At 43.5% G+C, this 72,089-nt stretch overlaps 2 protein-coding genes across 5 annotated transcripts; both read left to right on the top strand.

Annotated features, from left to right (window-relative positions):
- Window positions 1–3,830: 3,830 nt before the first annotated feature.
- LOC109907692 (protein S100-A1-like) lies at window positions 3,831–14,159 on the top strand. Of its 3 annotated transcripts, none has more exons than XM_020505808.2 (3): window positions 3,831–4,850; window positions 6,853–7,019; window positions 13,494–14,159. In XM_020505808.2, exons 1-3 carry the CDS (start codon window positions 4,832–4,834, stop codon window positions 13,662–13,664), a joined length of 357 nt encoding a protein of 118 aa, XP_020361397.1. In that variant the 5' UTR covers window positions 3,831–4,831; the 3' UTR covers window positions 13,665–14,159. The 3 variants fall into 3 exon arrangements, with proteins under 3 accessions (XP_020361397.1, XP_020361398.1, XP_020361399.1); XM_020505809.2 differs by having other exon boundaries at window positions 4,156–4,846; XM_020505810.2 differs by lacking the exon at window positions 3,831–4,850 and adding an exon at window positions 5,002–5,105.
- A 5,281-nt stretch (window positions 14,160–19,440) lies between these two features.
- LOC109908640 (tripartite motif-containing protein 46) lies at window positions 19,441–53,280 on the top strand. Of its 2 annotated transcripts, none has more exons than XM_031793844.1 (12): window positions 19,441–19,874; window positions 26,901–27,165; window positions 27,397–27,550; window positions 29,709–29,907; window positions 29,985–30,131; window positions 30,491–30,586; window positions 32,643–32,896; window positions 33,951–34,072; window positions 35,050–35,388; window positions 38,741–38,970; window positions 51,025–51,092; window positions 51,418–53,280. In XM_031793844.1, the coding sequence occupies exons 1-12, from the start codon at window positions 19,860–19,862 to the stop codon at window positions 51,875–51,877; spliced, it is 2,349 nt and encodes a 782-aa protein (XP_031649704.1). In that variant the 5' UTR covers window positions 19,441–19,859; the 3' UTR covers window positions 51,878–53,280. The 2 variants fall into 2 exon arrangements, with proteins under 2 accessions (XP_031649704.1, XP_020362890.1); XM_020507301.2 differs by lacking the exon at window positions 19,441–19,874 and adding an exon at window positions 20,829–20,932.
- Window positions 53,281–72,089: the final 18,809 nt, after the last annotated feature.

Raw genomic sequence — 72,089 nt, forward strand, 5'->3', positions numbered from 1 at the left:
TTCTAATGTTAGTATACCTTGACCTCCTGTTTAATTTCAATGATGTTATCTGAACAATCAAACCAAAATCAATACCCGGGAAGTACTTGTGTAAATGAATTAAAATAACTAAATAATTTGGTTAGAACACCACTCCCGTCTTACATCGACCACACCCTTCGCCCCGTACCTAGTGTACAGCTTATCTATTACTCAGTGGCTCAATTAATGTTTAACGTAAGTATGTTCAGATGTTGATTATGTAATTCTACAACATTAGTATAGTTCAAACCTCATAATATAAATCCGCAAAAAGAATTTTGCGTTAATAGAGTTTAACACTCTTTCCAACAGTCATGCACCCCCCTCAATATTCTATGATATAACTCTCATCAGCAAGCCTGCGACTTTTTCAACATTCTCACCGGTTCCAGCTCCAACTGAAACACCTAATGTACCACACTCGCTTTGTCCCCGACCTCATTCATATCGATATTAGTCCCCGACTGAATATCAAGCGTGTTTCATGCACAGGATTTGATTTTCACAAATCTTCATTTACGCCAGTAAGCAGACCAGTGGGAGACGCAATGGCCCCGCCTTCTATTCATTCTCTGTTTGGTCCCTTGGTTCTTAAATACATGGTTTTTATTTCTTTCAACTTCCTTGTCTCTGGCCTCCTGCTACGTCCCTCTCAACTCACATTCCATTGTTTTCAGCTGGGCCCCTGTTGGCGGCCACCCCCCTAGATAACCTGCTTGTGTCCATCTTAACTTCAATCCCTCCCAAACTTTCTTTATAGGCGTCCATCGTTCCTTTCCCCCTGATCTATATTCAATTTTTTGTTCTAGGAACTCATTAAACCTCAGCTTTGGAGTATTGGGAGTCGCCATTGTGAATTTGCTTTAAACGTAATTTAATTTAATTCAATCGGAATTTAATCGTAGTTTAATCGAAATTCTCTCCTTCTATCTGAATGTAGTTAGCATATACTTCGCCCGACGTTGATTAATACCCACGATGTATTCGAAGAGACACTATTGCTCGTACTCTGCCTTATCTCAGAGCTTCTCCTTCGTATATTCAGGTTGAGAAAAAACGCATGGGCTGGTATAGCATTTGTGGAGCGCACAACCAAGGGATCTATTCGACTATTTAGTCTCAATATTTAAATATTATATTCAGTTATTATTTCAATTATACATCAGTCATTTCGTTCCTGATTATACATTTATACATGTACCTATTAACATAGGTACATACAATATAGAAGTTTCGGATTTATCTAATATCCCTTATTATAATTCTATCTCTCCCTCTATCTAACCACCAACAATCTTAATGGAAACAATTACAACCACATTGCATTTTAACATAACATAAACAGTTACAAATAGACAAAACAAGACAAAACAACACGTTATATCTCTGACCCCTGAAAGCCGATCCTTATCAGTGAATTTATATCAGACTGAGCCGTACCGGGTCACGGGATAAAATTACAATTTATCCCCTCGGCGCCAGATTTGAAGAATAGTAATTAGCTATCCCCTACTGATCTCTATTCCTGATCCCTATCGAGCTGACCCCTATCAGAATTATTACACATGTCCGACCCCTATCGGTGAATCTCTATCAGACTGAGCCGTACCGGGTCACGGGATAAAATTACAATTTATCCCCTCGGCGCCAGATTTGAAGAATAGTAATTAGCTATCCCCTTACTGATATCTCATCAATGATTTAAATCACACCGGCCGTTGCCGGTTCGTTACTACATATGTTCACATACACTGTTATTTCGACTCGTCAGCAAATTATAAATTTACACAAGAATTCATACTTACTCGGAAAAACGGATAAAAATTTGGACAGACTTTACGACAATATGCAAAGTTTGATTTAACAGGCTTTTGCTTACCTTATTTTTTTATGGTGCACCTTGAAATCAGTTTTCCGAGTTGAGCAGAATTGTTGCCCTCCCCCGAAAGTCTTCACCCGTCTTTTATTTTTATTTTTTATGAATCGTCCTTTCACCAACTCGCCTCCCCCACACCCAAATCAACTCACTTCGACTGGATCGTTAGTAAACCATCCTCTGCTACCATTTCTGTTAGAAATTTGATATGTAGACGGGCGAGTCGGTCAAGGATCGATTCAGACAAGGTGGTAAATTGTATGACAAGCTACAGTTTATTCAGAGTGAAGATATCTAGAACAGCGTAATTACGGCTCTCCCGCTGGTTCGTACGGAAACGCAGACGAAGAAGAGGCCGATACAATCAGTACACCACTTATATATAGAACAGAAAGTAGGTTGATTCTGGAAGATCGGATCTTTGGATTGGTTCAGCTGGGGTGTAGTCTGTAGTCTTCCGCCATTGGCTCAGTTGTCTGTCCGTCATCGTAGAATCCTCTTCGGGCATTCAACGTTCAGCTACAACGGAGATCATGTGTGTGTGCGCTGGTTTTGGCCATTAGTGTAATGCGGGAGCTATCCTGTAGGGGACCCCACAGGCTCTACTCTGAGTTGTAGCCCCCCATTAACAATAGTTTGGTCACCTACATAAGAAATAGCATTTCTCTACATAAGTTTGGCGGCGTGAGTGAAGGAGGCTTTGTTGCGGAATAGAAAGCCGACTCTAGATTTGATTTTCGATTGGAGATGTTTGATATGAGTCTGGAAGGAGAGTTTACAGTCTAGCCAGACACCTAGGTACTTATAGATGTCCACATATTCAAGGTCGGAACCATCCAGGGTGGTGATGCTAGTCAGGCGTGCAGGTGCAGGCAGCGAGCGGTTGAAAAGCATGCATTTGGTTTTACTAGCGTTTAAGAGCAGTTGGAGGCCACGGAAGGAGTGTTGTATGGCATTGAAGCTCGTTTGGAGGTTAGATAGCACAGTGTCCAAGGACGGGCCGGAAGTATATAGAATGGTGTCGTCTGCGTAGAGGTGGATCAGGGAATCGCCCGCAGCAAGAGCAACATCATTGATATATACAGAGAAAAGAGTCGGCCCGAGAATTGAACCCTGTGGCACCCCCATAGAGACTGCCAGGAGACCGGACAGCATGCCCTCCGATTTGACACACTGAACTCTGTCTGCAAAGTAGATGGTGAACCAGGCGGAAGGCATGGCCAACCGTTGAGAAATGCTTGTTGAAGTTTTCAATAATCATGGATTTATCGGTGGTGACCGTGTTACCTAGCCTCAGTGCAGTGGGCAGCTGGGAGGAGGTGCTCTTGTTCTCCATGGACTTCACAACCTTTGTGAATAAGGTTTTTGTTTTGTAGAATGAGGAATTTATAAGGAATAAACGTTTGTGTCAATAACATATGTACCAGTAGGCTAATTAATATGTAATAATAATATTATGCGGTGACACCATTTCCTTGTACTATAAGGATAGTTGAGATCAAATTGTATTAACATGGTTGCATTGGTTATGCTAGTAAATTAATGAGTGTGTCTGTCTGAAATTCTGTCAAAATCAGCAAAAGTGTGGTAGGCTATCTGTCCTGTCCCAGTATGGCGTCTGTGAGCGCACAGGCAGCGCCATTGAAAAACACCGTAGCGAACTCTCTAGGCCTACATCTCTATGGGGACAACGGGAAATAATGGGGAAGTGGGTAGACTCTCGTTTCATGATTATCAGTGAAATTAACGAATGTATAAAATATGAATGACTATGTATAGCTTTGTAAGACTATAAATGTCTAATCACCCATGTTTGGAGTAGTTAGAATGTCTGTTCCCCTGCTTTTGGGAGGAGCTAGCGACTTCCAGGAATTGTGCTAAAATAACGGGTTGGCTGGATATGCTAACTTCAATAATCTCCAAACTGCATGCAGAGACATTCAAATGGTAGGTCTATACCTGCGTTCGTCTGACTCTGGGTAAGTAGAAAAACGACCATGAAGTTTGAAGTTTGGCATAAACTGCTTCTCCAATAGAAATCCCACTTCTGATACCAGTGTACCGAACGGCGGGGAAGGGACGAGAAAGGCAAACACACCCTGGTGCATGCCTGGGTTGAGAGGCAAACACCCTCGCACTAATAGGGTTAAGTCACTCGGTCGGAATTGTAACATGGCTCATATACTGGAGGATCGCTACAAAATGTGTTATCTTTGCCGTTAATAAATTGACAAAAGACCCAACGACGTTTGTAAAGCGTTTTTTTTGGCACGCGTTGATGAATATTTGCAATCCCACTTGACAGTGGCGAACCCACAGTTTTTTCCCCGGTGAACAGCAGTCATTTATTTTGTAGCCTAAAATATCAACGTAATTGAGGCCACTTTAACTTTATTAGGCTACACATGCTCAGGCTATGTAGTCAGTTTACCCCCACCCCATTATATTACAGTGTAACCAGCCAGCAACAGCAGAGACAGAAACCCCTGAATCGTGGTAGATTTGCCAAAATTGATGCGATTCGGTAAAGGAAGGGTGGGAGACGTCTGAGCGGGGAGGATCCCCCCAAGCGCATCATCTGGCAGCACTTGGAATTGTACATTTTTGTGATCGGATGATCGTTGTGTCTACATTTGATTTCGTTACAAATGTATTTTCTCTCTTCCATTTGGCTTCATTTTTCTATTGGGTTGCAGGCCTATAATGTAGTCTATAGCCTTACTTGCTTGCGTCCAGTTCCAACCTTACTGCGCAAAACAGATTCCTTATTAGGGCAAGGCCTACTTCAGCTAAATTAACTGATCTTCCAGGATTTATGAATATCTATTTTGCAATATTTGCCTTTATGGCACCTGTTGTTATTGTTATGATAACTGTAGGGGTATCATGTGTAATTCATCGAAGGAGGCACAGTCGGATTGAACGCTCGCTTCAATGATGGACGCTCTGGTTCGTGAGTAGCCTGTGTCTGTGGTCGTGTCAGTGTGTGTTTTGTCTGTGTTTACATGTTTTGTTGTTTTCCCGTTATAGCCTCTGACATTTTATAGGCTAACGATGATGCATGCAGACAAATCTCCCCCTCACCCCTCCTTGTGGCGGGGCAGAAATCCCCCCCCCCCCCCCCTTCAGTTTCTATCCTCTCCGGGAGCATCGCTCCGATAACCATGGAAGAAACCTTCCTATCATGGCGGCTAGATTCCAGGTGAAGGTAAGAAATGCGCTGTTCTGGAAAACAAGCTGGTGAGAGACAGGCGTCGCATTGCACAGCAATTTGCGCTGAAGTAGGCTATTTGGACAAATTGCTGGTCTACATCAGTGTATTTTATCGTAGCATGCACTGTAAAAAAAGGGGGGGGAAATAAGTATTGTTGTTTTTAAGGTAATATACTGTCTGCCATTTACCTGTACTGTTAAAGCAAAGTTTAGACCTAACTTACAGGTAACTGGCTGACAGTAAGTTAGGGGAGACCGGGGATGGATGTAACATGGGTTGATTGTAACACTCTCAATATCTTCAATCAGGAACAAATTAGAATCACGACTAACTGTGCACATGCTGTTTAATCCTCAACCCTCATGTGAAGGAGTAAGACCCGGTGATAGATTTTATTATCACAAATCTGATTCTGAGGTAAGAAAGTACTTTTTTGCAGATGGTATCACCTGCTTTGTAGTTTGATTCACCAAACGTATATCAGGTTTATAGCCAGTGTGTGTAGATATTTTTTTATGTAAGTCAGCAATGCTAGAGTTTTAATATGTAGCTAAAATTAAGCTAGCTGAAGACTGCAAAGGGTCATGGTTAGTTGTAACAAGCCTAAGGAGGTCTGGGTGCAGTCGTAGGAATATAAATGATGGGCCCACCAAGCCTGTATCCCAAGACTACCATACCACTGTCCCAACTGTGACTCTGATTGAATGAACATGTACAACACACACACACACACGCTCTGTCTTTCTCAAACTCACTCATTCACTCACCCTCACACACACATGCACACACGCATGTTTTTGTCAAAAAAGTTAATGTAGCATAAAAATAATACACATTTTATGATTTGTATTATTATTTTATTATTTCTGCCACACAAAATGTTAAACATGGCAATGTTGTTCTCATGTTCTCAAAAAATACCTTAAATATTTTGTTGCATGTCATGATTTATGCAATTTTTCAAACTGTTACATTTTACCCTAAGCCCTGTTACCACTGTCCTGGGAGGTGGGGTAAATTGTAACATTTCACTCCTTGCATTTGAGACAAAGTCACACCGTGTCTGTTTGATTTAGAGAGATAATACCTACACAAATATGTAGCAGACAGATGTAAGTTGTTCGTATCTCATTTTGAATATAGTAGCTCAAACAATCTCAGAAAAATGAACAAAAATGCAAAAAGTGTTATAACCATCCCTTGTCTACCCTACCTAAAAATAACATGATTTTTTTTACAGTGTGGATATTCCTTGTTTAATCGGCCGCTTAGACTGAAGCGTAAAATATAACATTGATCAATAGGGTAGAATGCAGGAATTGATTTAAATTTAAAAATACTTTTGAAAACAACACATTATTCTTCATGCATGTGTCATTTTGAACACTCGTCTACATAGGGTACAGCTGTGTGACTGTTAATGATTCTTTCCTAAAGATGTACTGTTCATAATTATTTGGTTCTTTACTAGACCCACACTACTTTTTCAGAAAAATATTTGAAATAGCGCCAACATGAATTTACATGCATTATTCGAAACACGAGTTGAAATGTCAGTTACCTGTGTGGTATCATAGGTCTGAGTAAACTGTTATCAATTTATCATGGATATTCTGCATGTAGTAAGCGCTTACTTACATGATGTACTTTACTTACTTACTTTATTCCTGTGCAGAACATAAGGCATTCCAAATGCAAGCTGCTTGCCTAGTAGTCTACTTATAATAGTTTCCACCCCCAGGATCACCGTCAGTCTCAGACACCATGGCACAGCCCACACCCCTGGAAACCTCCCTGGGACCCCTCATCATGACATTCCACAAGCACGCTTGCAGTGGAGATGCTAAGACCCTCAGCAAGAAAGAGCTAACCAACCTCATCAAGGAGGAGTTGCCCAACATAACTGGGGTGAGTCAATGCAACAACTCGGGCCAGTTTCCCAGACCCCCATTAAAGCTTATCATCCTGGACTAAAAAGCACTTTCAATTAAGATTGTCCATTGAGCATGCTTTAAAAAAAAATGTAATCTGCAGTGAGGAAACAGCAATGTGGTATAAAAAAAGGAAATACAGTGCATATTCTGTTGTTCTATCGAGCCGACCTGGTCTCAGAGCATTTCGTATTATTACTGTACGTGTCACGTTTCTTCAAAATCGAACCCAGAAGCAGACCAGGACAAGGAGAGTAGGAAGAAGGTGAGTATTTATTTACAAGTGAATGTGAGTGGGTAGATACATCCAGGTGGCGTAGCGGGAAACGGAGGTAAGTTGAAGGCAAGCAAGACGTACAAAACAACAAAACAAATTCTATCCAACTTGAGGCTGATACTATGGCACAACATACTGTTCATGGCTAACGATCCGGCAGGGAATGGATGTCAGGTCAGAGCTTTTGAAGGGGAGAGGTAATGATCAGGACAGGTGTGCAGATTACTGATGGGATACAGGTGCGGGTGAACATCGATCTCCCAACAAGCTAATCTGCCCGGCAACCAGACAGGGTGCGTTCCAGGACACCGGAAACACACTCCAGGACAGAAACACAGGCAAACACAGACTCAGGAAGCGGGGTTCGTGACAGTACCCCCCCTCCGACGAACGCCACCGGGCGGACTACCTAGAGCACCAGGGTGGAGGCGGTAGAAGTCACGAAGCAGGTCGTCATCAAGGATCTGACGCCGAGGAATCCAACTCCTCTCCTCTGGACCATATCCTTCCCAATCCACGAGATATTGGAAACCTCAACCCCGCCGTCTGAAATCCATTATGCGGCGCACCGTGTAGGCAGGACCACCTCCGATCATCCGAGGAGGAGGAGGACGAGGAGGAGGGGGCAACAGAGGACTGATGAGAACCGGCTTGAGGCAGGAGACATGAAAAGTGGGGTGTACTCGAAGCGTTGCCGGCAATTTGAGTCGGACCACAACAGGGTTAATGATTCTCTCCACCACAAACGGACCAATGAACTTCGGTGACAGTTTCCTCGACTCAGTCCGTAGAGGAAGATCCCGTGTAGTCCACCAAACCTTATCTCCGATGGTGTAAGCGGGAGCAGGAATACGGCGACGATTCGCCTGGATCTGTTACCGGTCAGAAACTCTAAGGAGAACCTTCCTGGCCCGATGCCAGGTCCGGTGGCAACGACGAATGTGGGCCTGGACAGAAGGAACCGAAAGATCCCTCTCCTGAGAAGGAAACAAGGGAGGTTGGTATCCGTACAGGCATTGGAAGGGGGACATCCCAGTGGCAGATGAAGGAAGGGTATTATGGGCATACTCGACCCAGGGTAATTGAGATGACCAAGAGGTGGGATCAGAGGAGACAAGACAACGCAGCGTGGACTCCATCTTCTGGTTGGCTCTCTCCGCCTGACCATTAGATTGTGGGTGAAATCCAGAAGTGAGACTGACTGTAGCTCCAATGGCCAAACAGAAGGATTTCCAGACAGCAGAGGTAAATTGAGGACCACGGTCAGAAACAATGTCACTGGGCAATCCGTGGACCCTGAAAACCTCCCTAACAAGGATCTCGGACGTCTCCGTGGCAGATGGAAGCTTGGAGAGAGGGACAAAATGAGCAAACTTGCTGAATCTGTCCACAATGGTCAGAATGACCGTGTTCCCAACAGAAGGGGGCAATCCCGTGACAAAATCCAGGGCCAGATGCGACCAAGGTCGCCGAGGAATAGGTAGGGGGTGAAGAAGCCCAGAGCTGGGCCGATTGGTACTTCTGTTCTGAGCACAAACAGGACATGCGGCAACAAACCTCCGGGTATCTTCTCCCATGGCAGGCCACCAAAATCGTCTGCGCAGTAGCGCCATAGTCCGAGCAACGCCAGGGTGACAAGCTATCTTGCTGGCGTGGGACCACTGAAGAACAGCAGAACGGACCGACTCAGGCACGAACAACCGACCGGGTTGACCGTTACCGGGGCCGGGCTGCGTCCGAAGGGCCGCCATCACATCCTCCTCAATCTTCCATGTAACGGCTCCCACGACAAGGTTCTGGGGAAGAATCGTCTCAGTCTTGGCCCCACTCTCATCCGTCTTGGAGAACATCCGGGACAAGGCGTCCGCTTTGCCGTTCTTCGACCCAGGTCGGAACGTCAGGGAAAAATTGAAGCGTCCAAAAAACAAAGCCCACCTGGCCTGACGGGAGTTGAGACGTTTAGCCGATTGCACGTAAGCCAGATTCTTGTGGTCAGTCCAGACCACAAACGGTTGCTCCGCTCCCTCCAACCAGTGACGCCACTCCTCCAAGGCAAGCTTCACAGCTAGAAGCTCCCGGTTACCCACATCGTAGTTTCTCTCCGCTGGTGAAAGACGACAAGAGTAGAAGGCGCAGGGATGGAGTTTACCGTCAGTGGAGCTACGCTGGGACAGGATGGCGCCCACCCCCACATCAGACGCGTCCACCTCAACAACAAACTGACGGGAAGTGTCAGGTTGAGATAGAATCGGCGCGTTGGTGAATCGACTCTTCAAGTTCAGAAATGCTCGGTCTGCCTCAGGAGTCCAACAGAATATTCTGGTGCAAGACGTCAGAGCAGTTAAAGGGGCGGCCACCCGGCTGTAATCATGGATAAACCTCCGATAGAAGTTCGCAAATCCCAGGAATCTCTGGAGCTGCAATCTCGTACCGGGCCGGGCCCAATCCCGAACCGCCCGAACCTTCTCTTGGTCCATCTTGATCTCACCCCTGGAGATGATGTACCCGAGGAAGGATGTAGTGTGGGCGTGAAAATCACACTTCTCTGCCTTCACAAACAGACGGTTCTCCAATAACCGCTGCAGAACCTGTTTAACATGCTGGATGTGGCTGGAAAGCTCCTTGGAGAAAATCAGGATGTCATCCAGGTAAACGAACACAAACAGACCGATCATATCCCTCAGCACGTCATTCACCAAACTTTGGAACACTGCTGGAGCGTTGGAAAGTCCAAACGGCATCACCTGGTACTCGAAATGTCCCATAGGTGTATTGAATCCAGTCAACCACTCGTCCCCCTCTTTGATCCGAACCAGATGATACGCATTGCGTAGATCAAGCTTCGTAAACACAGTAGCACCCTGTAAAGAATCGAAAGCGGAGCTCATCAAGGGCAAGGGGTACTTGTTTTTTACCGTAATATCATTCAACCCCCGATAATCAATACACGGTCGAAGAGAGCCATCCTTCTTACTCACAAAAAAAAATCCAGAACCCAGGGGAGATGATGAGGGACGAATGAGACCTGCAGCAAGAGACTCCTTTATGTAGGTCTCCAGGGCTTCCCGCTCAGGTCGAGAAATAATGTATAACCGTCCCTTGGGAAAGGCAGCTCCAGGGAACAGCTTAATTGTACAATCATAAGGTCGGTGGGGAGGAAGTGACTGAGCTTTCTGCTTACTGAACACCTCACCCAACTCATGATATGTTTCAGGAAGCAGGGACAAATCAGGAGGAGCAGACTCACTGACCCGACTGGGGACAGCATGAGAACAGGCAGTCCTGAGGCAGTTAGCATGGCACTCAATGCTCCAACTAGTCACCTTACCAGTCACCCAATCGAACGAAGGATTGTGTTCTCTTAGCCAGGGGTATCCAAGAACCAGAGGAACATGGGGGGAAGGCAAAATGAAAAAAGAAATAACCTCTGAATGATTCCCCGACAACAACATCTTAACCGGTTCGGTCCTCATAGTGATCCGTGCCAGACTACTGCCGTTCAGAGTGGTTGCTTCAATGGCTTCCGGTAGTTGCTCCTTGGAAAGCCCCAGCTGTTCCACTAAGTCGGCATCAATGAAGCTGTCATCGGCACCTGAATCGATGAAAGCGTTAATCGCTAAACTCTGATTCTTATTTATGAGGGTAGCAGGAAAACGAGGTCTGACAGGGCTCTTGAGAGGTTGAAACTGGCTCGCTAACAAACCTCCCAAACTTAACGAGCCGAGCAGTTTAACGGGCGCTGAGGACAAACGGAGATGTAATGTCCCGAGCTACCACAGTAGAGGCAGCTGTTGGTCTCACGTCTACGTTGGCGCTCGTCCTTAGTTAACCCGTACCGCCCCACTTGCATAGGTTCAGGATCTGGCGGCAGGACTCCTGCACTAATCCCGTGTGAGGGAAAATGATCAACCCGTTCTGGTCCACTTCCTGACCCGAATCGTAACCGAGTCTCAGATTGATTAGATGGACCCCACTGCTTCTCCCTCCTTCTCTCTCGGACTCTATTATCTACCCGAATAGCTAAGGTAACCAAACTATCTAGGTCACTAGGCTCTGGATAGGAGATCAGCTCGTCCTTGAGTTGCTCCGACAACCCCTGGTAAAAAACCGCTTGTAGTGATTCCTCATTCCAACCACTCTCCACAGCCAATGTCCTGAATTCTATCACAAAGTCTGCCACACTGCAAGCTCCTTGGCGAAGAGTGAACAAACGTTTAGCTGCGTCCTTACCTCGGAATGGATGGTCAAAAAGCCTTCTCATCTCTCCCGTGAATTCCTGGTATGAAGCCATGCAGGTCTCCTGTCGTTCCCAAACGGCTGAAGCCCATTCCAGAGCTCTTCCACGCAGCAGTTCAATAACAAAGGCTATCCTAGCCTTGTCAGTGGCGTAAGAATGGGGCTGCAGATCAAACACTAACCCACACTGCATAAGAAACGAACGGCATCTTCCCAAATCCCCTTCATATTTATCAGGCGTCGGTACCTTGGGTTCACGGAAGGAAACCGCATCAGACACGGCAGGTGAGATGGGTGAAACAGGTGGTGAATGAAACGCCGGCAAACTGAGCTGATCCTGGATCTGTGTCAAGCTAGCAGATAAATTCTGGATTGCACCCGCTATCTCCTGTAGTGTCGTCTTGTGTTGTCCCAGTGTCTTCCCCTGCTGGGTAATGGCATGGCAAACGGAATCCAGGTCCGCTGGGTTCATCCTTGGCCGGATCGTTCTGTCACGTTTCTTCAAAATCGAACCCAGAAGCAGACCAGGACAAGGAGAGTAGGAAGAAGGTGAGTATTTATTTACAAGTGAATGTGAGTGGGTAGATACATCCAGGTGGCGTAGCGGGCAGCGGTGGTGAGTTGATGGGAGTAAATAGGTAGATCCAATGGGGAAGCGGAATCCTCCGATGACCAGGCGGGAATGGGGTAAATGATCCGGGTGGGTAACTGAAGACAGAACAAACGGAGGTAAGTTGAAGGCAAGCAAGACGTACAAAACAACAAAACAAATTCTATCCAACTTGAGGCTGATACTATGGCACAACATACTGTTCATGGCTAACGATCCGGCAGGGAATGGATGTCAGGTCAGAGCTTTTGAAGGGGAGAGGTGATGATCAGGACAGGTGTGCAGATTACTGATGGGATACAGGTGCGGGTGAACATCGATCTCCCAACAAGCTAATCTGCCTGGCAACCAGACAGGGTGCGTTCCAGGACACCGGAAACACACTCCAGGACAGAAACACAGGCAAACACAGACTCAGGAAGCGGGGTTCGTGACAGTACGTAAGACTGATAAGCTCCATTTAGAATGATATGTTACATTTGGTATGGTTACATAAGACAGATGGTTACTTAAGGCAAAAATCAAAGGAGGGTGCTTTGGTGGGCGTATAACGCGATTGTCTACGCAAAGGTTGCGAGTTTAAGTCTCATCCCGGACAACTTTACCATTTTAGCTAATTAGAAACACCTCAACTACTTACTATTTTTTAGCTACTTTTCAACTACTTAGTATGTTAGCTAACCCTTCCCCTAACACTGACCTTAACCCTATAACTTAACTCCTAAACTTAACCCCAACCTTAACCCTAACCCTTAACCCCTAGCCTAGCTAACGTTAGTGATCTAGCTGAAGTTAGCCACATAGCTAAAATTCGTAACATATCATACTTTTGCAAATTTGTAACATATTGTATGTTTTGCAACTTGTAACATATAATACCAATTGTAATTCGTAACATATACAAAATGAGTGATGACATCCACAAATTAATACATACCAAATGAAACAAAAATGAAGTATTCCAGCTTTAAAGTCCAGGACTAGGCTTAATCTATGTTTGGGAAACTGGTCCCTCATGAGACAGCGAATGCTATTCTAATACTACTTTTTATTGTCAAGTGTTGTGATTTTAATAAAAAAATGCACTTGAAATAAAGTTTGATTGTGATTGACTGATTCTATATTGCATGGAGTCTCATTCATTTAGGACTAATGACAGCAAAGTAAAGAAATCTTCATGTATTGTGTCTTCCTTGTGTTCTAATCCCCTGCTTATGTTCTCTTGACATGAGTGAAGTGTCAGCAATTCAGTGTGAATGACAACAAAATACAGAAATCCTAATGTATTGTGTCTTCCTTGTGATCCTATATTACATTTACATGAGCAGAAGGGTGGTCCTGACGTGGGTGAGCTGATGACAATGCTAGACCACGACGGTGATGGCGCTGTGGACTTCAAGGAGTACATCACCCTGATTGAATCCCTTGTCTGCATGTGCAACTGCTTCCTGGAAGGGAAAATGTATCTTCTATCTGCTTTCTGCAGTGTATTGCATTAGGCCTGCATGTCACATTAATAATGTCTCATATCTCATTGAGTAAATTGCATACATGCCTTCCTCGGTGTCCACGCGCATGCCCGTATGCACACATAGACGCAAAGAGTTGCATAACTCTGCAACAATTATAAGACTGATCCTCAAATACATGCACCCAGGTGGATTCTCTTGTCAGAAATTGGCTCAATTGGTAGTGCATGGCGCTTGCTATGCCAGGGTAGTGGGATTGATTCCGGGTACCATCCGTACGTAAAATATATGCATGACTAAGTCGCTTTGGATAAAAGCGTTTGCTAAATTACATATATTATTATATATTAGGCTATTAAGATCTAAGGAATGCTGCTACACAGAGCATGTGAGATAGTAAACAGGATGTGTAGGCTATTTATTTACTGTGTTGTGCATGTACAGTAATTCAATTAGTCTGTTTGGAATTATTGATATGTTTTGTCTTTACTGCTAATAAATGGGGAAAAGACCCAGCCAAAGATTCACGTTGGTGAAGCGATTTGTTTTGCATGCGTTTAGGAACATTTGCAATCAAATCAAATTTATTTATATAGCCCTTCTTACATCAGCTGATATCTCAAAGTGCTGTACAGAAACCCAGCCTAAAATCCCAAACAGCAAGCAATGCAGGTGTAGAAGCACGGTGGCTAGGAAAAACTCCCCAGAAAGGCCAAAACCCAGGAAGAAACCTAGAGAGGAACCAGGCTATGAGGGGTGGCCAGTCCTCTTCTGGCTGTGCCGGGTGAAGATTATAACAGAACATGGCCAAGATGTTCAAATGTTCATAAATGACCAGCATGGTCAAATAATAATAATCACAGTAGTTGTCGAGGGTGCAGAAAGTCAGCACCTCAGGAGTAAATGTCAGTTGGTTTTTCATAGCCGATCATTAAGAGTATCTGAGACAGGTATCTGAGTATCTGGGAAAGGTAGCACGTCCGGTGAACAGGTCAGGGTTCCATAGCCGCAGGCAGAACAGTTGAAACTGGAGCAGCAGCACGGACAGGTGGACTGGGGACAGCAAGGAGTCATCATGCCAGGTAGTCCTGAGGCATGGTCCTAGAGTTCAGGTCCTCCGAGAGAGAGAGAGAGAGAGAGAGAGAGAGAGAGAGAGAGAGAAAGAGAGAATTAGAGAGAGCATACTTAAATTCACACAGGACACCGGATAAGACAGGAGAAGTACTCCAGATATAACAGACTGACCCTAGCCCCCCGACACATAAACTACTGCAGCATAAATACTGGAGGCTGAGACAGGAGGGGTCAGGAGACACTGTGGCCCCGTCCGATGATACCCCCGGACAGGGCCAAACAGGCAGGCTATAACCCCACCCACTTTGCCAAAGCACAGCCCCCACACCACTAGAGGGATATCTTCAACCACCAACTTGCCATCCTGAGACAAGGTCGAGTATAGCCCACAAAGATCTCTGCCACGGCCCATCCAAGGGGAGCGCCAACCCAGACAGGAAGATCACGTCAGTGACTCAACCCACTCAAGTGACGCACCCCTCCTAGGGATGGCATGGAAGAGCACCAGTAAGCCAGTGACTCAGCCCCTGTAATAGGGTTATAGGCAGAGAATCCCAGTGGAGAGTGGGGAACCGGCCAGGCAGAGACAGCAAGGGTGGTTTGTTGCTCCAGAGCCTTTCCGTTCACCTTCACACTCCTGGGCCAGACTACACTCAATCATATGACCCACTGAAGAGATTGTTAAGCCCTTGCCTTAACAGGAAGCCAGTGTAGGGAGGCTAGCACTGGAGTAATATGATCAACTTTTTTGGTTCTAGTCAGGATTCTAGCAGCCGTATTTAGCACTAACTGAAGTTTATTTAGTGCTTTATCCGGGTAGCCGGAAAGTAGAGCATTGCAGTCATCTAACCTAGAAGTAACAAAAGCATGGATGAATTTTTCTTCATCATTTTTGGACAGAAAGTTTCTGATTTTTTGCAATGTTACGTGGATGGAAAAACGCTGTCCTTGAAACAGTCTTGATATGTTCGTCAAAAGAGAGATCAGGGTCCAGAGTAATGCCGAGGTCCTTCACAGTTTCGTTTGAGACGACTGTACAACCATCAAGATTAATTGTCAGATTCAACAGAAGATCTATTTGTTTCTTGGGATCTAGAACAAGCATTTCTGTTTTGTTTAAAAGTAGAAAGTTTGAAGCTATCCACTTCCTTATGTCTGAAACACAGGCTTCTAGCGAGGGCAATTTTGGGGCTTCACCATGTTACATTGACATGTACAGCTGTGTGTCATCCGCATAGCAGTGAAAGTTAACATTATGTTTTTGAATGACATCCCCAAGAGGTCAAATATATTGAAAACAATAGTGGTCCTAAAACGGAACCTTGAGGAACACCGAAATTTACAGTTGATTTGTCAGAGGACAAACCATCCACAGAGACAAACTTATATCTTTCTGACAGATAAGATCTAAACCAGGCCAGAACTTGTCCATGTAGACCAATTTGGGTTTACAATCTCTCCAAAAGAATGTGGTGATCGATGGTATCAAAAGCAGCTCTAAGGTCTTGGAGCACGAGGACAGATGCAGAGCCTCGGTCTGACGCCATCATTTGCCACCTTCACAAGTGCAGTCTCAGTGCTATGATGGGGTCTAAAACCAGACTGAAGCATTTCGTATACATTGATTGTCTTCAGGAGGCAGTGAGTTGCTGCACAACAGCTTTTTCTAAAATCTTTGAGAGGAATGGGAGATTCGATATAGGCCGATAGTTTTTTATATTTACTGGGTCAAGGTTTGTTTTTTTCAAGAGAGGATTTATTACTGACACTTTTAGTGAGTTTGGTACACATCCGGTGGATAGAGAGACCTTTATTATGTTCAACATAGGAGGTCCAAGCACAGGAAGCAGTTCTTTCAGTAGTTTAGTTGGAATAGGGTCCAGTATGCAGCTTGAAGGTTTAGAGGCCATGATTATTTTTCATCATTGTGTCAAGAGATATAGTACTAAAACACTTGAGCATCTCTCTTGATCCTAGGTCCTGGCAGAGTTGTGCAGACTCAGGACAACTGAGCTTTGGAGGAATACGCAGATTTAAAGAGGAGTCCGTAATTTGCTTTCTAATGATCATGATATTTTCTTCAAAGAAGCTCATGAATTTATTACTGCTGAAGTGAAAGCCATCCTCTCTTGGGGAGTGCTGCTCTTTAGTTCACTTTGCGACAGTATCAAAAAGACATTTCGGATTGTTCTTATTTTCCTCAATTAAGTTGGAAAAATAGGATGATCAAGCAGCAGTGAGGGCTCGTCGATACTGCACGGTACTGTCTTTCCAAGCTAGTCGGAAGACTTCCAGTTTGGTGTGGCGCCATTTACGTTCCAATTTTCTGGAAGCTTACTTCAGAGCTCGGGTATTTTCTGTGTACCAGGGAGCTAGTTTCTTATGAGAAATGTTTAAAGTTTTTAGGGGTGCAACTGCATTGCGCAAGGTTAAATTGAGTTCCTCAGTTAGGTGGTTAACTGATTTTTTTCCTCTGACGTCCTTGGGTAGGCAGAGGGAGTCTGGAAGGGCATCAAGGAATCTTTGGGTTGTCTGAGAATTCATAGCACGATTTTTGATGCTCCTTGGTTGGGGGTCTGAGCAGATTATTTGTTGCGATTGCAAACGCAATAAAATGGTGGTCCGATAGTCCAGGATTATGAGGAAAAACATTAAGATCCACAACATTTATTCCATGGGACAAAACTAGGTCTAGAGTATGACTGTGACAGTGAGTAGGTCCAGAAACATGTTGGACAAAACCCACTGAGTTGATGATGGCTCCGAAAGCCTTTTGGAGTGAGTCTGTGGACGTTTCCATGTGAATATTAAAATCACCAAAAATGTGAATATTATCTGCTATGACTACAAGGTCCGATAGGAATTCAGGGAACTCAGTGAGGAAGGCTGTATATGGCCCAGGAGGCCTGTAAACAGTAGCTATAAAAAGTGATTGAGTAGGCTGTATAGATTTCATGACTAGAAGCTCAAAAGACGAAAACATATATTTCTTTGTAAATTGACATTTGCTATCGTAAATGTTAGCAACACCTCCGCCTTTGCGGGATGCACGGGGGATATGGTCACTAGTGTAACCAGGAGGTGAGGCCTCATTTAACACACTAATTTCATCAGGCCATGTTTCAGTCAGGCCAATCACATCAAGATTATGATCCGTGATTAGTTCATTGACTATAACCGCCTTTGAAGTGAGGGATCTAACATTAAGTAGCCCTATTTTGAGATGTGAGATATCACAATCTCTTTCAATAATGTCAAGAATAGAGGAGCTCTTTATTCCAGTGAGGTTGCTAAGGCGAACACCGCCATGTTTTGTTTTGCCCAACCTAGGTCAAGACACAGACACCATCTCAATGGGGATAGCTGAGCTGACTACACTGACTGTGCTAGTGGCAGACTCCACTAACAGTCTAACAGCCTGGCTAACAGCCTGCTGCCTGGCCTGCACCCTATTTCATTGTGGAGCTAGAGGAGTTAGAGCCCTGTCTATGTTGGTAGATAAGATGAGAGCACCCCTCCAGCTAGGATGGAGTCCGTCACTCCTCAACAGGTCAGGCTTGGTCCTGTTTGTGGGTGAGTCCCAGAAAGAGGGCCAATTATCTAAAAAAAAATCCTATATTTTGGGAGGGACAGAAAACAGTTTTCAGCCAGCGATTGAGTTGTAGGACTCTGCTGTAGAGCTCATCACTCACCCCAACTGGGAGGGGGCCAGAGGCAATTACTCAATGCCGACACATCTTTCTAGCTGATTTACAAGCCGAAGCTATGTTGTGCTTGGTGACCTCTGACTGTTTCGTCCTAACATCATTGGTGCCAACATGGATAACAATATCCCTATAGTCTGTACACTCGCCAGTTTTAGCTTTAGCCTGCACCATCTTCAGATTAGCCTTAACTTCGGTAGTGCTGCCCCCTGGTAAACAGTGTATGATCGCTGGATGATTCATTTTAAGTCTAATACTGCGGGTAATGGAGTCGCCAATGACTAGGGTTTTCAATTTGTCAGAGCTAATAGTGGGAGGCTTCGGCGTCTCAGATGGGAGGAGTAGAGACCAGAGAAGGCTCGGCCTCTGACTCCGACTCGTTGCTTAATGGGGAAAACCGGTTGAAAGTTTCTGTCGGCTGAATAAGGGACACCGGTTGAGCATTCCTACAGCATTTCCCTCCAGAAGCCATGACACAGTTGTCCGTCTGTGGGGACTGTGCGAGGGGATTTATACTGCTATCTGTACTTACTGGTGGCACAGACGCTGTTTCATCCTTTCTGGTGGCACAGACGCTGTTTCATCCTTTCCTACACTTAAATTACCCTTGCCTAACGATTGCGTCTGAAGCAGGGCTTGCAGCCCTTCTATCCTCGCCATAGGGCGATCGTTCTCCTGTATATTATGAGTACAGCGACTGCAATTAGAAGACACCATGTTAATGTTACTATAGCTTCGGCTGTTGGAGGTCCTGACGAACCATGTCCAGATAAAGCGTCCGGAGTGAAAAGGTTGAATGGAAAAAAAAGCTAATCCAGCTGTGCTAACTCATGTTCTCAAAAATGGCCTTCAATATTGCTTTAGACACTAGTGTTCTTTTGTATTATGTTTATAAAGCAGTATAATTTTTTATGTAAAGTAGGCCTATTCATTAATCTTCACATTTTTTGGGGTGGTCACTTCTTGGTAACAGGGTTTATTACGCATGCTCCGACTACTGTAGTCCTTTTCACCCGCCCCGTTATTACAGTGCATAGCAGAGACAGAAACCCCAGAATCGTGGCAGAATATCCTAGGTTGATGCGATTCGATAAAGGAAGGCTGAGAAATGTCTGGGCTGGGAGTAGTTTACCAAGCGAATAATCTGGCAGCATTTGGGATGGTGTGTGCATTTTCATGACCGTTTACATTTATTTCGTTTAAATAAAATGCCTTTCTACCATTTGGCTTCATTTTTCTATTGTTAACGTTTTTTATGGGTTGTAGCCTCACGCGCCTGCGCCCAGTTCCAATAATCTTATTGTGGAAATGGTGAATCAGGATTTATGAATATCTATTTCGCAATTTTCGCCTTCATGGCACCTGTTGTTATTGTTATGATAACGGTAGGGGTATCATGTGTAATTCACCGAAGGAGGCACAGTCGGATTGAACGCTCACTTCTTCAATGATGGACGCTCTGGTTCGTATTAGTATGACTAGCCTGTGTGTGGTTGTGTCAGTGTATTGTTTGTGTTTACATGTTTTGTTGTTTCCCCGTTGTAGTCTCCTAATAGCCTAGGACATTTTATAGGTTAATGATGCAGACAGTAAGCTAACTATTTATTTTCAGGTGTCTGATTCGCCCCAATTTGCACCTGTCCGACCACTCTTATTTCATAATAATACATTTAACAGGGCTCATTGTCACACATTCATATTTAGAAAAAAAAGTGATGTAGGCCTATCTATAGCATACGAAAATATATAAATTCCTATTCCACCCCATTCATCTACCTGGTCATTAATTCGTTATGTTGGCTAATAGTCTTCAACCTAGACCAAAAGGAAACAGAAAGGCCTATTTATGTTTTAAATAACACTGTAGCCTTTACCATAATTTCCCATTAAATTCACCTGTAAGTAAATATGTGGATGCCTACCAAATGTATTGAATCACTCATAGGCCTATTATAGGCGTTACCCATTTTGGTGCACATTCTTTTTAGAACTATAAGGTGCGCTATAATGACCTGGTGATTTTTTTGTGGACAACAAACATCCGTTAAAGATGTAGACCCTATGCTTATTCGAATGCAACACTTGACACGCTGGAAACAAACAAAGAAGCCGTCCTAATAAAATGCCACACGTTTTGAGCGAGCTTGTAGGATGTGCAGGTACCAGGGATGCTTGTTACCATGGAGACGGGATGCAGGCACGCGGTGCGGTCTTGTGCTGCATAGGGGGAGATCAAATAAAAACGAGGGTACCGAAGATCGCACAGCGCATAGGCTATTGTAGTTTTCAACAAAGAGAACAATGAAAGACTGACAATCACTATTTTTAAGCACTATATCAACAGGAATTAAAAGGTCGTCTTTAAAATAATTAACATCTCACAAATCTCCCATGTCACACCTCCTTGAGGTTGGGCAGAAATCCCCCCGCTTTCAGTTTCTAGTGTCACCTCTCCGAGAGCACCGCTCCGATTACCGTGGAAGAAACATTCCTATCATGGCGCCTAGATTCCAGCTGAAGGTAAGAATTGCGCTGTATCACAACGCGTGTTCTGGAAACCAAGCAGGTGACAGATATTGCATTGCGAAGCAATTTGGGCTTTTAACATGGAATGCAGGTCCTAGGTGGACAAATCATTTGTGGACGTCAGTGGATTGTAGCCAGTGTAGCATAACCTGGCTAGCATATTGCTCGAGTAGAACAAGAAAGAACAGGAAGGAGTTGACATTGGTGAATGACATAGAGACAGTGTGACTCAAACCATATCGTGCTGGTAAATTATAAATGATCTTTCTTTGACCTTCAGATCTGCGTGTTTTATTATGTGATGTGATGTGTGTGTGTGAAGGGCTTGGCTTCATATACATTATATTAAAAAGATAACTTTGGTGCATTTTCACAAAAGCACAAAAATCTAAACAGATCATGTTTCAAAACTCGAATCAAAATGTTTTATTGACCAAGTACAACAAACGAATTCACAGTCACTTGTTCACTGCAACAAATCACTCTAATCACTCAATTTGGATGCATTTTCAATTTAATTATCTGCTTTTCAAAATGCAACATTCACTCTAAGCCTACATTTGATATGATATTCTTATCATTTGTTAACACTACAATTCATTATCACTTAATCAAACTGCTCATAACTTAATTACTGAACTAAACTGATGTAGTGCCTAGTTAACATATAAAGGGAAGGGAAAACTAAATCATACTGTATATGGATGTGATCATTGTGAAGCCAGTGTGCTTCAATAGGACAATGTGGAAAGAGTTACTTTTATGTGCTACCATTTGGAAGTGCAGAGTACATAGTGCAGAGTACAATGCACTGCTGAAATACCTGTATATACAGTGCCGTGCGAAAGTATTCGGCTCCCTTGAACTTTGCGACCTTTTGCCACATTTCAGGCTTCAAACATAAAGATATAAAACTGTATTTTTTTGTGAAGAATCAACAACAAGTGGGACACAATCATGAAGTGGAACGACATTTATTGGATATTTCAAACTTTTTTAACAAATCAAAAACTGAAAAATTGGGCGTGCAAAATTATTCAGCCCCTTTACTTTCAGTGCAGCAAACTCTCTCCAGAAGTTCAGTGAGGATCTCTGAATGATCCAATGTTGACCTAAATGACTAATGATGATAAATACAATCCACCTGTGTGTAATCAAGTCTCCGTATAAATGCACCTGCACTGTGATAGTCTCAGAGGTCCGTTAAAAGCGCAGAGAGCATCATGAAGAACAAGGAACACACCAGGCAGGTCCGAGATACTGTTGTGAAGAAGTTTAATGCCGGATTTGGATACAAAAAGATTTCCCAAGCTTTAAACATCCCAAGGAGCACTGTGCAAGCGATAATATTGAAATGGAAGGAGTATCAGACCACTGCAAATCTACCAAGACCTGGCCGTCCCTCTAAACTTTCAGCTCATACAAGGAGAAAACTGATCAGAGATGCAGTCCATGATCACTCTGGATGAACTGCAGAGATCTACAGCTGAGGTGGGAGACTCTGTCCATAGGACAACAATCAGTCGTATATTGCACAAATCTGGCCTTTATGGAAGAGTGGCAAGAAGAAAGCCATTTCTTAAAGATATCCATAAAAAGTGTCGTTTAAAGTTTGCCACAAGCCACCTGGGAGACACACCAAACATGTGGAAGAAGGTGCTCTGGTCAGATGAAACCAAAATTGAACTTTTTGGCAACAATGCAAAACGTTATGTTTGGCGTAAAAATCAACACAGCTCATCACCCTGAACACACCATCCCCACTGTCAAACATGGTGGTGGCAGCATCATGGTTTGGGCCTGCTTTTCTTCAGCAGGGACAGGGAAGATGGTTAAAATTGATGGGAAGATGGATGGAGCCAAATACAGGACCATTCTGGAAGAAAACCTGATGGAGTCTGCAAAAGACCTGAGACTGGGACGGAGATTTGTCTTCCAACAAGAAAATGATCCAAAACATAAAGCAAAATCTACAATGGAATGGTTCAAAAATAAACATATCCAGGTGTTAGAATGGCCAAGTCAAAGTCCAGACCTGAATCCAATTGAGAATCTGTGGAATGAACTGAAAACTGCTGTTCACAAATGCTCTCCATCCAACCTCACTGAGCTGGAGCTGTTTTGCAAGGAGGAATGGGAAAAACCTTCAGTCTCTTGATGTGCAAAACTGATAGAGACATACCCCAAGCGACTTACAGCTGTAATCACAGCAAAAGGTGGCGCTACAAAGTGGGGCTGAATAATTTTGCACGCCCAATTTTTCAGTTTTTGATTTGTTAAAAAAGTTTGAAATATCCAATAAATGTCGTTCCACTTCATGATTGTGTCCCACTTGTTGTTGATTCTTCACAAAAAAATACAGTTTTATATCTTTATGTTTGAAGCCTGAAATGTGGCAAAAGGTCGCAAAGTTCAAGGGGGCCGAATACTTTCGCAAGGCACTGTAACAATATATTCCGCTCATTATCTGAATTTCATTGATACACTCACTGTAAGCTGATTCATTTTGTTGAGCAGAGAGATAGGAGATACTGTATAGAAACACATAGAAAAGGTGATCATGTAAAATGTTGCAAGGGGCAGAAATGACATACAACACCATAGTACATGTGACAATAAAACATTTTATTATTTTTTTTATTTTTTATTATACACCATATTTCTGATGATTTGTCCTACGTTTGTACTGTATAAGGATAATGAAAAAGTAAGACTGACCTATTTCCCAACATGCTCACAATGTGTATATTGTATTGTTTTGCTGTTGGATTAAAAAGTAGTTTAAATAACTAAGTGGCGAACCTGTCATTATCTGATGCATTGGTGATTTTGCATGAATGACTCGGCTGTGAAGGATATGTGCAACCCCAATGAATGCACAATCAAAAGTTCTTTAAAAAGATAGGGGCCATTACAAGTGTTATCAGTTTAGAGTTTTGTACTTAGAGTTTTGAAAATAGACCACTTTACAGTGCATTTGGAAAGTATTCAGACCCCTTGACTTTTTCCACATTTTGTTTTTCTAAAATAGATTAAATAAACATGTCTTCCCTAATCAATCTACACACAATACCCTATAATGACTTTTTTTTTGCAAATGTATTAAAAACAAACAGCAATACCTTATTTACATAAGTATTCAGACCCTTTGGTATGAGACTCGAAATTGAGTTCAGGTGCATCCTGTTTCCATTGATCATCCTTGATGTTTCTGCAACTTGATTGGAGTCCACCTGTGGTAAATTCAATTGATTGGACATGATTTGGAAAGGCACACTCCTGTCTATATAAGGTCCCACAGTTGACAGTGCAAGTCAGAGCAAAAACCAAGCCATATGAGGTTGAAGGAATTGTCCGTAGAGCTCAGAGACAGGCACAGATCTGGGGAATAGTACCAAAAAAATGTCTGCAGCATTGAAGGTCCACAAGAACATAGTGGCCTCCATCATTCTTAAATGGAAGAAGTTTGGAAACATCAAGACTCTTCCTATAGCTGGCCACCTGGCCAAACTGAGAAATTAGGGGAGAAGGGCCTTGGTCAGGGAGGTGACCAAGAACCCGATGCTCACTTTGGCAGAGCTCCAGAGTTCCCCTGTGGAAATGGGAGAACCTCCTAGAAGGACAAAAATATCTGCAGCACACCACTAATCAGGCCTTTATGGTAGAGTGGCCAGACAGAAGCCACTCCTCAGTAAAAGCCACATGACAGCCCACTTGGAGTTTGCCAGAGGCACCTAAAGGACTCTCAGACCATGAGAAACAAGATTTTTTGGTCTGATGAAACCAAGAATGGACTATTTGGCCTGAATGCCAAGCGTCACGTCGGGAGGAAACTGGGACCATCCCTACAGTGAAGCATGGTGATGGCAGCATCATGCTGTGGGGATGTTTTTCAATGACAGGGACTGGAAGACTAGTCAGGTTCAAGGGAAAGATGAACAGAACAAAGTATAGAGAGATCCTTGATGAAACCTGCTCCAGAGCACTCATGACCTCAGACTGGGGCGAAGGTTCACCTTCCAACAGGACAACAACCCTAAGCACACATCCAAGACAACTTGTGAGTGGATTCGGGACAAGTCTCTAAATGTCCTTGAGTGGCCCAGTCAGAGCCCGGAGAGACCTGAAAATAGCTGAAAATACCTGAAAATAGCTGTGCAGCGACGCTCCCCATCCAGCCTGACAGAGCTTGAGAGGATCTGCAGAGAAGAATGGGTGAAACTGCCCAAATGCAGGTGTGCCAAGCTTGTAGCGTCATACCCCAGAAGACTTGAGTCTGTAATCGCTGCGAAAGGTGCATTAAACAAAGTACCGATAAAGAATCTGAATACTTATGTAAATGTAATATTTGTAATAAGTTTTTATTTTTAATAAATATGACAAAATGTCTAAAAACCTGTTTTGCTTTGTCATTATGGGGTATTGTGTGTAGATTGATGAGGGGGAGAAAATTATTTTTCAATTTTAGAATAAGGCTGTAAACGTAAAAAAATGTCAAGGGGTCTGAATACTTTCTGAATGAAACTGTATGTCAGAACAACAGATTTGTACCTTGTCAGGTCAGGGATTTGAACTTGCAACCTTCCAGTTACTAGTCCAATGCTCTAACCACTAGGCTACCCCGAGGCATCCTGCAACAGTTAGGTTACTGATTCTGCTACAGTTGACATGGTGATTTAATTAATTAATTAATTAATTAATTAATTAATTTCCTTCACTTAGAGTAGGAATGCTGATCTAGGATCAGGTCCCCCCTGGCCATGTAATCTTACTCATTATGATCTGTTTTAGCAAGTGGGGGACAACTTCTGGTGAAACTGGAGGGCGCTCAATTCAAATAAATAATCATAAAAATTATGGATATTCTTGTTAATCTAACTGCAGTAGCTATTACAGCGAAAACATGCCATGCTATTGTTTGAGGACGGCACTCCATATCAAAATATTTTTCCACCGGCACAGGTTTTATAAATTCACAAATAGCGATCAAATATTCACTTACTTTTTGAAAATCTTCCTCTGATTTGTCATCCAAAGGGTCCCAGCGAAATGACACATGTAGTGTCATTTCGTGAGATGAAATCCTTCTTTATATCCCAAAAAGTCAGTTTAGTCGGCGCCATTGATTTGAATAATCCACTCGTTCAACATGCAGATAAAGGAATCTGAAAACGCCTCAAGATACCCTAAAATGTAATCAAACTATAATGTTTCTTACGGAAGGAAGTATGTTCAATAAGAAACCGATTCTAGCAGTTGCGTCCTATCTTCATTGCGCTCGCAAACACGAATTTCCAAGACTGTGTTCCTGTACTAAAACTGACATTTCTTATTCGTTTATGAAGTTACACGCCTGAAACCTTGAACATAGACTGCTGACACCCTGTGGAAGCCATAGGAATTGGCTTGGCTCATTTTGGCTTATTTCCAAAATGACCTTATTTACTTGCCATTCTAAGAGGATGGTCTCTCTCTCAAAAACAGTTCCGGTTGTTTTTTGTTTGGATTTTCTCCTACCTTATCTATTGTGTTATATTCTCCTACATTATTTGAACATTTCTACAAACTTCAAAGTGTTTTCTTTCCAATGGTACCAATTATATGCATATCCTGGCTTCAGGGCCTGAGCAACAGGCAGTTTACTTTGGGCACATCATTCAGACAGGAAGTGGAGAAAAAAAGGGGCCTAGCCCTAAGAAGTTTTTAACCCTAAACCTAAACCTAACCCTAGCTCCTAACCCTAACATTCCCTTGAATATCAAAGTAAAAGTGACCCATGAATATCAAAGTGACTGGTGACTTACAGTAGCGAGTGCACATATTCTCATAGTTTTTTGTACTGGTCCCCCATGGGAATCAAACCCACAACCCTTGCATTGCAAGCACCATGTGCTACCAACCGAGCCACACAGGACCCCTACCTTTGTGATTCATTGCCTCTCCACCTCTCCCTCCTCCCCAGTCTAACGTGAAGAGCATGGAGTGCGAGCTGCATTGCCCAGTGTGTAAGGAGATCGTCAAGCAGCCCGTGGTCCTGCCATGTCAGCACAGCGTCTGCCTGATGTGTGCCTCAGAGGTCCTGGTTCAAAATGGCTACCCTCCTCCGGAGCTGCCACCCGAGCCCAACTCTCCTGCCTCCACCCCCAACACCCGCTCTCCCCGCCAGGCACGCAGGCCCATGCCCAGCAAGGCCGACCATCGACCCATCGACCGCGTGCTACGTTCAGGTAATGTGTGTGTGTTTGTGTAAATGTGTGTTTGCACGTGAGAGAGAGTGTGTGTATGTGTGCGTCTATGTGTCTTTTAGATTCAATGTCAAGTGACGATCAATAGGACTAGTCTGGGGATGCGTTGGGAATACACAAGTCATTCTCTCTTTCTCTCTATTTCCTCCACTACCCATCCCTCTCTCCTCATCCCATTGACTGACTTCTCCCCCTCTGTCACCCTTTGTCCAGGATTTGGGACGTATCCGTCGCCGGGGCGACGGCGTAAGGAACCGCCCCCCGCGATGTTGTTTCCGTGCCCGCCCTGTGGGAGAGAGGTAGAGCTGGGAGAGAAGGGCCTGACTGACTGCCTGCGTAACCTCACCTTGGAGCGCATTGTAGAGAGGTAACACACACACACACACACTTACATTTATACACGCAAGTACGCACACATGCACTATGCACAGGTCTTGGTCTTGTGAGATGTTACTGAAAAGACACATACATTTTATGTGATCCCATGTGATCTTATGTGAAGTTAATGTAATAACCTGTAAAACAACATGAAACTACACATGTGAAAACACGTGATCACATGTAAAGTGTTCCATGAACCCATTTTCACATGATTTTCATGTGAAATTTCACATGAAATAATGTGATTTGCCACGTGTGAAATCGTGTTTTTTCTGTAAGGAAGGATGTAGCCCTGCCTTAGGGCTGGGTGGTATATCGTATTTTGATGCACAGACTGGTTTGGGTTTTTACTTTACCTTCTATAACAGATATTGAATGTTTGGTTTGTTAAATGTGATACACCATGTGTAACGTCCATTTTTATAGTCATCTCTCTCCATGCTGCTTTCCACACAGACCTAGCTCCTCACCCTGTCACTCAAGGAGCTCATTTGTTGTTCCTCGACCACGAGACACTTGCGTTCAGTGGTCAATGCAGCACATGCAACAATGATGACAACGATGCTGTTTTCACTTTGCTTCTTAATATAAATCCACTAGCTTTCTATAATTACACTATTAGTTTATGTTTCTTACATCTGCAAATGGCTAGTTTGTCTTTTCTTAGCAGGTTGGGCCTAAATTGCCACTAATGCTAATTGCTAGTTAGCTGGCTAGCTAATACATGTACTGAGTCAGAGCAAACGTAACTAGCTATACAGCCTGATAATACCAGGGATGGTGCGACCTAAATCAGAAAGTCGTTTGTGCAACAGCATCTTCTAAATCCAAGAGGAATATGCGAAGCATGAACATGTTAGCTACATGAAGTATCTAAGAGAAAACATTCAATGTAACCAAAGGTTATAGGGTCCCCTATGAAACACTGACCATCACTTTGGTTCCTACCCTGTCACAATAACTCCTCCCTGGCATTTTTATTCGTTGTCATGTCGAACAACACTGTATTCAAAGTGCCCACTATTATAGTCTAACTATAGAATTAGAATAGTCATTCTATTTCCATTATTCCAACAGTTCAGCCAAATGGTTTGCTCTAAATCGCAACTGCAACATTTTATTTAAAATTGTTTGCCCATATCGTGCAGCTCTACGTGGCAGTGTGGAAATGATCACAAATGAGTGCAGGAAATGCAGAAATTTATGAAAATGCAGAAAATTATTTTTGTTTTAAGTTGAATTGAACAGTATAAAACAATCAGAAGGGAGAAAGACCCATTGAAATTGCTTAGAATGTATGTGTTGCCATCTTATGGTAACACACTTCTCGTAAAGCAAATTTAGAACTTCTATTATTCAAAAACATAAAATACCGTGATACTGTATGATATTTTGGCCATATTGTCAAGCCTTACCCTGCCTGCAAAATCAGTGTCACCGTCGGGAAGGAATTTCCTCTTGGTCTGTTGAAGACGTTAGTTTTCCAGTCGGTTCAGATCTCACCCGTGACACACACACACGCACACACACACACACACACACACACACACACACACACACACACACACACACACACACACACACACACACACACACACACACACACACACACACACACACACACACACACACACACACACACACACACACACACACACACACACACACACAGTGAGAGAATGTGTCCAAGTACTGCTTTCCAAATAGCACCCTGGTCAAAGTAGTGCACTATATAAGGAATAGGGTGCCACTCTTGTTAATCAGCATGGAGATTACCTAGAGAGGAAATTAGCAGAGCTCCCAGACTGCAACACACTGCAGCAACCTACTGTAGCAGAAAGACACTGCACTTCCACTGGACGACTGCAGTGTAACTGCTAAAAGCTGATTTTCCCCATGTAGAGTAACCTCTTTTATGTTATTTATCACCTGGTCTACCCATCCCCTCTCTCTCTGTCTTGGCCCTGTTCTCTCCATCCATCATTCTTATTTTTGTCTCGCTTTCTTTCGCCTTTTCCAACCTCGCCCACTATCTACTACTATCCTGCCCTAATTCGCCCATGCTCTCTCTAGCTCTCTCTCTCTCTCCCTTACCCTCCTTCCTTTAATCATTCCCCTCTATCTTTCTCTCCCCCCTCTCTTAGGTACAGACACACAGTGAGCCTGGGCAGTGTGGCTGTGATGTGTCAGTTCTGCAAGCCTCCCCAGTCCCTGGAGGCCACTAAGGGCTGCGCCGACTGCCAAGCCAGCTTCTGTAATGAGTGTTTCAAGCTCTACCACCCCTGGGGGACTCCTCGCGCCCAGCATGAACACGTCCAGCCCACCCTCAACTTCAGGCCCAAGGTGAGGCCTGCCTCTCTCATCCCTCTCTCAACCCTCTCTTCTCTCCTTTCTCACCCCTCTTGTCTCTCCTCCTCCAGGTTCTGTCATGTCCGGAGCATGACCAGGAGCGTCTGCACTTCTACTGTAGGACGTGCCAGCGGCTGCTGTGCCCGCTTTGCAAGCTGCGCCGAGTCCACGCCGGGCACAAGGTGGCGCCAGTCACCCAGGCATACCAGACACTCAAGGTAGTGCAGTGGCTTAATTGGTTGTAGCATGGTTCCTGCATTGGCCTTTTACTGTGGAATTGACTGGATAATGTATGTAATACCTGAGCTGCTTTGAATAAAAGTACCTAAATGGCAATATTGTTATAATCAATTGCATTAGTGGATACCACACGCAATGGGGATTGGCCCTCAATGGTTGGTCGTTAGTCTAGTAGTACAGTGCATCACAGAAAAGGGGTAAGTCGCCATTGAACTGTGGGTTTAGATCATCCAGTGTATAAGAGATGAATACAGTTCAAATGTAGGGTAATACAGAGCTACTGATGTGCATTAGGATTAAGTCTGGTCAGGGCATTAACTCTTTGTTTATTTGACAGGACAAGATTACCAAGGAGATGAACTACATTCTGTCCAACCAGGAGACAGTGCTGGGCCAGATCTCACAGCTGGAGAGTGCCACCACTCAGACAGAGGTAACTAAATAATACTGCAGTCTGCAGAGATCCAGAAATAACCCACCAGAGGGGTATACCACAAAGCAGGGCTAACTTTGATAAACAACCAGAAATAACTTTTGAGTAATTAAGAAAGTTTACCTTAGATATGTGTTTTTGGATGTTGACTCAATTAGACCAAGTTTTCTTTTGTAAAAAAAAAAGCCAATTCATATGAGCTTCATTGTGCGGACAATAATATATAATAATATTTAAGCAAGTTAGCTGGCTAATTTATTGATTGTTTACCACAGTAGACATCATATGCTCATGTACAGTGGGGGAAAAAAGTATTTAGTCAGCCACCAATTGTGCAAGTTCTCCCACTTAAAAAGATGAGAGAGGCCTGTAATTTTAATCATAGCTACACTACAACTATGACAGACAAATGAGAAAAAAAAATCCAGAAAATCACATTGTATTTTTAATGAATTTATTTGCAAATGATGGTGGAAAATAAGTATTTGGTCAATAACAAAAGTTTATCTCAATACTTGTTATATACCCTTTGCTGGCAATGACAGAGGTCAAACGTTTTCTGTACGTCTTCACAAGGTTTTCACACACTGTTGCTGCTATTTTGGCCCATTCCTCCATGCAGATCTCCTCTAGAGCAGTGATGTTTTGGGGCTGTTGCTGAGCAACACGGACTTTCAACTCCCTCCAAAGATTTTCTATGGGGTTGAGATCTGGAGACTGGCTAGGCCACTCCAGGACCTTGAAATGCTTCTTACGAAGCCACTCCTTCGTTGCCCGGGCGGTGTGTTTGGGATCATTGTCATGCTGAAAGACCCAGCCACGTTTCATCTTCAATGCCCTTGCTGATGGAAGGTTTTCACTCAAAATCTCACGATACATGGCCCCATTCATTCTTCAGTCGTCCTGGTCCCTTTGCAGAAAAACAGCCCCAAAGCATGATGTTTCCACTCCCATGCTTCACAGTAGGTATGGTGTTCTTTGGATGCAACTCAGCATTCTTTGTTCTCCAAACACGACGAGTTGAGTTTTTACCAAAAAGTTATATTTTGGTTTCATCTGACCATATGACATTCTCCCAATCTTCTTCTGGACCATCCAAATGCTCTCTAGCAAACTCTAGACGGGCCTGGACATGTACTGGCTTAAGCAAGGGGACACGTAGTGCAGGATTTGAGTCCCTGGCGGCGTAGTGTGTTACTGATGGTAGGCTTTGTTACTTTGGTCCCAGCTCTCTGCATGTCATTCACTAGGTCCCCCCATGTGGTTCTAGGATTTTTGCTCACCGTTCTTGTGATCATTTTGACCCCATGGGCTGAGATCTTGCGTGGAGCCCCAGATCGAGGGAGATTATCAGTGGTCTTGTATGTCTTCCATTTCCTAATAATTGATCCCACAGTTGATTTCTTCAAACCAAGCTGCTTACCTATTGCAGATTCAGTCTTCCCAGCCTGGTGCAGGTCTACAATTTTGTTTCTGGTGTTCTTTGACAGCTCTTTGGTCTTGGCCATAGTGGAGTTTGGAGTGTGACTGTTTGAGGTTGTGGACATGTGTCTTTTATACTGATAATAAGTTCAAACAGGTGCCATTAATACAGGTAACAAGTGGAGGACAGAGGAGTCTCTTAAAGAAGAAGTTACAGGTCTGTGAGAGCCAGAAATAGTTCTTGTTTGTAGGTGACCAAATACTTATTTTCCACCATAAATAGCAAATCAATTCATTAAACATTTTCTGGATTTTTTTCTTCTCATTTTGTCTGTCATAGTTGAAGTGTACCTATGATGAAAATTACAGGCCTCTCTCATCTTTTTAAGTGGGAGAACTTGCTGACTAAATACTTTTTTGCCCCACTGTAGCTCTATGGTCCTAATCTGTGTGTTGCTGTCTAATACATCATCTCTGTGGTCCTCCTAACCTCCCTGTGTGTTGCTGTCTGACTGTTGAACAGCGTAGCCAGGCTTAACCACAGAATGAAATAGAACACTATCCTGGAATAATATTGATTGAAATACATTATATCTCTACGGTCCTACTCTTGTGTGTTGCTGTCTGTCCACAGGCGAACAGCGTAGCGGCACGTGAGCAGCTGTCTCAGAGCGTGAGAGACCTGACCGCCCTCCTCGCTGAGCGCCACGCCTCATTGTCTCAGGCCCTGGAGGGGGCACGGCAGAGGCGGGGCGAGGCGTTGGCGGGCCAGGTGGCGGAGAGGCGGAGCCTGCTAGAGCATGCAGGCCTCATGGCGTTCTCCCAAGAGCTGCTGAAGGAGACGGACCCGCCCTGCTTCGTCCAGGCAGCGCGCCAGACACACAGCAGGTACTTTACACACAACAGGTCTGACTGGCTGGGCAGCAGACAGCGTGGAAGCTTATACAAATAGCACCCTATTCCCCATAAAGCTCTGATCCAAAGTAGTGCACTGTAGGGAATAGGGCTCTATTTTGGACGATTACCCAGGGCTCATTAACGCCCTAGTTTTGTTGATTTTTCTGTTTGTTTCTTTCTTTGTTTCTTTGTTTGTTTCTCTGTTCTTATTGTTCTATTTTCTCTCACCCAGTCCTTCAATCAATGTCTATTGTCTATTCTTCTTTCCCTCTTGCGTATGCTTTCATTGCTCATCCCACGGCATCAGCAAAATGACAAATGGCCACAAGAGGGAGCCAGTAGACCTGTTTGTGAAAGAGAACGTGGCGTGGATTTGGCGATGGTGTTCTGTGTCGCTGTGCTCCAACCAGTGTTCACTGTTTCCAATGATGGCTTGTTAGACTGACACGGGATTAGTGGCATGAGACATGTAGTTATACAGGTAGACAGTAGACTGCTACAGTATGTAGCCTCATTAATCTACAGTATCTATAATCTCTCGTGGACAGGTCTATGTAAACATAACTGGTACCATAGAATCTGTAGGGAATGGAATGGGTTGCGTGGGATAACAAGCAGCGGTAGTTCCGGTGTTTGGGTTTTTTGTAACTGGTCATTTGGTCAAATCACGATTTCGCAGGTATTAGCATCTTTTGGAATTCGGAAGGGGAGGGGGCATTCGGCCCGTAACTTGCAAAGAGAGACGTTGGAGCTCCTCGTTCCGGTTTCTGCCCCTTATTCTAGCGTCTCTTAGTCCCTTCTCTTAACATGCATGGACCCAAAATGTAATCAAGCAGCTGACCAATTACGTGAGACTTTAGTTCTGGATTAACCAAGATGAATCTATCTGCTATCAATTAAAGTTACTCTAATTGCGTATTACCCTAATAATAAAGTGGTTAAGTCTGCGTAGTGCATACCTCCCTCCTCGGACTTGTTATCTACTCCCAAACAACTATTCTAAAAGTCTCCCCCCCCCCCTCTCTCCCCCTCCTCGCTCTCCAAGGTTATCCACGTCCATCGAGGGGCTGCAGTGTTTCTCTCTGGCTGCTGATCCCTCCTTCAGACACTTCCAGCTGGACGTCTCCAAAGAGCTCAAACTCCTCACAAACCTGCAGTTCATCCAGGGTGAGACAGAGGAGAGGATAAAGGAGGGGATAGGGGGCTAGGGAGGGGTAGAGGGATAGAGTCAGTCAGGGGGCTAGGGAGGGGTAGAGGGATAGAGCCAGCCAGAGAGAGAGGAGGATAAAGGAGGAGGCTAGGGAGACATTGAGGGTAGAGTCAGTCAGAGAGAGCGGGGGATGGAGGATAAAGGAGGAGGCTAGGGAGACATTAAGGGTAGAGTCAGTCAGAGAGAGCGGGGGATGGAGGATAAAGGAGGAGGCTAGGGAGACATTAAGGGTAGAGTCAGTCAGAGAGAGCAGAGGATGGAGGATAAAGGAGGAGGCTAGGGAGACATTAAGGGTAGAGTCAGTCAGAGAGAGCGGGGGATGGAGGATAAAGGAGGAGGCTAGGGAGACATTAAGGGTAGAGTCAGTCAGAGAGAGCGGAGGATGGAGGAGACATAAAGGAATAGTCAAACAGAGAGCAGGGTTAGAGCCAGAGTATTGAAAAAGGGATTTAGGAGGCGAAAGAGAGGATATAAGAGAAATGACATACTACAGAATACAATCATGTAACATTTTGGTGGTAATTCAATTTAAAGGTAGACTCAGCAAGATGAAATAAATGCACAAGATAAACAGCAGAGTGGGTCCATTTCCGCAACAACTAAGAGCGTTAAAGCTCAAGGTTAAACTTGTCCTGTAGCTATCACATTGTAGAAGTGTGAAGCGCACCAGTGCACATGCGCAGATACTCTGTGTGGCTGTGTGAGAGCAAAGTGTAGCATTGCGCTCATCTGAATATCTGCGGTGCTGCTCATGGCAACATCATCTCGATGAGTCTGCCATTAATTATGTTGTTTTACTGAATCATACTGTATCTTCAACTATGCATTAGCAAACTGTAGTGAACATTTGGTAGTATTGCATATGTAATCAAGCCAGAGAGTATATTTTTGTATCCAACATCTGACTGACAGCTGTAATGTTTTTTCCCATCAGCCCCTCTGGCCCCTGTTATTGACACCCAAAAGACCCTGGCCTATGACCAGCTCTTCCTGTGTTGGCGGCTGCCTCAGGAATCCGCCCCCGCCTGGCACTTCTCTGTGGAGTTTCGTCGCCGGGGGGTGGTGCCAGGAGGCGGAGCCAGGGGTGGTATCCAAGGGCGATTGGCTGCGGCCCGCTGGGGCTGGCAGCGGCTGGAGGAGGTGGGCGGAACCAGTGCTGTGATTGACAGGTTGGAGATGGACAGTGTGTATGTGTTGAGGGTGAGAGGCTGCAACAAGGCGGGCTTCGGGGAGTACAGTGAGGAGGTGTACCTACACACCCCGCCAGCACCAGGTGAGGTCTATACACTGTTCTATAGGTACACACACACACACACACACACACACACACACACACACACACACACACACACACACACACACACACACACACACACACACACATGATCTCATCAGTATTGGTATAACTGATATGCATCAGAACAGTATCCATAGAGATCATCTTAATGACTAATTTCTCTATTTTTCTGCCCATTCCCATCCTTCTCTCTACCCATACCATCCAACTCTCCTCCCATCCCATCTCTCTATCCAACCCCTCCTCTAAACACTGTCTTCACACGTCTCTCCTCAGCTCTCTCATTCCACTCCTAGGTCCACTCTCTCAATCCACATCTCTCCCTCTGCCTGTTAATGTGAGCATCGACACTCTTTTCTCATGTTTCCTCTTGTTGCTTCGCACATATCTCTCTACTTCTTTTTACATTTATACCATGCATATCTTGTCCTCCCAGCCACCCTCGTTCTCCCTCCATAATGAGATCTCAAGAGTGTGTTGATGAGGTTTGCTATTTGTTAAAACCTGAGGCTTAACAAATGGATTTGGTTGATTGAGATCTATGCTAATGAGTCTGGGAAGTGCTGCGTGGTCAATGTCTCCCTTGGTAAATGATTCTATTCTGCTATGTTTCCCTCGTGAATATTAATAATACCAATTTAGGAAAGATGCATCTCCTTCTCCTTTGATTGACCTTCTGCTTTGACTTTTTTCTATTTGTTTCTAGTTTGTTGATGAAAGACAGTTTGACTCCCTCTCTCCTAGTCCATGTCTCCTTTTTTCATTCCAGAGGAGTTGCATGACAGTTCTTTATCCCTCTTCTCTGTTAAGCCTCTCAGTTCTTTCTTTGTTGCCCTGATTCTATACAGTGCATTCGGGAAGTATTCAGACCCCTTTTCCACATTTTGTAACATTACAGCCTTATTCTAAAATGTATACAATTGTTTTTTCCCCCTCATCAATCTACACACAATACCCAAATCATGACAAAGCGAAAACAGTATTTCATTCATTTAAAAACAGAAATACCTTATTTACATGAGTATTCAGACCCTTTGATATGAGACTCGAAATTGAGCTCAGGTGCATCCTGTTTCCATTGATCATCCTTGAGATGTTTTCTACAACTTGATTGGGGTACCTCTGTGGTAAATTCAATTAATTGGACATGATTTGGAAAGGCACACACCAGTCTATATAAGGTCCCACAGTTGACGCTGCATGTCAGATAAAAAACCAAGCCACGAGGTCAAAGGAATTGTCCGTTGAGCTCCGAGACAGGATTGTGTCGAGGCACAGATCTGGGGAAGGGAACCAAAACATTTCTGCAGCATTGAAGGTCTCCAAGAACACAGTGGCCTCCATCATTCATAAATGGAAGAAGTTTGGAACCACCAAGACTCTTGCTAGAGCTGGCCGCCCAGCCAAACTGAGCACTTAGGGGAGAAGGGCTTGGTCAGGGAGGTGACCAAGAACCCAAAGGTCACTCTGACAGAGCTCCTCTGTGGAGTTGGGAGAATCTTCCAGAAGGATAACCATCTTTGCAGCACTCCACCAATCAGGCCTTTATGGTAGAGTGGCCAGATGGAAGCACTCCTTAGTAAAAGGCACAGGATAGCCTGCTTCGAGTTTAAGGACTCTCAGACCATGAGAAACAAGAATCTCTAGTCTGATGAAACCACGATTGAACTCTTTGGCCTGAATGCCAAGCGTCACATCTGGAGGAAACCTGACACCATCCCTACAATGATGTATGGTGGTGGCAGCATGCTGTGGGGATGTTTTTCAGCAACAGGGACTGGGAGACTAGTTTGGATCGAGGGAAAGAAGAACGGAGCAAAGTACAGAGAGATCCTTGATAAAAACCTGTTCCAAAGTGCTCAGAACCTCAGACTTGGGCAAAGGTTCACCTTCCAACAGGACAATGACCGTAAGCAAACAGCCAAGACAACGCAGGAGTGGATTTGGGACAAGTCTATGAATGTCCTTGAGTGGCCCAGCCAGAGCCTGGACTTGAACAACATCTCTGGAGAGACCTGAAAATAGCTGTGCAGAAATAAATGCTCCCCATCCAACCCGACAGAGCTTGAGAGGATCTGCAGAGAAGAATGGGAGAAACTCCTCAAATACAGGTGTGCCAAGCTTGTAGCGTCATACCCAAGAAGACGAGGCTGTAATCACGGCCAAATGTGCTTTAAAAAAGTACTGAGTAAAGAGTCTGAATACTTATGTAAATGTGATATTTCCAGGGTTTTTTTAAATAGAAATTATCAAAAAATTCTGAAAAACTGTTTTTGCTTTGTCATTATGAGGTATTGCGTGTAGATTGATGAGGGGAAAACAATTTATAAGGCTGTAATATAACAAAATGTGGAAAAGGTCGGGGTCTGAATACTTTCTGAATATACTGCATCTTACTACTCTATCCCTGTATTAGTGCTGCTCGATTAACAGAAATATCTGTAATTTTTTGTTTTTTAAACAACTAATTGACCGACATCGGTTCAATTATTTTGAATTCCACTTTGTTCTGTTTTGTTCTGTGAGCTCAATGTGCGGTTTCTGTATAGATAACTCAGATCAAGCCTGAACTGTGCGATGTAGGGAGTTTTAGTTTTCAACAGGCAACTATTCTACATTGTTTAGCGCAGAAAACCTGATAATTAACTACAATGACCATAATCCATTGCGTGCCCGCTTGAACTTATCTGGTCTGTGCGGAGCAGACACAGAGACTGAGACAAGAGAGAACGTGCAATGAAGAGGAACAGAAAGCAGTTGCTTCACGAGCCTGTAAATACAATCAATAAGTGATTGATTGTTGGTATTGAGCCATCATAAAAGTATGCCATATTTACCTTGAAAAATTACTAAAATAGTGATTCTCTCAGACAGCATGGGCAGCAGCTCTATAGAGATGAGATGACTTGGAATGAAATATAAAGTTATTAAATAAAACAAATATTTTATGAAATAATGTGAATAAATGATGGTTAAGTAATAAGCAGTCACCACCATCATTGTTTTATTCTGTGTTTTTACAGCATTCAGCCCACATAATGCACATTGCATTTCATGTCAATTTATTATATCGAAATAAAAATAAAAAAGTGACTATTTTTGAATAATCGAACCAACCTCAAAAAGCACTAATTGCTCAGCACTACCCTGTATTTACCTCCTCTGTGCCCTTATCGTCTTCCCTCCCTCTCTCCTACTTCGCTTCTCTACTCTATCTCATCAAAACCCACCTCTTCCCTCCTTCCTACTTATGCACTCCTCCTTCCACCCTCCCTCTTTCTTTCCCCCTTTCCATCTCCCTATCCTCCCCTGGCCTCCTCTCTCTCAGTGTTAAATTTCTACCTGGACTCTCGCTGGGGTCTCCATGCCGACCGGCTGGTGGTGAGTAAGGAGCAGCGCTGTGCCCGGAGTGTTCCCGGCCTGTCCCTGATGCAGGCCGCCGACCGAGCGCTCACTTCCTGTCACCTGACTGCAGACCTCCTGGTAGGCGACGTGGCCATCACCCAGGGCAGGCACTACTGGGCATGCTCAGTGGAGCCCGGCTCCTATCTGGTCAAAGTAAGTGGAATGACTGGGAGGAGTGTTTGTCCCAATCCCAAATCATCCCATAAGGCCAGTGCCATATTCACCTGTGGAGATCTGAGAGGATTTGCCCTCTGCTAGGTGGAAGTTAACCCGTATTGCTTATACCAATCAAATCCTTTCAAATCTCCACAGGTGCATAGGGCAGGGATCAGCAACTAGATTCAGCCGTAGGCAGATTTTTTTATTTTCTTGTGCGGATGGTTGGGGGGCCGGATCATAGTTACAAATAATTTGACTGCAAGAAGCCCAAACAGATACTAAAACATAATCATTTCAAATCTTGCTTACATTTGTATATTGATTCCACATTGACTCTGTACCGGTACCCCCTGTATATAGCCCCACTATTGTTATTTACTTCTGCTCTTTAATTTGTTATTCTTATCTCTTACTTTTTGGGGGGCATTTTCTTAAACTGCATTGCTGGTTAATTAAGGGATTGTAAAGTAAGCATTTCACTGTAAGGTCTACCTACACCTGTTGTATTCGGCGCATGTGACAAATAACATTTGATTTGATTTTGATATGATCACGTCTCTTTGGTATGCATGAAAATAGTTGGGAACAGATTTCTTAAATGAAAATCACTTGGAGCTAATATCCTGGATTGTTTGCAGTCTTATGTTCAACAATGAAAATCCCCCCCCCACACACACCCAAAAAAATCTCTATATATATTTATAAATAAAAATCATTTGGCCCGTGGGCCGACAGTTGGGAAACCCTTAGAGGACGATTTAGAATGGGCCCTTACTGTGTTGTATGGTGTGTATTTATGTTTTTTTTTTGTATATATACACAAAACTATATACAAAATACTATATACAAAAACGTGTATGAAAATGTATGTGTGAAATTATTGGCACCCTTGATGAGCAAGAAAATGCTGAGCTATATTGTATGCTACAAAAGAACATCTGGAAACTATATTATTTATTACTAATATAATTGCTCGGAGAAAGAGATTGTTTAACAAGTAATATTACTTTTTTTTTCTCAAAAAGATAATGGTAAAAATTATTATGCAACCCTGTTTTCAATAACTTTCAATACCTCAGCTTGTGAAGATAACAGCACTGTGCTTAAAATGTTTTATGAGATTGGAGAACTATTGGACTGGAGGGATTTTAGTCCATTCCTCCATACAGAATCTTTCCAGATCCTTTATCTTTTGTCTACTCTTATGGACTGCCCTCTTCAATTTGAACCACAGGTATTCAATGGGGTTCAAGTCTGGAGTAGAGGTCTTCACGGGTCCAACTTTTGGACCCCTGCTGAAATGAACCTGGGGCTTTTCCACCCGGAACCGACATGCAAAAATTCATTTTTAAAATAGTGACCCGTTCCGAACGAACCCGAGGACCACTAGACCCGTTCCGTATAGACCTGGTCAGATCCAAACCCTGTCCGATCCGAATGAGGGAAGCAGAAAAGTCACTTTTTAAGCTACTTCATTAACCAGAGTTGATAAAGCGCGAGGGAGAGGGAGAGAGATGTCCACTCTAGCAGGTGGGGAGGGGCCTTGATACTGTGAGCGAGTGACTCGGGGAGCAGGCTAGGCTAATTGAGGCTGCTAGGCTAATTGAGGCTGCATGCTCTTTCTCATCCTACAGTTACAAATAACAACAACGACATTTAGAATATTAAGTATAGCAGCCTACCTGTTAGCTCTTGGTTATTGTAGCCTGTCCTTCACCTTAACTTTTAATTCTGTCAATTTAATTACATCTTCCATTGATTAGATATCTCCTAACTTTTGCCACATTGAGGCTCTATGACTGTAGCCCAATTGCACTTTGATGACTTATAGTTGGCCAATAACAATAACAAGCTACACGCGCCACTCTTGAAAAGAGCAGCAGCATAAATTATACAAGGTCTCTCGCTCCTCTACTGCAGCAGTCTCTTTCGGATCTGTACAGGTCCTTTCGGAGAAGTCAGTTAAAATTACACCTTCCTTGAGAACCTTGACAATCATATCAGAGCCGACCCAGACGTGTGACAGTATCTAGAATTCTGGATCAAGACCCAGTCAGATCCTGGATCGGGCCTTGGGCCCTCTCGTCTGGAGGTGTTGATTTTCATTTTGTGGTCAATTTACTATTCCTTTGTTGATTTTGATGTGTGCTTGGGGTTATTGTCTTGCTGGAACATCCCCTTGCGGCCAAGTTTCAGCCTCATGGCAAGCAGATTTTTGACTAATATACCGACACATAATCACACCAGAGAAAGTTATTTCCATCAAGACAGTATCTGAATCCAGCAGATAAAGGGGATGTACACAGTCGAAGTCAGAAGTTCACAGACACCTCAGCCAAACACATTTAAACTCAGTTTTTCACAATTCCTGACATTTAATCCTAGAAACATTCCCTGTCTTATGTCAGTTAGGATCACTACTTTATTTTAACTATGTGAAATGTCAGAATAATAGTAGAGAGAATGATTCATTTCAGCTTTTATTTCTTTCATCACATTCCCAGTGGGTCAGAAGTTTACATACACTCAATTAGTATTTGGTAGCATTGTCTGTAAATTGTTGAACTTGGGTCAAACGTTTCGGCGAGCCTTCCACAAGCTTCTCAAAATAAGTTGGGTGAATTTTGGCCCATTCTTCCTGACAGAGCTGGTGTAACCAAGTCAGGTTTGTAGGTGTAGAAAAGGCCCATGGAGTTGGTGGAATGATTCTTTAATTCATTGCCACTTACTCAGCTGGGCCAGGGGCGCTTTAATTAGGTCAGGTGGAAACGGCCGACAGATCTCAACTCCATAAAAGGAGGAAATTGCCATCGCCTGAGCTCACTGCTTTCTCTTCCTTAACTCCATCTGATCCAGAAGTTCTATGCGTCCATGAATCCACGTAAGTCCACCGACTTATCTTTCATCTGAACTATCTGTTGCGATCCTGAAAGTGGGCCATCAGTTATTGTTTATAGTTATTACCGTGGAGCGCACGCTTCAAACATATCGTGTAATGTGAATTGTCAATGATCACGACCCTACGGATCCTCATAGGCCAACTTTGCAATCGATATGCTTAATATGTAAGGACATTGTTTACATGAAGACAATTGAAATGAGAAACGTCATTGTTTGCTAACTGATTGACTTTTATATCAAACTAATGAGGATTACAGATTGAATAACCACTGTTTGTATTCTTTCATGATTTATGATAAATAGTTACGAGCCTAAATGACTCACGGATGATTACTATTGACTTCGAAATTAACTAGATTGTTGACTTCCCTAATTATGTTAATCATGAATGATTGCTATGATATGATCTTTGGGATGATGAATTTGATCGGATACATGTTATTTGTTTCCTTTCTTATGCAGCACAGACGACCCAGTAAATATACCACTTTATGGTTAAAGGAATTCCTGCCTCAGTCTCATCCATTCCTCTGTCACCTGACACGTGACCACCTGTTCACCTTCACTGTCAGTCATCCTACCTGTCCAGCTACCCACACAGATTCCACTAATCTTTCAATGGTCCTTCGAGCTGGATGATGACTGAACCAAAGACCGGTGAAAAGGAAATGGAGGAGGTGAGGGAAGAATTGTCTCCACTGGAAGGAAGAGGAGGAGAGAGCAGCTGAGGGAAAGGTCTTGGAACAAAGGAAATATCCAGGAGCTAAGCCTAAAGCGACAATGACTTCATCATCAACCACCAGCATCACCAGAAGAACAAGGCAAGCACCTGATTATCTTAAGGATTATGTGGTCGAGTTTCTGACATCAAAGGGCAAGCCCACCAGAGCTCAAAGTGGTGATGGATCAACTGTACGTTTCAGCATTCACCATCCCCTCTGAGCCAAGGACCGGCTCCGCTCACCCCTTAACTAATGGGAAAACGGTGAGGCACTCTAGGCGGAGTGGGAGTTCGACCAGTGGATACCTCTTCGGAAGTAGCCATGGCAGCCGCCATTCACTAGCCCTCAGCGATTCACAGACCGCTGTCCTACAAGAGAGGATAAAGTTATTAGCTTTGGAGGAAATTGAGCGTTAGATTGAGGAGGAACGACAGGCTGACGAACGATGTCACCAATTGGATGTGCAGGCCCGTAGAGCTCTACAGGAACTGGGATTCATTGCCAATGACCTGGCACAGCAGCGCCGGCACGTCAAGCCAGAAGGGAATTGAAGGAGGCACGGATGGTCTCATCCTTCCTGGAGAGGAACGAACAGGGAGTTGACCTGACCACCCCTCCACATGGACCGGACCTGACCTATCTGCCTTTCTTTCCCAATCTGCCCATCTGGTACAGCATGGCACACAGTCCCCGGAGGTTCCGGGGTCAACAGCCAACATGGAGCACGGGGGACAGGCCGCTCCACCAATGCCCTTTATGCCAGTGACACAAGTTAGCATTCCTCCATCTGGACAAAGCATCACTCCTTCGCCTTTCTGGCAAATCGTTCCTCTCGTCCAGGGCCAGGCCAGTCCTCAAACATTAGGTGGGAGCGCTCTCACCCAATTCCGGCTGCCACCAATGGAGGGTCTGGGACAGTAGGGGGTTCTGCCCAATGAGGCCACAGTGGGCTCATCAGAAGTCCCGGGTTTATCCTTCACGCAACCAGAAGAGGGAGCGAACATTATGAAACTTCTAGTAGCCTCAGCCTATGGAATTCCCAGACCCAAACTGCCATACTTTGAGAGCGGAAAGGAGAGTGAATTTGTCCTTTTGGAAATGGCATTGGAGAGCCTACTGGGTATTCACAGTCATCTCTCAGAATGCTACAAATACTAATGGATCATTTGCGGTTTCCCAGTGCATATAGGCTGGCCCAATCCTTTATGCACTCCGCAACACCGTACACTGCCGCTCTCCAGGCCCTGAAGGCGAGATATGGTGAGCCACGCCAGCTAGTCCAGAATGAACTAAACATCCTGAACACATCTCCAATTAAAATGGGAGACCATGCTGCCTTCCAAGAGTTCTCCCTGGCTGTCCAATCCCTGACCTCGATGCTCCAATCTGTTGAAGGGAGAAGACAGGAACGAGCTGAAATGTGGTTCCCACGTGGACAGGCTTCTTAGCAAACTTCCAGTGTACCTCAGAGACAGTTTCATTGAACATTGTTTGAACAAGGGCATCCTGAGAGAGGGCTCGAGAAGCACCTATGCTCTGAGACCTGGCTGCATGGTTGGAGGTGAAGGCAAAGGCGAAGAGCATCGCTCACCAGGCCACAATCTCAGCCATAGCCACCGGGGGAAGGAAGGAGTTTGAACGCCAGGAGGGACAGAAAAGGCCAAATCCCACTACCATGTACTTAAATAGTGAAGCCGGGGAGGAACCCAGGAAGAAGACCCCTCAAGAGCAAGAACATCAAATTCCAGCCTTACTGCCCATATTGCAATAGTAAGGGTCACTTCCTTGGCTCATGCCCCAGGGTAAAAAAGCTCACTCAAACTCAATTGAAGGCCTGGATCACTTCAGGCGAGCGACGCTACAAGTGTGCCCGTAGCCATACGGCGGAGACCTGCACATTGAGGAAACCCTGCAATCGCTGTAAGGAAATCCATCTCACCGTGTTGCATGATGTAATTCCCCAAGCACAGAAAGAGCATGCTCATGGTAGGAGCTGCAAAGGAGGTGCACATCGACCAGCAGAACCGGTCTCCAAGGGTCATGTTGAAGGTGGTCAAGGTCACTCTGCAAAGTGAAGGGAGAAGCATCGATACATTCGCCGTTCTAGATGATGGGTCAGAAAGAACTATCATTCTCACGGCGGCCACCCGTCAGCTTAACCTGGAGGGGACACCCGAGACCCTTAACATCATGTCGCACCGTTCTAAGATTATCTAAATATCTAAATGAAAGATGCTGCTGTGACCTTTAGCATTTCACCTTCAGGGAACCGGGATATGGCCTATAACATCACCAATGCCTTCACAGCAGATGGCTTGAATCTCTCAGAGCACTCCTGCCCGGTAAGTGTTATACAGAAACAATATCCTCATCTACGAGGATTGCCTCTTCCTAACCTGGCCAGAGTAGCGCCACTTATCCTGATTGGGTCAGACCACCCACATCTCGTCACCCCGACTGAGCCTATACGAGCTGGACCAGAAGGAGGGCCCATTGCTGTCCATACATCCTTGGGTTGGGCTGTGCAAGGTCCAGCCCATCTACTTCTCTCCACCCTAGCTGTACAGTCACAGCAAGTCCTCTTCACCAGAAGCAATCCAGCTCCATTCCCTGTACAGCCACTGACCTCCTTCGGAATGTAGAGATGCTCTGGAAGATGGACACCTTCTCCAACTGGAAGCTACAGGAGGTCACCTGCTCAAGACATGACTGATGCATTAGACCTCCTGGAGAAGTGCACCACCACCACTGAACTGGATGGTGTTCAGAGGTACGCGACCCCACTGCTACGGGTGCCCAACCATCCTCCTCTGGCAACCACAACACGGGCTGTACTCCCACTTTTTATTTTATTTTTATTTTACCTTTATTTAACCAGGTAGGCAAGTTGAGAACAAGTTCTCATTTACAATTGCGACCTGGCCAAGATAAAGCAAAGCAGTTCGACAGATAAAACGACACAGAGTTACACATGGAGTAAAAACAAACATACAGTCAATAATGCAGTATAAACAAGTCTATATACAATGTGAGCAAATGAGGTGAGAAGGGAGGTAAAGGCAAAAAAGGCCATGATGGCAAAGTAAATACAATATAGCAAGTAAAATACTGGAATGGTAGTTTTGCAATGGAAGAATGTGCAAAGTAGAAATAAAAAATAATGGGGTGCAAAGCAGCAAAATAAATAAATAAATAAAAATTAAATACAGTTGGGAAAGAGGTAGTTGTTTGGGCTAAATTATAGGTGGGCTATGTACAGGTGCAGTAATCTGTGAGCTGCTCTGACAGTTGGTGCTTAAAGCTAGTGAGGGAGATAAGTGTTTCCAGTTTCAGAGATTTTTGTAGTTCGTTCCAGTCATTGGCAGCAGAGAACTGGAAGGAGAGGCGGCCAAAGAAAGAATTGGTTTTGGGGGTGACTAGAGAGATATACCTGCTGGAGCGTGTGCTACAGGTGGGAGATGCTATGGTGACCAGCGAGCTGAGATAAGGGGGGACTTTACCTAGCAGGGTCTTGTAGATGACATGGAGCCAGTGGGTTTGGCGACGAGTATGAAGCGAGGGCCAGCCAACGAGAGCGTACAGGTCGCAATGGTGGGTAGTATATGGGGCTTTGGTGATAAAACGGATTGCACTGTGATAGACTGCATCCAATTTGTTGAGTAGGGTATTGGAGGCTATTTTGTAAATGACATCGCCAAAGTCGAGGATTGGTAGGATGGTCAGTTTTACAAGGGTATGTTTGGCAGCATGAGTGAAGGATGCTTTGTTGCGAAATAGGAAGCCAATTCTAGATTTAACTTTGGATTGGAGATGTTTGATATGGGTCTGGAAGGAGAGTTTACAGTCTAACCAGACACCTAAGTATTTGTAGTTGTCCACGTATTCTAAGTCAGAGCCGTCCAGAGTAGTGATGTTGGACAGGCGGGTAGGTGCAGGTAGCGATCGGTTGAAGAGCATGCATTTAGTTTTACTTGTATTTAAGAGCAATTGGAGGCCACGGAAGGAGAGTTGTATGGCATTGAAGCTTGCCTGGAGGGTTGTTAACACAGTGTCCAAAGAAGGGCCGGAAGTATACAGAATGGTGTCGTCTGCGTAGAGGTGGATCAGGGACTCACCAGCAGCAAGAGCGACCTCATTGATGTATACAGAGAAGAGAGTCGGTCCAAGAATTGAACCCTGTGGCACCCCCATAGAGACTGCCAGAGGTCCGGACAGCAGACCCTCCGATTTGACACACTGAACTCTATCAGAGAAGTAGTTGGTGAACCAGGCGAGGCAATCATTTGAGAAACCAAGGCTGTCGAGTCTGCCGATGAGGATATGGTGATTGACAGAGTCGAAAGCCTTGGCCAGATCAATGAATACGGCTGCACAGTAATGTTTCTTATCGATGGCGGTTAAGATATCGTTTAGGACCTTGAGCGTGGCTGAGGTGCACCCATGACCAGCTCTGAAACCGGATTGCATAGCAGAGAAGGTATGGTGAGATTCGAAATGGTCGGTAATCTGTCTGTTTGTCCACTACTGCGTGGAACTGAGCGACTCCTGGTGAAGAATCCTGAGCTTGCTGAAGTTCATAGCCTGCCTTCACAAGGTTATGAATCTCTCGGTTATGTCACAAAAGTGACCGCTCATGGAGAGGGAAACCCACTCAGCGAATCCTGGTATCTCCCTCACCATGTTATCCAGCAACACGGTGGGAAGTACCGACTTGTCTTCAACTGTACATTCCAAGCTGCTGGTCAAAGCCTGAATGACTGTCTACTCCCCGGACCAACCTTAGGTCCTTCCTTGCTCGGTGTCCTTCTCCGGTTCCGGCAGCACTCTACAGCCATCAGTGGAGACATCAAAGCCATGTTTCATCAGATTCGTTTAATGCCTTCCGACACCATACTACTCCGGTTCATATGGCGAGATATAGAACGAGACGCAGAGCCCACCATCTATGAATGGCAAGTACTCCCATTTGGCACCACCTGCAGTCCTTGTTCGCACACGCTTTTTCAGTTCTGCCCACACATTTTCTATAGGATTGAGGTCAGGGCTTTGATGGCCACTCCAATACCTTGACTTTGTTGTCCTTAAGCCATTTTGACACAACTTTGGAAGTATGCCTCGGGTCATTGTCCATTTGGAAGACCCATTTGCGACCAAGCTTTAACTTCCTGACTGATGTGTTGAGATGTTGCCTCAATATATCCACATAATTGTCCTCCTCATGATGCCATCTATTTTATGACGTGCACCAGTCCCTCCTGCAGCAAAGCACCCCCACCACATGATGCTGCCACCCCCGTGCATCACGGTTGGGATGGTGTTCTTCGACTTGCAAGCCTCCCCCTTTTTCCTCCAAGCATAATGATGGTCATTATGGCAAAATGGTTATACTTTTGTTTCATCAGACCAGAGGACATTTCTCCAAAAAGTACGATCTTTGTCCCCATGCGCATTTGCAAACCGTAGTCTGGCTTCTTTATGGCGGACTTCCTTGCTGAGCGGTATGTTGATATTGGACTCGTTTTACTGTTGGATAGATACTTTTGTATCTGTTTCCTCCAGCGTCTTCACAAGGTCCTTTGCTGTTGTTCTGGGATTGATTTGCACTTTTTGCACCAAAGTACGTTAATCTCTAGGAGATTCCTGAGCGTATGACGGCTGCGTGGTCCCATGGTGTTTATAATTGCATACTATTGTTTGTAGAGATGAATGTGTGTTAGTTGATAATTATCTGTTAATTGAATGATTCGAATATTCCGCCCTGAAACATATAATTGTATGGAAGTGAGTAGCATGTATAAAATCATAATCAATAAATGTGTAGTCCTAGTCAGAATTAGGGTAAAGACAATATGTCTTTATGGTATTATAAACACAGACTGTCTGAGCTTGGTGCTGACCTGACTAGAGATTGGGAGAGAACAGGGAGTACGTGTCAAGAACAAGGTCACTAATCTCTGTCGGCTGGGTAGCAGGACATGTGTGTGCATCTGTTTTTGTGTGCGTATGGTTGTGTGGGCGTGAGAAGTCAGTATAAAATGAATGGTTTTGTATTCTTGACTGGGGAACGTTCCCGTAAATAAACGTTTTTGACTATTTAGCTGCTCCTCCGTCTGTTTCATTCGACAAGGATCTTACAAATTCTGGTTTGTAGACTGAGTAATATAATTAAATTGGGTTATGAACCTGGGGAACAAATTTCTCTTATCAATGTGATACCTTCAGGCATATGGAAATTGCTCCTAAGGATGAGCCAGACTTGTGGAGGTCTACAATTATTTTTTTCTGAGGTCTTGGCTGATTTCTTTTGATTTTCCCATAATGTCAAGCAAAGAGGCACTGAGTTTGAAGGTAGGCCTTGAAATACATCCACAGGTAGACCTCCAATTGACTCAAATGATGTCAATTAGCCTATCAGAAGCTTCTAAAGCCATGACATAATTTTATGGAATTTTCCAAGCTGTTTAAAGACAGTCAACTTAGTGTATGTAAACTTCTGATCCACTGGAATTGTGATTAAGTGAAATCTGTAAACAATTGTTTGAAAAATGAATTGTGTCATGCACAAAGTAGATGTCCTAACCGACTTGCCAAAACTATAGTTTGTTAACAAGAAATTTGTGGAGTGGTTGAAAAACGAGTTTTAATGACTCCAACCTAAGTGTATGTAAACTTCCGACTTCAACCGTATATATTGCATTCGCAAAGTATTCAGACCCCTTCACTTTTTCCACATTTTGTTAAGTTACAGCCGTTTTCTAAAATTTAAGGATTTAAAAAAATCTATCTACACACAAAACCCTATAATGACAAAGCGAAAACAGGATTTGAGAGATGTTTGCAAATTTATTAGAACTAAACACATTTACATAAGTACTCAGGCCCTCAATTGAACTTAGTTGCATCCTGTTTCCATTGATCATGCTTGTTGTTTCTACAACTTTTTTTGGAGTCCACCTGTGGTAAATTCAATTGATTGGACATGATTTTGAAAGGCACACACCTGTCTATATAAGGTCCCACAGTTGACAGTGCATGTCAGAGCAAAAACCAAACCATGAAGTCGAAGGACAGGATTTGGTCAAGGCACCGATTTGGGGAAGGGTTCCAAAACATTTCTGCAGATTTGAAGGTCCCCAAGAACATCATTCTTAAATGGAAGAAGTTTGGAACCACCGAGGCTAGAGCTGGCTGACCGGCCAAACTGAGCTATCAGGGGAGATTGGCCTTGGTCAGGGAAGTGACCAAGCACCCGATGGTCACTCTGACCAGAGGTCCTCTGTGGAAATGGTTGTCCTTCTGGAAGGTTCTCATCTCTGCAGCACTATACCAATCAGGCCTTTATGGTAGAGTGGCCAGACGGAAGCCACTCTTCAGTAAAAGGCACATGACAGCCTGGTTGGAGATTGCCGAAAGGCACCTGAAGGACTCTCAGACCATGAGAAACCAGATCCTCTGGTCTGATGAAACCGAGATTGAACTCTTTGGCCTGAAAGCCAAGTGTCAGGTCTGGAGGAATCCAGGCACTGCTTATCACCTGGCCAATACCATCCCTACGGTGAAGCGTGGTGGCAGCATCATGCTGTGGGGATGTTTTTCAGCCGCAGCGACTGGAAGAATAGTCAGGATCGAGGGACAGATGAATGGAACAAAGTACAGAGAGATCCTTGATGAAAACCTGTTCCAGAACGCTCAGGACCTTAGACTGGGGTGAGGGTTCACCTTCCAACAGGACAAGGACCCTAAGCACACAGCCAAGACAACGCAAGAGTGGCTTCGGGACAAGTCTCTGAATGTCCTTGAGTGGCCCAGCCAGAGCTCTGACTTGAACCTGACCTAACATCTCTGGAGAGCCCTGAAAATAGCTGTGCAGCGATGACACCCCATCAAGCCTGACAGAGCTTGAGAGGATCTGTAGAGAAGAATAGGAGAAACTCCCCAAATACAGGTGTGCCAAGCTTGTAGCGTCATAACCAATACTTGAAGCTGTAATCGCTGCTTAAGGTGCTTCAACAAAGTACTGAGTAAATTGTCTGAGTACTTATGTAAATCTGATCAGTTTTTTGTTTTGAATACATTTGTATGGGGTAATTTGTGTAGATTTAGTAGGGGGAAAAAACAATTGAATGCATTTTAGAATAAGGCTGTTGCGTAACAAAATGTGGGAAAAAATTCAAGGGGTCTGAATATGTTCCGAAATGCACCTGTAGATACATAAAAAAGCTATGTATTACTTGTTAAATAGAATATGTTACTCTGAGTATTTGTATTAGTATACAAGAATATAATAATAAAAATAAATAGCATACAATATAGTATTTTAATTATTTATTTCTACATTGTTTTGTTCATATTTTCAAGGGTGCCAGTAATTTCGGGCCCCACTGTATGTTGCTGCCCCCTTTCATTGCCTCTCTCTGTTCCACAGGTGGGAGTGGGCCTAGAGGCCAAACTACAGGAGTGGTTTCACCTTCCGCAAGACATGGCCAGTCCCCGGTGAGTGGTGCTGGAGGATGAGGCTATAAAGTGCAGGGGAGGACAGGAAGTAGTCAATGGAATATTGGTTGAGGAGACACTATCAGGGCTTGTATAAAAAACAAACATCTCAGAGTAGGAGGGCTGGTCTAGGATCAGTTTATCCTTTTACATCATAATGAATAAGATTACATGGAGAGGGGGAACAGATCAGCCTTCCTACTCTGAGACGCTTTATGTATACGGGCCCTAGTTGTGTGTGTGTGTGTGTGTGTGTGTATGACTCCGCACTCTCTATTTCCTTCTCTCTCTTCCTCTCTCTCTCTCTCTCTACCTCCCCCTGTAGTTATGACCCAGACAGTGGCCATGACAGTGGGGCAGAGGATTCCCTGGAATCCCCTCCCCCCTTCTCTTTCCTCACCATGGGCATGGGCAAGATCTTCCTGCCCCAGGCTCCCAACCATCATAACAACCATGGTTGCAATGGCAACAACCCCCGCCGCAACCCCACCATCGCCAACAGCAACAGCCCTGCCTCCTCGCCTACGGGCCTCACCTACCCCCTGCCTCCCAGGCTTGGGGTGTGCCTTGACTTTGAGAAGGGTCGCGTCACTTTCTACGATGCCCACTCGCTCCGTCCTCTGTGGGAAGGGCCTGTCGATTGCTCCGGCCCTGTTTGCCCGGCTTTCTTTTTTATTGGCGGAGGGGCGCTACAGTTACAGGAGTTGGTGGCCAATCGGATGGCAGACCAGACTCCAGTCAGGAGGGTCACCATCCAATCACGTGTCACTAATCTGAATAACTAGGCTGCGATTCAATTTGAAACCATGGTGTAGCACGCGCTTTACATTTTAAAGGTAATTTCCAATTTAGCCGACCTCTACAGCGTTTACCCTGAATGTGATCTCTGCAAACGCAGTAACATTGCCTTTTAAACGGCGCATTGAATCTCAGCCTTAATCTTAGGTGATTGATTGGACATAGAATGTAAAGTTAATTGTAAGCTATTTACTTGGCCAGAGCAAAAAGTTAGTAACCTAATTTTGTTTTTGTTTTTTTATCTCATTTGTATGAAAAAAACTAGTTTTTATTGCAACCGATATGCAAATGTATTTAACTTTATTACATACTTTTTGGTTTACACATTTTATTTTGCCAGAAATGCTAAATTGCTTAAGTAGGGGCTGGCAATTTACACACACAGCAATTATGTAATGTCTCCTATCTTTGACGCTTGCTCTATTAACCAATTAACCACACTATACTGTATATATTTACGGTATATATGTATATATGCAAGAACATATATTTATTTTAGAAAAACTGTTTCTCAGTCATGTTCTGTCTGTGTGTTCATCTATGTCCAGGGTATTCAAATCTTACCCTACGAGGTCCGGACTACTGCTGGTTTTCCGTTTTACCTGATAATTAATTGCACCTACCTGGTCTCCCATGTGGAAATGACTTCGAGATCCAGAAATTAATTGGAGGTTCTTAGTTTTCTGATCATGTAACAGTTCCCCCCTTCACTGTACTAAAACTATTTACACATCTACTGTACGTCTGTGTATCTCCAATGGAAAAAAAGTCCTGACTGTTAGTGAAATCTTCCCACTCACTCCATCACAACCCCAACTAAAGTGATTTATCTGGTCTAAATACTGTTGTCATTGAGTAGACAGTAGATTGAGTTAGGAGGATAACATGTCATGAGGAAATACTGAAATTAGGAACTGAATGATACCGCTTCAGCTTCAGCCACCTTTATCACTTGATTAATGTGTTTGTGCATTGGTTGTTTTTCCAACGTTTAACTGTGTGTGTGTGTGTGTGTAGGAATGAGACTCCAGTTAAAATAATTCACATGTCTGATAATCATATTGACCACCATTTGCTGATTTATAATTGTCTTTTAGGGAATATTTTGTATTATTTCAAAGTGTGCTTGATTGTAAGTTATGAACAGTACTTATGAATGATAAGCTTTCTAGAAATGTAGGTTGTTTCCAAAATGACACCCTATTCCATATATACTACTTTTGACAAGGCCCAAAGCTTCAGGTCAAAAGTAGTGCACTATTTAGGGAATAGGGTGCCATTTGGGACGCATACAAATGTAGACTTCACCTGCTGGCAGAATGTTTGTAAAAAATAAATAAAAAAAACAGACAAACAATTTACGCTAAATAAAGACAAATTCTGAAAATGAGAACCTGACCTCCTTATTGTTATGTGTAGTAGTAGTAGTCAAACCAGCTTCAGTTAATTTGCTTCATCATGTAACATTCTCCAACTCTCTAAATTCATATTGAAAGTACTTTCATGTCAAAACACCCTTGATATTTATGATAATAGTACAGTGTATATATACAATATATATATATATACTAATAGTACAGTAAAATATATATGTACAGTGCATTCGGAAAGTATTCAGACCCCTACCCTTTTTCCACATTTTGTAATGTTTACAGCCCTATTTTAAAATTGATTAAATAATTTCCCCCCCTCAATCTATACCCCATAATGACAAAGCAAAAACAAGTTTTGAAATGTCTGCACATTTATTAAAAAACAAAACCACCTTGACATAAGTACTCAGACCCTTTGCTATGAGACTCAAAATTGAGCTCAGGTGCATCCTGTTTCCATTGATAATCCTTGAGATGTTTCTACAACTTGATTGGAGTCCACCTGTGGTAAATTCAATTGATTGGACATGATTTAGAAAGGTACACACATGTCTATATAAGGTGTCATAGTTGACAGTGCATGTCAGAGCAAAAACCAAGCCATGAGGTCAAAGGAATTGTCTGCAGAGCTCTGAGACAGGATTGTGTTGAGGCACTGATCATGGGAAGGGTACTAACAAATGATGCAGCATTGAATGTCCCAAGTGGCCTCCATTCTTAAATGGAAGAAGTTTGGAACCACCAAGACTCTTCCTAGAGCTGGCCACCCAGCCAAACAAATCAAACGGGGGAGAAGGGCCTTGGTAAGGGAGTTGACCAAGAACTCGATGGTCCTTCTGACAGAGTTGCAGAGTTCCTCTGTGGAGAAGGGAGAACCTTCCAGAAGGACAAGCATCTCTGCAGCACTCCACTAATCAAGCCTTTATGGTAGAGCGGCCAGACGGAAGCCACTCCTCAGTAAAAGGCACTGAGAGCCTGCTTGGAGTTTGCCAAAAGGCACCTAAATGACTCAGACCATGAGAAACAAGAATCTCTGGTCTGATGAAAACAAGATCAAACTCTTTGGCCTGAATGCCAAGCGTCAAGGCTGGAGGAAACCAGGCACTACTTATCAACCGGCCAATACCATCCCTATGGTGAAGCGTGGTGGTGGCAGCATCATGCTGTGGGGATTTTTTTCAGCCGCAGCGACTGGAAGAATAGTCAGGATCGAGGGACAGTTGAATGGAACAAAGTACAGAGAGATCCTTGATGAAAACCTGCTCCAGAACGCTCAGGACCTCAGACTGGGGAGAGGGTTCACCTTCCAACAGGACAGCGACCCTAAGCACACAGCCAAGACAATGCAAGAGTGGCTTCGGGACAAGTCTCTGAATGCACTCGAGTGACACAGCCAGAGCCCGGCCTTGAACCCGATCTGACATCTCTGGAAAGACCTGAAAATATCTGTGCAGCGACGCTCCCCATCCAACCTGACAGAGCTTGAGAGGATCTACAGAGAAGAATTGAAGAAATTCCCCAAATCCAGGTGTGCCAAGTTTGTAATCGCAACCAAAGGTCTTTCCACGAAGTACTGAGAAAGGGTCTGAATACTTAAGTAAATGTGATATTGAATTTATTTTTATTATAAATTTACAACCATTTCTAAAAAAACAGTTTTTCTTTGTCATTATGACGGGAAAAAACAATTTAATCCATTTTAGAATAAGGCTGTAATGTAACAAAATGTGGAAAAAGTCAAGGGGTCTGAATAATTTCCGAATGGACTAATATATATATATATATATATATATATATATATATATATATATATATATATATATATACAGTGCCTTGCGAAAGTATTCGGCCCCCTTGAACTTTGCGAACTTTTGTCACATTTCAGGCTTCAAACATAAAGATATAAAACTGTATTTTTTTGTGAAGAATCAACAACAACTGGGACACAATCATGAAGTGGAACGACATTTATTGGATATTTCAAACTTTTTTAACAAATCAAAAACTGAAAAATTGGGCATGCAAAATTATTCAGCCCCTTTACTTTCAGTGCAGCAAACTCTCTCCAGAAGTTCAGTGAGGATCTCTGAATGATCCAATGTTGACCTAAATGACTAATGATGATAAATACAATCCACCTGTGTGTAATCAAGTCTCCGTATAAATGCACCTGCACTCTGATAGTCTCAGAGGTCCGTTAAAAGCGCAGAGAGCATCATGAAGAACAAGGAACACACCAGGCAGGTCCGAGATACTGTTGTGAAGAAGTTTAAGCCGGATTTGGATACAAAAAGATTTCCCAAGCTTTAAACATCCCAAGGAGCACTGTGCAAGCGATAATATTGAAATTGAAGGAGTATCAGGGCCTACAGGGAGGAGGTGAGGGCCCTCGGAGTGTGGTGTCAGGAAAATAACCTCACACTCAACGTCAACACAACTAAGGAGATGATTGTGGACTTCAGGAAACAGCAGAGGGAACACCCCCCTATCCACATCGATGGAACAGTAGTGGAGAGGGCACAGTGCTCCTTGGGATGTTTAAAGCTTGGGAAATCTTTTTGTATCCAAATCCGGCTTTAAACTTCTTCACAACAGTATGCCTGGTGTGTTCCTTGTTCTTCATGATGCTCTCTGCGCTTTTAACGGACCTCTGAGACTATCACAGTGCAGGTGCATTTATACGGAGACTTGTTGTTGATTCTTCACAAAAAAATACAGTTTTATATCTTTATGTTTGAAGCCTGAAATGTGGCAAAAGGTCGCAAAGTTCAAGGGGGCCGAATACTTTCGCAAGGCACTGTATATATATATTTACTACCTTATTTACATAAGTTTACAGCCCTTTCCTATGAGACTCAATGTAGTTTCATAGTGTATCTATAAAACTTGTTTTTTTACATTTATTTATCCAGGTTAAGGCGCTTGAGGTTAGAAACCTATTTTGTGAGGGGGACCTAATAATTGCAGAGGGGTGACTACTGCACTTGTTTTGTCTAATGGTGTATGTAAAACACTAGATGTGTTTGTATGTATTTGTCAATGAGAGGCTTTGAAGCCACCAGACTGACATACTCCTCAGAAGGAGCAGTCCTCAATAGGAATTAATGGAATTCTACAGCATTTCAATTAAATGTTTCGAGGACAAAATTACATGTATATTAAGTATTTTTTGTTGAAGTGGGGACAGTAATATTAGTATTTTATAAAAAATTTACTTTAAGGAAATGTTTTTATATTTTTTTATGTTTAGCTTACATTATATAAACATATGCATTAAGGTGTCTGTAATAGAATAAACGTGGCAAAAACGAATGTAGATATTAATACATTTCTATAGCTTTCTAAATCTACCAACATGGAGCTGTGGCAGCTTCAAAACAGCATCCTTTGTCATCTAGTGTAAATACATATAATTTGAATTGACCAGTATCTGTGCAGTGCTTCTCCTTGACCACTGGGTGGCAGTAGAACATGAATTACTCTAACAGTAAACCTAATTCATACCTTGGGAGAATCTCAACTGATTTGCCTTAATTCCTTGCATCCTCTCTCCTGGCCCCCTTCTCAAAACACATTGGATGAGAAAGTCAGGGGCGTGACCAAGTGGTTTTAAGAAGAAGGCAAGGAGAGAGAGGACTCAAGGGAGAGAGGACGCAAGGAGAGAGAGGACGCGAGGAATCAAGGAAATGCAATTAATAGTCTCCCCCTGTCCTATATTCAGTATGTACTGTGGACAGACAGCAGCAATGAAGGAATGTACTTCACTTTATCAAACATGCATAAAAACCCTGATACATAAAAATCAGCACTGCCTAACAAACAATAAAAAAATATGTATATTATATGGTGAATTAAATAAAGGACCATTGTCAGATACTTTATTGTTGTGGAGGAGCCACCTGTTGGGAGATGATGACTATAGAGTCACTAGCCTGGTTCCTGATCACTTGGATTTAGAAGTGGGGGATGGATATATATATATATTTTTTTTATTCAGCCGGATAAATGCTCCAAATCAAAGCAAAGCAAAGCAAAGCAAATCAAATCAAATGTTATTTGTCACATACACATGGTTAGCAGATGTTCATGCGAGTGTAGCGAAATGCTTGTGCTTCTAGTTCCGACAATGCAGTAATAACCAACAAGTAATCTAGCTAACAATTCCAAAACTACTACCTTATAGACACAAGTGTAAGGGGATAAAGAATATGTACATAAAGATATATGAGTGAGTGATGGTACAGAGCGGCATAGGCAAGATACAGTAGATGGTATTGAGTGCAGTATATACATATGAGATGAGTATGTAAACAAAGTGGCATAGTTAAAGTGGCTAGTGATACATGTATTACATAAGGATGCAGTAGATGATATAGAGTACAGTATATACATATACATATGAGATGAATAATGTAGGGTATGTAAACATTATATTAGGTAGCATTGTTTAAAGTGGCTAGTGATATATTTTACATCATTTCCCATCAATTCCCATTATTAAAGTGGCTGGAGTTGAGTCAGTGTGTTGGCAGCAGCCACTCAATGTTAGTGGTGGCTGTTTAACAGTCTGATGGCCTTGAGATAGAAGCTGTTTTTCAGTCTCTCGGTCCCAGCTTTGATGCACCTGTACTGACCTCGCCTTCTGGATGATAGCGGGGTGAACAGGCAGTGGCTCAGGTGGTTGTTGTCCTTGATGATCTTTATGGCCTTCCTGTGACATCGGGTGGTGTAGGTGTCCTGGAGGGCAGGTAGTTTGCCCCCGGTGATGCGTTGTGCAGACCTCACTACCCTCTGGAGAGCCTTACGGTTGTGGGCGGAGCAGTTGCCGTACCAGGCGGTGATACAGCCCGACAGGATGCTCTCGATTGTGCATCTGTAGAAGTTTGTGAGTGCTTTTGGTGACAAGCCGAACAGCCTACCTTACCGCTCAGATGCGTCTGCATGGTCCTGTTGCCTCGTTTTGTAGACTTGACTAAAGCGCACACACAGATCTGGAACCAGGCTATGCTGCTACCCCAGCCTTTTATAAACAATATGGTTTATGTCTATTACACTTTATTGTAGTTGAATGGAAGGAAAAATACAGGTCTGCTTCCAAGTTGCCTAAATGCCGAAGATGGATGACAAATTTAGACTACACAAAAATGTTAACAAATTCCACGTTTAATGAAAACACAATTCTGACTGTAAAATGCTATATTTAAAGAAATATTAACACTTGGCTGCAGTGAGAAATGACATGTTTTGATGAATCATAAATAAAATGAACATCTGCTAAATCATGGGGCAGCAACAGCAAGAGCTGTCATCTATCTACCTGAGCAGAGCCCCTCCAGAAGGCAAATAAAATAGGGGCTGACTCTACCCATCCACTCCATTCCGAATTCCAGCTCCTTCCCTCTGTACACAGGTACAGACTGCCTACGCTCTAAAAAATGAGGGGTTCAACAAGGGTTCTTCTAAGATCCTTAAAGTTATTTGAAGAACCTTAGGGTTCTTGGCACCGAAAATGCCCCCCCCCCAAAGGTTCTTCCAAGAACCTCATTGAGGAACCGCCTTAGTTGGTGGGGGTTCACTCAGGAACCTAACTGCCCAACTGAAACACTTGGATTTGGAAGGACAGCAGGTGCAGGCACTTAAGTTACAAATGTAAAGATCTCAATTTAAGGTAAGGTTTGTCTCTTGTATGATCTAAATTGATATTGTTTTATTATTATACCATCTATCTTTTCATATTTGTGCAAATCTTTCTAAAACAGAAAATGGACACAATTCAACAGATATCAATCAACAAAAAGGTAAGAATATGTAGACTATAAGAATAAGTTGATGGTTAGCTGTATTGGGGGCAGATGACTGAACTGTTCACTTTTGTGTCTGTAGGTATACAGACAAGGAGGCGTACAAAGGTATTTCAATTTGTATGTTGTGCAGATCACATTTACCATCCTCCTTCCTTACCTCATAAATTAATATCCCATAGGCCATTACATTATGGATGAGGTATGTGTATGAAAACCATTATCAAAACAGTTTTTTTCATTCACATTCACAACAAAAACCAAGGTATGAAAACTGTCGTGCATATTTTGTTAATCTGTATAATTGAAATGTTCAACCTCCCTACACCTCTGATGAATATAACAGGAAACCTGTTCGATCACCATGCATGGCAAAATCATTAGAGCGTTGGGGCAGTAACCGGAAGGTTGATGGACCGAATCCCGAGCTGACAAGGTAAAGATCTATCGCTCTGCCCCTGAGCAAGGCAGTTAACCCACTGTTCCCTGGGTGCCGAAGACGTGGATGTCGATTTAAGGCAGCCCCTCGCACCTCTCTGATTCAGAGGGGTTGGGTTAAAATCGGAAGACACATTTCAGTTGAATACATTCAGTTGGACAACTGACTAGGTATCCCCCTTTTCCCGATGGATACGGAGAACATCAACATCAACACGCCAGAGGATATACCCATTGGACTTGGGGCTCTGGGAGTTGTACCTCTGTTAGATTCTGTCTAAATCTGTAACAGATTGGTTAAGGCTGACTGGAGGTATGCAGCCACAACACCAAATGCAGCAGGACCACATTATCCTCCCAGTGAGTATTACACCCAGCATGAGCCTTGTTTTAAATACCTCAGAGGAATTACCACCGATATTTAATCTCCATGAACATCATGTAACATGTACAGGGGGGGGGGGGGGGGGACTTGAAAAGTCATTTGAAATGATCTGATGAAGGCCTGGCTGGTTGTGAGATCCAATCTGGAAGAGCTGTACTGCAGCCAGCCATCTGGAAGACCCACACTGCACATTCTGGTTGTTGAGTCTGGTAACGCCACTATCTGTACAAGATCTGTTTTTAACTATACCCTCTAAGCCAATATCATTCTAAGGCCCAGTGTACTAAATACTGTCTGTATAGCATGAGTTCCAGTCTGTTTGTGCTATTATGACTCCCAGTCAGCAGCAATGGAATAGGCAAGCGCACAAACAGATCTATGACCAGGCTACTGTCTGTATTCATGCCCTATATTTCATTGTTTGTTGAGAAGCTGTCCTATGTCGTACAGTTAAAGTCATCATTACCATGCTTTGCTGTAATGGAGGTTCTCAGTGATACATATAGACAATGCCCTTTATTATCCAGTATAAACAGTAGCCTTCCATACCACCTACATGGCACCAACTGTCCCACTTTGATTGCAATGTAAATGCTTTGAATGAATTGCTACCCAACATGTTCACAAGTTACATAGTAACACAATTCTATTTGTTCTCCTTTTCATCTTTGGCATGCTGTAACATTCACATTACCCAAATGATAATTTTTCATAAATATAAAACAATTTCACACTAAAAATAGGCCTTTGGCTAGAAATACAGTTGAAACATTCAGTGCCTCTTTCATCCATCAGCAGCATGAATATATTCCTGTCTGGCTACCTAATTAAAAATGAGAAGCTGAACCGAAGTGTAAAAAAAAAAAAAAAATGGATTTGAGAAGCCATTGTGAGGCCATCTTCACTCACTGTAATAGATGAGGGGTGACAGTCCATATGGCCACTTAGTGTAAGCTAGTGCGTAGTGATCATGGGTGGAGGGACATGGCTAATTCAATGACCATTTACACTCCCAAAGCCATTTGGATTGTTTTTCCATATTTCTGTTTACTCCAAACAAACTCTGATGTTAGTGTTTCACAATAAAGATGAACTTGCAATATGAATGTAGGCAGGCATAAAAACGTCGGCATTGGTCTCGCTGCAGTAGCTATATCCCTATATCCCTGAAGTGGGACTTAAACTGTGGCATCGTCCTCAAAGACTTAGACTTTTCATTCATACCCCTTAACTTATTCCACATAAAAAATAAAGTGTTACAGCCTAAATTCTTTCTTTTTCTCACCGACCTACACACAACATCCCATAATGACAGTGAAAACATTTTTAATTTATTGAAAATTAAATACCAAAAATATTCATACCACTGAGTCAATACTTTGTAGGAGCATCTTTGGTGGTGATTATAGTTTCGTCATCTTGGGTATGTCTGCATCAGCTTTGCTCATCTGGATTTGGGGATTTTCTCCCATTCTTCCAAATTCTCTCATTCTCTGTTAAGTTAAATGTGGAAGGGCAGTGAACAGCAATTTTCAAGTCTTTCCACAGATTTTCAGTGGGTTTCAAGTCTGGGCTTTGGCTGGGCTACTCAAGGACTTTCACATTATTGTTCTGAAGCCATTCCAGTGTTGCTTTGGCTGTATGCTTGGGGTCATTGTCTTATTGGAATATAAGTCCTTGCCCCAGTCTAAGGTCATATGCACTCTGAAGCAAGTTATCATCAAGGATTTGCCCGTATTTGGCTCCATTCATTGTTCCCTCTATCCTTACCAGTCTCCCAGTCCCTGCCGCTGAAAACCATTACCATAGCATGATGCCGCCACCAGCATATTTTACGGTGGGGATGGTGTTAGACAGGTGATGAGTTGTGACTGGTTTTCTCCAGACATAGCGCTTTGCATTCAGGCCAAATAGTAACATGTTTGGCTCATCAGACCACATAATCTTTGCCTTATGCTTTCAGAATCTTTCAAGTGCCTTTTTGCAAACTCCAGGCATGCTGTTATGTGCCTTTTTCTCAGAAGTGGCTTCCATCTGGCCTCTCCCACAAAGCCCAGATTGGTGAAGTGGTGAAGGTACTGTTGTCCTTCTGTCAGGTTCTCCCATCTTAGCCAAGGAACTCTGTAGCTCTATCAGAGCGGTCATTGGGTTCTTGGTCACCTCCCTGGCAAAGGTCCTTCTTGCCCGGTTGTTCAGTTTAGTCGAGCAGCCAGGGTCCGGGTAGTTCTATATTATTTCAATTTCCCAATGATGGAGACCACTGTGCTCTTTGAAACTTTCAACACTCTAGAAATTGTTTTATATCCTTCCCCAGATATATGCCTCATCACAAGTTTATATCAAAGATCTACAGACAGTTCCTTAGAATTCATAGTTTCTGCTCTGACATGTATTGTCAACTGTGGGACCTTATATAGACAGGTGTGTTTCTTTCTAAATCATGTCCAAACAATTTCATTGGCCACAGGTGAAGTTGTAGTGACATCTCAATGATGATCAAAGGAAATTGGATGCACCTGAGGTTAATTTGGAATGTCATAGCAAAGGGGTGTGAATACTTACTGTATGTAAATGAAATATTTCCATATTACATTTTCAATAAATTAGCAAACATGTCTAAAAACATGTTTTCACTTTGTCATCATGGGGGTATTGTGTGTAGATGGATGAGAGAAAAATATATATATTCAATCAATTTTGAATTCAGGCTGTAACACAACAAAATGTGGAATAAGTCAAAGGGTCTGAATACTTTCTGAAGGCACTGTAAATGAAGTGTGTAGGAATCCAGCAAGCCATGACACCCACCATCTCAGATTGTTCTTCAATTGTTTCTGTAGTTAGAAACAGATAAGATTAGCAATCCTGCAACATTATTTTGTTGTAATATAATTTGATATCTGATAAATTAAGCTAATTGATTGCACCCAAATTGGCCTTTTTATTTATAGGATTCATATAATATTCTATAAATATACACTGGCCAAAAAGTATGTGGACACCTGCTCGTCAAACTATATGCAAATTGCCATTGCCATAGCCAAGTTATCGTTACTCATTGTGTGTCTATTATTACTTTTATTATTACGTGTTTAACTTTTCTATAATTGATCTATTTTCATTCTCTTTGCATTGTTGGGAAGGACCCGTAAGTAAGCATTTCGCTGTTAGTCGACACCTGTTGCTTACATTTGCAGCAGGCAGTTAGCTACTTTTTTAGAATGGCTTTCCCTTCCCGGTCAAACACCCTGTGCTGACTGGAACCTCCACCTACAGTCTCAGAGCTGTTAAAATTCCAGGTCCCTGAAAAGCGAAAACCGAGGTAAACACGCGTGTCAACAAGGGGTTTCTAAACCACACGTTTCCAGGACCGCTCTGTCAGGAGCAGCTGTGCATACATCACATCCCAGCCCTGAAGGTGTGTAGCCATCAGGAGTCACATGACACGCACCCTGAGAGATGGACAGAGTGAGAGAAAGAAGAGAAAGAATCAGGCGAGAGACAGGCAGCGAAGGGGAGGGGAGGGGAGAGACAGACATTGAGGGAGGGAGGGAGGGGAGAGACAGACATTGAGGGAGGGAGGGAGGGAGGGAGGGAGGGAGGGAGGGAGGGAGGGAGGGAGGGAGGGAGGGAGGGAGGGAGGGAGGGAGGGAGGGAGGGAGGGAGGGAGGGAGGGAGGGAGGGAGGGAGGGAGGGAGGGAGGGAGAAAATACCAAAGTATAGAGAGGGTTAAGACAGATGAGGGAGGGAGGGGTGGTTAAAACAAGTGACCTGTGAGAAGAGAAAAACAGTCTGAGCTGTGAGAAGAGAAAAACAGTCTGAGCTATGAGAAGAGAAAAACAGTCTGAGCTGTGAGAAGGGGAAACAGTCTGAGCTGTGAGAAGGGGAAACAGTCTGAGCTGTGAGAAGAGAAAAAGAGTCTGAGCTGTGAGAAGGGGAAACAGTCTGAGCTGTGAGAAGAGAAAAACAGTCTGAGCTGTGAGAAGAGAAAAACAGTCTGAGCTGTCTCTTCGTAGTCTGGGACTGTTGGCCCTATCTGTTACAGAGTCAACATTTGACCCTCTTCAAATGCTCCCCAGGTTCACAGGTCAGAGGTTGGCAGGTGCCTGAGGGGCCTCTGGGGCTGAAGGTTCAGAGGTCAGATTTCTGGAAGGTAAAGGGGGGGGGCTGGAGAGCACAATATGCCCAGTGTCCAGACTAAAGCGATCGACAGGCAGGTCGACTTAGTCCAGCAGTACAATCCAATCAGCCTCATCTACGAATTGACATGCACCCCCCCCCCCCCCCCCACACACACACACACAGAGACACCTGTCTAGAGCGACCACCAGAATCAGCTGTCAGTGTAATACTGAGGGGCAGTCAGAAGTTGACCTTTCCCATTCACACGTCTAGTTCATAAGGTTGTACATGAGGTCTATAATACATTTATATCCCTACACTATTTATGTAAATGTGAATATGAATGTAAATATACATTTAAATGTACAATATTGGTTTAACTGGATATCTATTTGAATCAATGTACCATAGTTTAATATAATCTGTTCCAGGTAGTTAGTTTAATATGAATCATGTGCCCCTTTCCCTGTAAGCGGATCGCAAATCACTGAACAGAAAATGCTCTATTAGATATGAATTACAGATATACTAGTGACCTTGCAGACCAATATATCACTACCAATGAATAACCCATGCAGAAGTGGATACCCTCATCTGGTTGGTTGTTTTTGTAAATATATATATTTTGTAATATATTTTCCTTTATTTTGTTCCCCTAACCCTACCACCCCTCCACTAATTGGAGTAAACTAATAGACAACAAAACTTAGGCTTCTACTTCCAGCTTATATTACTATATATATTTTACGGACAGCATATTTTACAATAGTTATATTTAGCTTGTTTTTAGATCCATCCTTCAGCTACCTTCAACCCCTCCCATCTCTCTCTGAACACCATCCAGTCCCATCCTTCAGCTACCTTCAACCCCTCCCATCTCTCTCTGAACACCATCCAGTTTAGATTTTTAACTATGGAGTGATATTTCACAAAGGTTCTGAACCTTTCTATTCTCATAGCTTCGACAGTAAATGAAAGATTAACCTTTTGGCTAAGAGTATTATTATTTTATTGATTGATTGACTATGACTTTTTAAATCACCCAGCAGTGCTATTTGCAAAGTTTGCTCCAGGAAAATGTTGCAATTCTTCAGCCAGTCCTGAACAAGAGAAATATGGACAAGCTACACATGGACAGTAACAAAACAAACGATCTAATGACTCTGCCTCTTCATATCGAAATCTGCAGAGCTCGTATGGTTATATCCCCATTGTATTTTTACACCTAGGGTTACTATACATAACTTTAACCCACTGTGTAAGAGATTCTCCAGAATTGAAATATTCCAGGCATTTAAAATATACAGTTGAAGTCTGAAGTTCACATACACTAAGGTTGAAGTCATTAAAACTAGTTTTTCAACCACTCCACAGATTTCTTGTTAACAAACAATAGTTTTGGTAAGTCAGTTAGGACATCTACTTTGTGCATGACACAATTAATTTTTCCAACAATTGTTACAGACAGATTATTTAATTTATAATGCTCTGTATCACAAATCCAGTGGGTCAGAAGTTTACATACACTAAGTTGACTGTGCCTTAAAACAGCTTGGAAAATTCCAGAAAATGTTATCATGGCTTTAGAAGCTTCTAAGCTGCTAATTGACATCATTTGAGTCAATTGGAGGTGTACCTGTGGATGTATTTCAGGGCCGACCTTCAAACAGTGCCTCTTCGCTTGACATCATGGGAAAATCAAAAGAAACCAGCCAAGACCTCAGAATAAACATTGTAGACCTCCACAAGTCTGGTTCATCCTTGGGAGCAATTTCCAAACGCCTGAAAGTACCACGTTCATCTGTACAAACAATAGTACTCAATTATAAACACCATTGGACCACGCAGCCGTCATACTGCTCAGGAAAGAGACGTGTTCTGTCTCCTAGAGATGAACGTACTTTGGTGTGAAAAGTGCAAATCAATCCCAGAACAACAGCAAAGGACCCTGTGAAGATGCTGGAGGAAACAGGTACAAAAGTATCTATATCCACAGTAAAAGGAGTCCTATATCGACATAACCTGAAAGGCCGCTCAGCAAGGAAGAAGCCACTGCTCCAAAACCGCCATAAAAAAGCCAGACTGCACACAAAGATCGTGCTTTTTGGAGAAATGTGCTCTGGTCTGATGAAACAAAAATATAACTGTTTTGCCACAATGACCATTGTAATGTTTGGAGGAAAAAGGGGGAGGCTTGCAAGCCGAAGAACACTGTCCCAACCGTGAAGCACGGCGGGAAAAAAATCAAGACAAACATGTGACCAACAGGGGGTTCTGGGTGAGTTTGGTGCTGACTCACCTGGGGTGACCGAGAAGTGTTCCGCCTGCCATCTCGACTCCCAGACGGACCCCCCCAGCACCGATCGGCCGTGTGTCCTCCTCCTCCGCTATCCCTCGGCACGGCCCCTCCCAACTCCATCGGAATGGGAGCGGGGGTGCTGGGTGGTGGAACGCACAGGACCCTCTCCGAACGCCCACGGGCAGCCAGCAGATTGTCCAGCCGGATGGACATGTCAATTAGTTAATCTAGGGAGAGAGCGGTGTCCCGACATGCTAGCTTCCTGCGGACGTCCTCCCGGAGACTACACCGGTAGTGGTCGATAAGGGCCCTGTCGTTCCACCCAGATCCAGCGGCCAAGGTCCAGAACTCCAGCGCGTAATCCTGGGCGCTCCTCCTCTCCTGCCTAAGATGGAACAGTCGCTCTCCCGGTACTCTGGGTAGTGCTCCTTCGCTGAGTCTGGGCCATTCCAGACCACGTTTGCTCAGTCCAGAGCACGACCCGTCAGGCAGGAGACGAGGACACTCACCCTCTCCTCTCCCGAGGGAGTGGGTCTCACGGTCGCCAGGTACAGTTCCAGTTGGAGTAAGAACCCCTGACACCCCGCCACCGCTCCATCATAATCCCTCGGGAGCGCAATACGGAAGGCGCTGGAGTCGGGGGATGGGGAGAGAGGAGAAAGGGAGTCTTGAGCTGGGGAAGCCGAAGGTGGAGAGAGGAGACCACTCCTCTCCCATCGGTCCATTCTCTCCATCACTTGGTCCATGGCGGATCCGATCCGATGGAGGACGGTGGTGTGGTGGAGAACACGTTCCTCTATCGATGGGAGGGGGTTGGCCGCTGCTCCTGCTGACTCCATATTTACCGGTGCGGGATTCTGTAATGTCCGGGGTGTAGTGGATGAAGGAGTCAGACGCAGGAGACAGTATTGGGACACAGCTTAGCCTTTTGTTAATCACCCTGTCATCTCAGATTTTCAAAATATGCTTTACAGCCAAAGCTAGACAAGCACTTGTGTAATTTTATCGATAGCCTAGCATAGCATTTTGTCCAGCTAGCAGCAGGTAACTTGGTCACATAAATCAGAACAGCAATCAAATTAAATCGTTTACCTTTGATGAGCTTCGGATGTTTTCACTCACGAGACTCCCAGTTAGATAGCAAATGTTCCTTTTTTCCAAAAATATTATTCTTGTAGGCGAAATAGCTCCGTTTGTTCTTCAAGTTTGGCTGAGAAATCGCTCAGAAATTGCAGTCACGAAAATGGCGAAAAATAATCAAAATTAGCTCCATAATATCGACAGAAACATGGCAAACGTTGTTTAAACACCTCAAGGTGTTTTTCAAATATCTATTCGATAATATATCCATCGGGACAATTAGTTTTTCAGTAGGACCGATTGGAGTAATGGCTACCTCTGTATTTTACGCGAGAATCTCTCTGGGAGCATCAGGTGACCACTTGCGCAATGTAGCCGCTTACGGGTATTCTTCAACATAAATGCGTGTCACAATGCTCTAGACACCTTCGTGAATACGGAGAAAGAGTAATCTGGTTGATAGCCCATTCACTGCTCAATAGCTGCCACTGATGTTTTTTCCTCCCCCTCCTTGTCTATGCATTGGAACGCAACGCTTTCAAAACATGAGATACTTCCGGATTGGATTTTTCTCAGGCTTTCGTCTGCAACATCAGTTCTGTTGTACTCACAGACAATATTTTTACAGTTTTGGAAACGTTATAGTGTTTTCTATCCTAAACTGTCAATTATATGCATATTCTAGCATCTTGTCCTGACAAAATATCCTGTTTACTACGGCAAAGTTTTTTTCTCCCAAAAATGAAAATACTGCCCCCTAGTCACAACAGTTATAACAGGTGTAACCAATAAACAGACAAGGAGGGGGAGGAAAAAACATCAGTGGCAGCTAGTAGGCCGCCGCCGACGACCGCCGAGCGCCACCCGAACGGGAAGGGGAGCCACCTTTGGTAGGAGTCGTGACAAAGCCTTTTCTATGTCAGCTATGAATACCAGTTCTGGTTTCCCAGATTTTTCAATGTGTTCTATTGTTTCCAGTACTCGTCTTATATTATCTTTAAAGTGTCATCCATATAAAAAACCTTTCTGATTAGGATGAATAATATCCAACAATATCTTTTTAATTCTATGTGCTATGTATTTTGCTAGAATTTGTGCATCACAACACTGAAGTGTAAGGATCATCCAAATAATTTTTCAATGGACTGGATCTTTACCACTTGGATCCTGTTTCAGTAATAATGAAATCAGGCTTTCTTGTTGAGCATCTGCTAATCTATCATTTTTATCGGAGTGGTTAAAACATGCTAATAACGGTCCTCTGAGTACATAAAAAATTGTTTGATATACCTCAACTCGTATGCCATCCAGCCCTGGAGGTTTCCCAGACTTAAAGGGTTTCATTGGCTTCACATGAGTCTTTCTGTACAGCTGTTAATTTTACATGATTAAAAAAGGGAAAAAAATACTTACAATTAACTTCGGTTAGTGGAGATGAAGGACACTGAAACGAAGACATATGCTTAAAATACATTGCTTCTTCTCAAAATATTGCTTGGTGAATCATGGGTGACTCCGTAATTTGTAACAAGTTTCAGTAAATTATTTTGGGTAGTATTTCTATGTTAAAGATTTAACAATTATTTTGTGCATTTTCCCTATATTTCCATTCAGTTCGCTTTATCTTTTATAATATATTACTCCATTTCTTTTAGTTTTTCCTATAACGTATTCTGTGCTTCTATGGTTCCGTTTTTATTGCTATCTATCTGTACTGTTAGTCCCTCTTTGCCCTTTTTTGATATGAATTCTTTTGACTTTAGTGAACAATATCTTTAACATGATCTTTATTTCAGTGACCTTGATTGTATTTCAGGTATGGGCACACTCAGAGCAACATAGGACAAGCAAGACATAGCATACAGACAGAGCAACATAGGACATGCAAGACGTAGCATACAGACAGAGCAACATAGAACAAAAAGCAGCAAGACAAAATTCATAAAAGCAACAAAGTGTTTCCACACCTCACAAGCTACAGACAACATGGAAAGCGGCAATACACAGCTAGGGATTATGATCACAAATCTGATTGACCTTTAGCCATGTATTCATACATTTTGTGAAAGTGTGATCGAATTTATGGTACACTCCGGAATTATCAGAAGTCATTCATGAAAGAGATGATGCTTGGGTCAAGGCCAGGAACATAGGCAAGCTTTTAAGCAACTGAGAAATAATTTTGCAAGACAAATCAGAAAGGCTAAATGGGAACACAGCTAAATTCTGGAAAAATGTCAAATCCCTGAAGGGTTCTACTTCCTCTTCTCTGCCACAACAAATTCATTCAGACACTGACATCATTGCGGAAAAAATGCAATCATTGATCTCTTTGAAATAACTTCTAAGCCTATTCACACTGATTTTGTGCTTGGATGCTGATAGGGGAAACTTGCTGAATGATCAGAGAAACCATAGTCAAAGCTTTTCTTTTAGGCTATTTGTAGAAAAGGAAGTCCTGGAAGCTTTGCTAGCAATAGACAACAAGAAATCCACAGGGGCCGACCAATTGGATCCTGGTCTGCTTAACTGCACAGTGCCAATCATTGATGGCTCTGTCACGCCTGCTCCCCCTCTCCCTCTCTGGAGCTTGAGTATGCCAGGCTGCCTTTCAGTACACACACCTGTCACCATCATTACGCGCATCGGCGCTCACTGGACTCACCTGGACTCCTTCACTTTGTTGATTGCCCCATCTATATTTGTCTGTTCCTCCATTGGTTCCCGGTGTCAGCATTAATCTGGTTGTGTTTTCATGTCCAGACGCTGTTCTGTTCCATGTCCGTTGTTTATTAAATGTTCACTCCCTGTACCTGCTTCTTGTCTACCAGCGTAGATCCTTACAAAATGCTGAGACCACTGAAGGAAGCATTAGGGAGCTTGGGGAATTTTGTTTTGGTTGGTGACGTCGGGTCCGGGTGACATCGCCGATGGAAACGGGGGTGCCTCGGCTAGCTTGCCGGGCTTCAACGTCTTAGCTGGCTCGGGAGGTCTTCTTGCCTAGGTTGGCTCGGGCAGATGCCCACCCCACGTCATGCTTCAGCCGGCCAATTGGCTCCCACGCCACAGTCGGTTCGTCGGGCTGCCATGCCTCAGCTGGATCGTCAGGCTTTCACACCTCTGCCGGATCGCCAGGCTCCCACGCCTCTGCCAGCTCGTGGGGCTTCTACACCCCTGCCGTCTTGTCCAGCGCCCATGCCCCGGCTGGCCCATCAGGCTGTCCCAGGTGGGACGCTAGGTGGTGCCCCTAGAGGGGAGGGGGGGAGGGGGGGTTACTGTCACGCCTGCTCCTGCTCTCCCTCTCATTACGCGCATCAGTGCTCACTGGACTCACATGGACTCCTTCACTTTGTTGATTGCCCCATCTATATCTTTCTGTTCCTCCATTGGTTCCCGGTGTCAGAATTAATATGTTTATGTTTTCATGTCCAGACGCTGTCCTGTCCTGTTCCATGTCCATTGTTTATTAAATGCTCACTCCCTGTACCCGCTTCTCGTCTACCAGCGTCGATCCTTACAGGCTCAATAACCCACATTTTTTATTTAACATTGTTATCAGGAAATATTTAAAAAATATGGAAACCAGCTCTTGTCCTGCCACTCCATAAGAGAGGGGATAGTAGTGACCTTAATAATTATCGGCCCATTTCAAGGCTTTTTTGTCTAGCTAAGATTCATGAATCCTTGATAAATGTAGAACTTTGATATTTTTTTTCTGAGAAATGTATTTAGTCTGTTAACCAATCAGGGTTTAGACCTGGGCATTGCACTATTACAGCAACCACTTTAGTTATTAATGATCTTGTCAATGCTTTAGACACTAAAATGAAATGTGCTTCTCTGTTTGTGGACCTATCAAAAGCTTTTGATACTGTTGATCATGCTGTTTTATTGAATAAGTTGTCCTCGATAGGCCTGAGCTCGGACTTCTGTTCATCGTTTCATGATGAATTATCTTAGTAACAGAACTGTGATTGTATGGGTTAAGTCAGATTTTTTTTAAATACATAAAGTTGTACCACAGGGGTCGATTTTGGGACCTGTTTTCTTCCATTTGTATAGAAACACCATTGGTCAATCTGTTAAAAATTGTAAACTTAATCTACAGTCCATTCGGAAAGTATTCAGACCCCTAGACTTTTTCCACATTTTGTTATGTTATAGCCTTATTCTAAATGGATGTTTTCCATTGTTTTCCCCCTCATCCTTCTACACACAATACACCAGCAAAAATAGGTTTTCAGAAATGTTAGCAAATTTATATTTATATATATTTAAAAAAATAGCACATTTACATAAGTATTCAGACTCTTTACTCAGTACCTTGTTGAAGCACGTTTGGCAGTGATTACAGCCTTGAGTCTTCTTGGGTATGACTCTACAAGCCTGGCACACCTGTATTTGGGGAGTTTCTCCCATTCTTCTCTGCAGATCCTCTCAAGTTCTGTCAGGTTGGATGAGGAGCGTCGCTGCACTCTATTTTCAAGTCTGGGCTCCAACTGGGCCATTCAAGGATATTCAGAGACTTGTCCCAAAGCCACTCCTGCGTTGTCTTGGCTGTATGCTTAGAGTCGGTGTCCTGTTGGAAGGTGAACCCCTTGAACCCCTTGAACTTTGCGACCTTTTGCCACATTTCAGGCTTCAAACATAAAGATATAAAACTGTGTTTAAATGTCGTTCCACTTCATGATTGTGTCCCAC

Source organism: Oncorhynchus kisutch, linkage group LG17 (genome assembly GCF_002021735.2).
Source record: "Oncorhynchus kisutch isolate 150728-3 linkage group LG17, Okis_V2, whole genome shotgun sequence".
Taxonomy (NCBI): Eukaryota; Metazoa; Chordata; class Actinopteri; order Salmoniformes; family Salmonidae; genus Oncorhynchus; species Oncorhynchus kisutch.

Coding starts and splice junctions, on each gene's coding strand:
- LOC109908640 (XM_020507301.2), top strand. CDS start 20,909: ATGGCGCCTAGATTCCAGCTGAAG. Junction 29,908..29,984: donor CCCTCAACTTCAGGCCCAAG/GTGAGGCCTGCC, acceptor CTCCTCCTCCAG/GTTCTGTCATGTCCGGAGCA. Junction 30,132..30,490: donor AGGCATACCAGACACTCAAG/GTAGTGCAGTGG, acceptor TTTATTTGACAG/GACAAGATTACCAAGGAGAT.
- LOC109907692 (XM_020505808.2), top strand. Junction 7,020..13,493: donor AGTTGCCCAACATAACTGGG/GTGAGTCAATGC, acceptor TTACATGAGCAG/AAGGGTGGTCCTGACGTGGG.